The sequence below is a fragment of the Haliaeetus leucocephalus genome, unplaced genomic scaffold, assembly GCF_000737465.1.
Source record: "Haliaeetus leucocephalus isolate CR32 unplaced genomic scaffold, Haliaeetus_leucocephalus-4.0 Scaffold13, whole genome shotgun sequence".
NCBI lineage: Eukaryota > Metazoa > Chordata > Aves > Accipitriformes > Accipitridae > Haliaeetus > Haliaeetus leucocephalus.
The window spans coordinates 1,717,995-1,787,450 of NW_010972449.1; the positions used below are offsets into that span (position 1 = coordinate 1,717,995).

The 69,456-nt window shown below is 54.2% G+C and overlaps 2 protein-coding genes across 2 annotated transcripts in view; both read left to right on the forward strand.

Annotated features, from left to right (window-relative positions):
* The first annotated feature begins 15,164 nt into the window (after positions 1-15,164).
* On the forward strand, positions 15,165-59,991 carry SRRM4 (serine/arginine repetitive matrix 4). Its single transcript, XM_010574419.1, has 12 exons — positions 15,165-15,295; positions 36,523-36,666; positions 38,967-39,050; positions 39,375-39,446; positions 41,166-41,192; positions 45,000-45,098; positions 46,083-46,245; positions 54,758-55,095; positions 56,716-56,934; positions 57,191-57,301; positions 58,952-59,098; positions 59,727-59,991. The coding sequence occupies exons 1-12, from the start codon at positions 15,165-15,167 to the stop codon at positions 59,989-59,991; spliced, it is 1,800 nt and encodes a 599-aa protein (XP_010572721.1).
* An 8,880-nt stretch (positions 59,992-68,871) lies between these two features.
* The window catches only part of HSPB8 (heat shock 22kDa protein 8), a 3,172-nt gene continuing 2,587 nt past the window's right edge, over positions 68,872-69,456 (forward strand). Inside the window, exon 1 of the mRNA XM_010574425.1 lies at positions 68,872-69,377. Coding sequence (XP_010572727.1) covers positions 68,999-69,377 — 379 coding nt within the window. The 5' untranslated portion in view covers positions 68,872-68,998. The remainder of the gene's footprint in view (positions 69,378-69,456) is intronic.

A 69,456-nucleotide genomic window follows, 5' to 3' on the forward strand; every position in this document is an offset into this window, starting at 1 on the left:
AGTCTCCCGGCGGGGTCTGTGAGGTTTTTGGAGTCAACAGCCTAACCCTTTTCTTCTCCCACAAGCGTTTTCCCCTAATATATCTTGTTTGCTTACAGACTCATTGCAGCGCTGAGTGACTGCTCAGATGTCTCATTAATCAACACTGACGATGGCCGTGCGGCGTCTGGCGGAGCCGTGACGCCGAGGTCCCGATCACTGCTTCTTCCCCAGCCAGGGATATTTTGCAGACGAGCGGCGCTGCTCCTCGAACATTCCAGCAGAAAACTGGGGAGAAACCACGTCCCCCTTGGGGTTGAAGCCCACGTAAGATGTTCTTTCTCTATACCAGCCTCTTGTTCCTGCCCGCAGGGCATGCAGTGAATTATGGTTGGTCCGAGCAAACCTGCATCTTTTTAAAATACATTTTTTCCTTCTCTATGCTTGCTGGGATCAAGGGCAGCTCCGTGGAGGGCTGGTGGGTTTGTCTGCTGCTGCATTGATTTGGCAAAGGCCAGGGATGAAAGCCCTGAGGCCTCCAGCTGAGACTGTAGAGGTTTTTAGGCTTGAGTTTTCCCAAATTCTGTCCATCACAAAGTGAACAAACAGCACCGGCCAGGAGCAGCTTGAAGCTAGAGGCAGTTGTTGGCGCAGGGGTTGAGCATCGATCGCTGGCTGCTGGGCCAGCCTTGACCAAAACCCCACTGGTGTCAGGAGGCAACTCCATCCCTCCCGGCTTCCGAACGTCAGGCTGGGAAGAAAAACCAGCCTGCTTAGAAAGCAATCGTTTGACATCATGCTGGTTTAGATTTCAGATGCCCATCATTGCCGGTAATGACCCCGAGCAGAAAGCCTCGCGGACCTCAGCCCGTTTTGGTCTTAATCTGACCTGGGTTTGTGATGTCCTAAAAATGGCATCATCCCTCACCTTCTGCCACTCCCCCGCCGCCACTCTACATCTCCAGAAGCTGCATTCGAGTACAATTCACTTTGTTATTAATTTCTTTTACACAGCGGCTTTTGAAGTGCCTGGGAACAAGGGCTCGTGTCACGGAGACAGTTTACAGACCAGCAGCTGTAATACTTAAGTGCTGTTTAAATAGCCAGCTCATCTAAAAGTAATAGGCAACCAGCTGAAAGCTTGCCAGAGCAGCAACCTTGTGTGTGTCTATTTGAACAGGCTGTATGGAGGGGGTTTGGGAGAGCAGGGCTTCTTCCCCAGCAGCTGCCTGGGTCGGATCAGGGATGGGATCATGTCATCCTTATACCCCCACGGAGCACCCCGGGGACGGTCCAGCTCACCGACACGGGCAGATCGGGGCTGGATGGCCGTAGCCCACGGGTGTCCTTTCACCGGGTGATGCGTCTTGATGGACCCAGGTCCCTTGATGCCCCTGCCCGCTGGAGGAGCCATCTGCACCCCTGCGGTGGCCCTTCCTTGGCCGCGTGGGTCCCCGGTGCCTGTAATCCCCAGGGGAGCTCCACACACAGTGCTGGAGCCGTAAGGCAACCTCTGGAGCGAGAGAAAGGCTGGCAGAGGGGCCGGCAACCTGGGTGGGAATGCTGAGGGTACCCTGAGGTGTCACCGTCACCGCCCGGAGCGTCCTGCCGTGGCACACGGTGGCTTCGGGGAAACGGATGCGCTGGGACCCTTCATAGGGGTCTTATTTGCTTTTAATCTGGTAGCTAAATTATATTCTTCCCAAATGTAATAAATGAGAGTTTTAATCAAACTCAGCCAGCCAGCACTGATGTAATCTTGGCGGCAGAGGAAAATATTGCATTTTTGTTTGTTTATCTCCCACTACGCTCCCTTGGAGATGTCCCGGCTCTCGCGGGGGCTCCTCATGCTCGGCAGCCCCGGAGGGCGCGAGCTTTGCCCTGCTGTTATCCAAAGCAGCATGCCGTACGTGGGGCCATCGTGGCAGGACCACCGCTAGCCCACCTGCTCCCAGCCCCTCTCCTTGGCCAGGCATCCTGGTGGCAGCGGTGGGACTGTCCTCCTGCTACCCCTTTTTTTTCGGGAAGGGGGTCTCACTTGATACCCCCATCCCAGTAGCCGGTGTTGGGTTCAAGCCCTCCGCTCCGGGTTTCCTATCGCCCACGACGGCGCCGGGATCTGGTCTTATGGCATCTCCAGGTCTTAACTTGTCTGCCTGAATCTTAGATGTATAGTGGCCCTCGGTCATGGGGAACCTGAGCATTTCCCCAGGCTGGAAACAGCCCTGGGCAAATGGGGATAAAGCCACCGGGCTTCACTGGCAAAGCACCTCCCGATGTCCAGTTGGTCGATGTGGCTGGGAACGAGGGGAGACTCTGTGTTTTCCCTGCGCGTCAGAGCCCTCGAAAGCCACCGGATCCCAGCGCGGAGCCAGCTGCTCCCGGAGACACGGCTCCGCTGCCGCCTTTCTCCAGATGGCTTTTCTCAGTCAAGGCTTTTCCAGAAATAGCTTGTGTACACTGAGCAGCCAGCTCTGCAAATAGCTCTGCCTCCCAAAACGGAGGAGGCAGCGCCTTCGGAGCATCGTCCCCTGTGTCCCTTCCACGCTCCTGAGTGCCTCGGCACTGGCCCCAGCGTGCAGAAACCCTCCGCTTCCCCCGGGACACCTCTGCCAGTTTGGAAACGGGGATGTGCCGGGGTCCTCTGTGTCCGGGTGGTCATGTCTGGGATCAGGGGAGGATCCGCAGATTTGCTGGCAGCTCGCTCAGCCGTGTGCATCCCGCATCCCTGCAGGGAAGGATGGCCGGTGGCTTCCTGGGACAGGGCAGGTGGCCCAGGGGACACGGCACGTGGCCCCGCTGCCACGGTGGCCAGGCACCACCACCCCCAGCTGCAGCGCTGCCTCATTTCCCTTCTTATATGTTTATTATGCCAACGTAAAGGGGGGGAATGCAGGGTTTTTTTCCTGTAGATTTAACTCATTTATTAATAGTCTGTAATGGCAGTAATAGCTCATGTATAAATCTGTTCTTAAGAATTTATAGGGCAAATATTCCAGCGCCATATTAAAGACACAACTCATAAATGCCCGTAAGCACCAGCCCGGCGGCTTTGGCAGCAGGAGCCGGTTATCCCAGGGGAAGGAGAGGTGGCGAGCTCACCCCAGTGGCTTCCACCCGGAGCCTCGAAAATCTTCGGGAAGCAAATTATTTCAGGGACTGTCCCCTCCAGCCAGGAGGTGCCTGTGGCCTCCTGCTCCGTGCTGTGCGGGCACCGAGCCCAGGGTGGGTGTCAGCACCATTCGGGTGCTGAAATGCTGTTCCCATCCCTGCAGCCCACCCCCAGCACCCTCCCCGGGGACCCCCCCAATCTGCCATCACCTCGTCCCCAGCCCAGGGTGACAGTATTTACTGCTGAAGTGCGCCGAGCGTAATTGCTAATCAGATACAGGCAATCAATTCATTCCCCCCCTCCCCTCCGCCACCGCCTTGGGGAGGGGCCGCCTTTCCCTGCTGAAGGTGACTCCTGCAGGAATTCAGATTTAAAAATAAAGGCGATAATCATCAGAAGTTCATTAAATTAGCATCAGGCTCATTTGCACTTGGCGGCGGTGGGGGAGACGACAAGGCAGAGGGTGCGGGTGCCCGTCCCTGCCTTCCTCCCCTCTCCTGGATCCCAGGGTGTCCGTAGGAGATGCTTCCAGTGGGACGAGGCTCCGAGCGCTGCCGGGAGCCTTCCCTGATTTACACCTCCTGTCCCGGGGCTGCTGCAGTCATGAGTCAACAGCGCAGTATATTTAAATGCAAAACACCATTATCCTTCATTAAAAGCTCTGTCATCACCCAGACTGCACAGGAAAGAGTTATTACGCCATTACGCTCCCAGTGACACACGGCTTCCCCAGCCCTCCAGCAGCCGCGGTGATGCACGTCGGCCGCGCCGGGTTCCCGTGGTGGGTCGGTGGTGTGTGACCAGGGGCTCTGCCACGTGAAGTGGCTGATTTTCCCTCCGTGGTGGCCTCAGAAGAGGGAGGGGAGGTGCAAGGGAGCTGGGTCTGGGGGTCCAGGGGTGTCACGGTGCAGGAGGGATGCTGCCGGCATGGCAGGGACGGGCGCTGGATGTGCTGGGGATGCTCGAGGATGGGCTGAGCCCCTGGAGCAGGCGAGAACTGTGGGGTCTTTGCAGACCAACAATTCATTTTTCCCAGGGATAAACAAGCCCGGCGGAGCCCGGGACCAGGCACAGGCAGGAGACCGATGCCTGGGCTGGGGCCAGGGCCGTGGTCCCCCAGCTGCCCTGTGTCCCCCCAGCAGCCCCAGCACCCACCAGGGACATGGGGCGACTGCAAAGAAATCACATCACAGCATCGCTCCCTGCTCTGCACCCAGTTCGAGGGGGTTCATGCTTGCTCTCCACAAGCCCACCAGCACGCAGGATCCGGCCCCTGAGCTCCTCCTAAAATCCAAGCAAGAGCAGAGCTGGTGCTCTGTGTAACTCTCAGCGATTCCCCGTTGCCAAGATTTGGAGACACTATTTCCCTCTCGGTGGAGGAAAGTGAGCGAGGCAGAACAGCTTTTGTAGTGGCAGGGTGTTGATTCATGGCTCGTAATTTAATTAAGAGAGAGACGAGATCAAAAGGGGACTGTATTAAAAAGTAAATCAGGTAGAGGGAGTGGAGTTCCTTCCTTTAATTACGGCGTGGATTTGTAACGGCAAGAGACTCCATCAATCACAAAAGAAAGAAAAGGTGTCAAGTGGAGAGAAACCTTCCCTGGGTTAATTACCACTAAAGGAACAGGATATTATTGGGCCGGGTGTCAGAAAGCCGATACCTCCCGAGCGGCCGCTCCAGCAGGGCCGGGCGGCATGAAACCCCTTCGACGTTGAACGTAGCGATGCTGGAGGTGGCTCATGGGGGCAGTCGAGGAGATGCTCGTGATGCCGGGCAATGGTGGGGAGGGTGGGCTGGGGGGGCAAACACCCCCGGGCAGGGGCAGATAGCACACAGCCGGGTCCAGGCACGGCTGCGGGGCAGCGGCGGCCACGACAGCCCTGCTTTCCAGCAAGGACCGGGGCCGGGCTGGCAGCAACCCGATTTGTGGAATAATTAATTCTCTTTTGATCATCTGCTGTGTAAATCATCAGTGGCCAGGAGTTAATCATGCATATGAAATGAATCCTTCTCCTGCCTTAATGAGCGCTGAATCGTGACCAGCATCTGTTTACTCCTGACACTTTCATCTTCTTGACAGTCTGAACAATTAATTGTTTCCAATAATCTCCTTTTTATTCTATTAAAAAAAAAATCTGAGAGCAAGCAGCCTTCCACTCTACATTCCTGCTCCCAGCGTTGTCCCCCTAATCTTTGTTTTTTTAGTCTTCGGTGAGGATTTGTTTTTCGGGAGCGATGTGAGGGCTCCGCAGGCGCTCAATGAGCCTGGGGAGAAGCGAGCTCCCCGCTCTCCCAACGAGGATGATGCTGGTGGCCTTCCTCATCGGCCAGGTTTGAGGCCAGGCTTTTCGTAGTTAATAGCAAATAACGAGCCTGTTTGAACACAGGAGTGTTTCCGCCTGCTGTTTACCTGGAGCAAACCGCAATTAATCCACTGGTTGCGCGGCCAACGCAATGTTGTAATTGGATTAATTAGAGAGGAGCTAGCGGCCGCTCTCGGGAGGTCTGTCCCTGGCTGCAGCCTCCTCCAGCGGTGGGATCTGTGCCCGCCGGGTGCCGGACCAGTATCACTGGGAGATGCTGGGGCCAGCCCCGTTTCCCCGGAGCTATGACTTGCGCGGTCGCTGGGTGACGGCCGATGGAAACGACCTGCCCGCTAATTGGAGTTTATGAGGCATGGCCTGGTTAATGGGTGCTCGTAAGAGGCAGCGGGAGCAGAGGGGACTGTGGGTGGGCTCTGCCGCCAGCTGAAGGACTTGGGGGGGGGGGGCTGCGGTCTCGTGGGGGGCAGCGAGCCCGGGGGGACCCGGAGGTGAGGAGCCGGGTGGGTGTTTTGGCAGGCGAGGGACGGGGTCACCTTCCCCATCAGCCTTGGCTGTTTGACGGGCAGCAGATGATGTCCGCCAGCCCTCGGTTGCCTCTGTCCCGCATTTTGGGGAGAAGCAGGGAGGGCTGCGTGTCCTGGGGAGGGTGGGGGTGGGCTGGGAGCCCTGTGGCGGGGGGGGAGTGGGACCAGCCTGGCCACATCGGACCCTCCTGCACTGTCCTGCTGCTCCCGCAGCCTCTGCCAAGCGTCAGGAAGGCGAAATCCTGTGTTCCTGCATCCCAGGGCAGCTGCTCAGCCCCACTCTCCAGTCCCAATGCCTGCCAGCGTGGTGGCTCTTCTGGACAGACAGAGAGACAGACAGACATCCTCGCTAGACCTCACTGGAGCCCGGCGAGCTGAAGGAGCCTGTCCCCAACCTGGGTTTGTGCTCTATGGCCAGATCCTGCGCTGCTGCCTGGGATCTGTGCCATCAGTTTGGCTGCCTTTGGAAAACACCCATTAAAAAAAAATATATATATGTGTGTGTGTGTAGGTATGAGAAAAAGCTTTTTGGGGACCCTGTGCCAAGCCTGCTGTCCATCTGGCTGGAGGAAAGGGGGGGGTCTGTGGGGATGGGGTGCTCCTGGGCACAAGCAGCATACCCACAGGCTGTGGGTGGATGCTAACCCTGCTGTTGCTGAGCTAACTTGGGTCTAACCTGGCTCAGCTGGAAACCAGGGGCCTCAGGGGATTTATCACAATTGCCTAAATCAACTAAAAAAAAAAGTGCCTTTAGGAAAGCCAGCAGTTCCCCATGCTGGGGTTTATGGGGGCAGCTGAGCTGGCTGCTGGTACAAAATGCCGACCTGCAGCTCTTTTGAAGCCCTCTGAACTATCCTCGCTGGAGCAAATCCTAAGGCCATCATCAGCTAACTAAATCAGTAAAAAAACCAACCCCAAACTGCTGAGAACAGGCTCTGCACCCCAAACCACGCAGAAGCCGAGGCTGAAGGTGAGGCCAGTGGACACAACCCAGCATTTAGGTCCTTTATTCCTTCCTTTACCCAAAAGGAAGAACAAAATCCCACCAGCTCCTCCATTCTCCAGAAAAATGAGGGTTTTTTTCTGAGATGGATCGGTTTCCCCAGGAGGCAGCGGGGACAAGCAGCGGCTTTGGCGACGTGCGGGATGCAGCGCACGGTGGGTCGTAATCGGGGTCTGAAGAGATGTGGGGGGAAGGCGAGCACACCTCCGGCGAGGGGGACCGGGGGTCCCTGGCCGAGCGGGAAGAGTTTGCTACAGCTCCAGCCTCATCCAGGCTCCCAGTTGGCAGCCAAGAGGGAAGAAGACCTCTCTGAGAGCCGGGCACTTCCAGATGCCCCCGACTGCTCCAGAGCCCACAGGAGGCACAGGGAACTCGCATCCCCCCAGCCAGCAAATCTCACCAACCTCCGGGATCTGCCGTGACCTTTCGGCAAGCTCCAGGAGCCGGCAGTTCTTGATCCAGCTTGCAAACCAGCTTGAACACAGACGGCAAGGTCAGCGAGATTTGGGGCTCCTGGACACGTCCCTTGTCACATCAGTTCCTGCAGTGTACTCGGCTGTAATTTAGCCCAGTTTAATTGGCACTTAAATTAGCCACAAATGGAACAGCGCTGCAGCTGCGGCTGTGTTCAAAAATATATAAAATTACACCACAGTAAAACATTTTCACATTTCATTAGTGCGTCTTAATGTGAAGTGTCTGCTCCCCAAACTCTCCGTTTGTTCACCGGACCAGTAAAAGTTTACACATTAGCAGTTGTGCTGCCCGTTAACATTGCAAAATGCTCCACATGTTTTGCAGGGGCAGCGCTGCTCCACAGGGACAGGATGGGAAGCCTAAAATTTAGGGAAACTGGGTGCTCTCCGGAGGCACCTATAAGTTGCTGGTGGGAGGGAGCTGAGCAGGGAGCATCCCGCACCCCAGGTGGGAGCATCCTGCATCCCAGGAGGAGCATGAGAGCCCCTTTCTGGGGGATGGTGCTGCCTGTCCCCCCGGCTTTTTCAAAGCTCCAGCTTTCTCACAAGCAGGGTAATGCCTCCGATCCAAATCAGGAAGCTTTTTCAGTCGAAGCAGCTTTTTAACAGAAGCCTATTTAACGCTTAGGCTGATGCCCTCAAGTGCTTTATTTTACAGTATTTTTGTTCCTCTCCATTATAAGTAATAGTCTATAAAAGCCGGAACGCGGCACTTTGCTCCCTCCTGCTTCATTCCATGGCGGCACGGGGAGCCCTGCATGAAGGGGGGCCAAGGAGGCAGAACAGGGCTCCTCTGCCCCTGGCTGCTGCTAGCCCAGCACAATAATCCCGAAAAAACCTCAGTGAGAGGTGATTTCATGGAGTCAAACCACTCGTCCCATCAGCATACCCCAGGCAGGTTTGGTTAAATAGCTTTGGGTTTGTGGCCAGCTCTGTGTTTCCTGGGGCAGCGTCTTCCCCATCCCTGGCAGATTTGGGATGGGGGGCTCATGGTGTGAAATGAATTTTAAGGTCTGAGGCCAAACTGAAAGGGTGGGGATTGTACCTTGTCCCTCTCCCACCTCGTCCGCATCTCAGCTCCTCCAGGGACATGGGCTTTTGTAACCAGGGTGGCCAAGGAAAGGTGAGGGATGCTGAGCCTGGTGGGTTTTTAAAGCTGAAGCAGTCTGGGGAAACCAAACCTCCTCCTAGCCCTGGTTTGGCTCATGGGTTCAGTGCAGTGAGGTGCAGGCAGGCACAGGGAGATGCTGGAGGAGGAGGAGGCAGTAGCTGGCCCTGCCATGCTGGCACCGGGACCTGGAGTGAGCCGGGAATGGGAACATCCCGGTGTTGGCTTGGAGGAGGATGTGGATCCCGGGTCTGACCCATCCTACCCTTCCCAAGCTGGAGGCAAAAGCCTCATACATTCCAGCTCTGCAGCCCTGTGTTGAGCATCCCTGAACCCACCTCTTTATCCAAGACCCCGAGCTGGAGGCTGGGATCCAACTGAGCTCCTCTGCTTCATTAACTAGTCATTACCCCAACAGGCAATGGTGCTATTTGTGTGATCGGAGGCTGCTAATCGCCAGCCAAGGAAGGCGATGAAGAGGAGGGCACCTTTGTATTTTGCCCTCCCCATCTCTCGGGCGCATCCTCGGGGCACTGGGACCCTCTGCCTGTGGTCGGGGGCTGCCTGTGCCCACCATAGCCCAGCAAGGGGCTATTCTCCATTTGCTCCCAGGCTGGCAAACCGGTCCCTGCCTCTCCTGCCCGGACACGTGCGGCTGCGGGCTCTGTCCCCCTCCGTCGCCCTCCGCCAGCTGCATTTGACCTTTCGGCAGTGGCGCTTGGAGAGCAGCAGCGGCTGCGCGGCTTTGCCGCATGGTCCCCGGGGGCCGGCTCGCTGCCACGGCCACTGCAGCTCGGAGGGGAAAAATGATATTTTCATCTCCATCCCTCCATCCCCCTTCCCGCTCTGGAGCTTTTTTTAGAGCCAAAGGGAAGAAAAGGCCGTGGTCTGGCTTTCCTGCCTCCCCTCTGCTCCTGCCCTTTCATTCCTCTTTTTCCAGCAGCTGCAAATGGCTTTGCCTGAGAACACATGCACTTATCTGTCCCTGCGCCTTTTCATCTTGCGCTGCCTAAATATCAGGGCCGGGCGGCTTTGGTAGGTGAGCGGGGAGGAAAAAGTGCTTTTGTTGGAGCGAGTGGGCGAGCTGCGGAGCCCCCTCCTGCCGACGGAGAAGCCGGCTGCCTTCGCCGAGGCTGGCGCAGAAAGCTGGAATGGGAGACGCCTGGTCCTGCCACCGTGAGTGGCCCCGGGGAGGGGGACGCAGGGGCTTGGCAGGTCCCCGGTGTCAGTCTGGAGATGATGGAGAGGCATCTCGGGACCACTGTGGGGCAGCCGGGGCCTGGATCCTGGGGGTGACACCCTGTGCTGGTCCCACTTCCATCACAGTTTTTCACGCCCCAAGCCCGTGGGTTTCTCTCTATTCCTCCCCGAGGGCTGCACCAGAACGGTGGAGCCAGTGCTGATGGAGGGGACGTGGGCACCCTCATCCTTTATCAGCTCAAACCAGGGGAGCACAGCTACATCCCCCCCAATATCAGCCCCGTCCCTCCTCCTCCCCGCAGCCCCCTCGTACCACGTCCAGCATCCCGAAGCGCTCGAGCCAGGAGCTGATGGATGGCCCTTGCCGGCGATGGATGCGCCCGGGTGCCCGTGGCCTCGGTGCTCTTCAAGGAAGGCTGCAGCTCCGCTTCCCAGCCTCTCCCTTATTTATCTCCTGGCAAGACATGGGGCAGGGGGATGGAGGGAAGGGACAGGGTGGCCACTGCTACCATCCTGCACCCCGGGGGCCAGCACAGCCTTGCAGCTGCCCCAGGGATGTGGGTGTTCCCGGGGGTCCCGGGGGTGAAAATGGCTTTTCCACGGATAGAGAAAGGAAGCAAAAAAAAAAAAAAAAAAAGACTCCTTTGGCAAGGGCCTCGTCCTTGGATGTACCTGGCCATGGGGATGGGCAGAGGGGGGACCCCGGGTGCTGGGCTCTGCCCAGGGCTACGCAGGCTGCGGGGCTGGCCGGGAGCCCTTCAGTTTGGGGAAAAGAGCCATTAAACAGGTATTTCCCACCGGGAAGACGATGAACGCCCTCTGGCAATGGTTTGACTCTGCAAAATGCATTTACCGAGTGAAAGATGCTTTGGCGGCAGCGTGGGGCTGCTCGGCCACCCGCCACCTTCCGAGGGCTTTTCCCAGCTCAGCACGTGGTGCTGCACATTGTCCCATGGCCATTGCTGCTTCCCTGCCCCGCAGCCCGCTCCACGCTGCCTTTCTTGGGAAAACCAGTTCAGATCCAGCCCCACCGAGCATCTCCCGGCCCCTCTGCCCGGGCAGCCCCATGGCCGGACCCGCTCAGCATCCATCCGCATCTGCCACGACATCCGAAGCGGAGCTCTGCATCGCCTTGCAGGTTCACACCTCAGTTGCAAATGTTATTTTAAGCAAGGAGCCTTTGTTCCTTCTCCTTCTCCCTGACCAAAGCGGGAAGACAGTGCAGCAGGCAGCCGCGTTGCAGCATGTGGTGGAGAGCCCCCCTCCTGCCAGGCAAGGCTGGTTTAGTCAAGGGAATAATTGGTAGGTGCTTCTGAAGTGCCACGAATAGAGGGCACTCGTAGCCTTTGTTTATTGACTCTTGAGTGATAATGAATACTTCCAAAGATAATTGCTGATTTTCTGAATTTGCAGTAAACCTGTTTGGCTGGGGAAATGGGTGGAGCAGCACCGCACCAACGCTGTGTGGAGGTGGAAATGGGGCGGTTTGGGCAAAACCAGGCTCCGGCTCTTCCTGCCGGATGCAAGCCAAATAAGAAAAAAAAAAAAAAAAATTCAGCATTTATAGAAAATTATTTGTGCAGCTCCAGGACAAACCCAGCTTTCTTCTCTCTACTAGGGGGAACAGATTAAAATTTAATCCTAGTTAAACACATTTTCTCCTTTCCCTCCCCTTGGGTACCTCTTGAGCATACACAGCTTCGCCCTGCTGATCACTTCTTCCCTCAGCCCCAGAGCTCGTCCTCCTTGACAGCAGCTGAACGCCCACAGCGGGTGTTCACCCAGAGCAAAGACCGCTCTTTTTTCTCTATCGTCCCCAGAATCGAAGCCTGGGGGTGGGAGGGGATGGGGACATTGGGCCCTTTAAATGTGGGAGAGGATAAAGCAGGGGAAGGCAGGGCTGGGGGGCCTGAGCATCCTCACCTGCCTCTGAGCCAGGTAGGTCCCTCTCGGGTTCCCCAGGGGGTTTTGGGCCCCAAGGGGGGGTTTGCCGGGCGAGGGGGTGCTGGGTGTTTAATTGTGTGGTGCAGGTGGTTGTAGGGCTGCGGAACAGGGTGCAGCGAGTGGTTCTGGGGGCCGGGCAGCCTCGGGGAGAGCCCTGTTTGCAGCCCCCCCGTGCAGGGTGGGGGAAGCCCAAGTTCAGCCCTTTTGTGTAATTTAAAAAAAAAAAAAAAGGCAAATAATGGAAGAAGAGCTTTCTACGGAAGAGATTATTTTGGGGTTTTTTGGGGGTTTTGGGTTTTTTTTGGAGGATATTGTGCAGCTATCCTCCAAGTCCCAGTTTCCCTGTTCGCATCCTGGGACCCGCTCTCTCTGCTAGAGTTTATTGCGCCCGTTTGGTTGCAAACATTTGAACCTGGCAGAGCCCCGTGTTATCGCTGGGGCTGTAAATAACCCAGGGTGGCATTTATTGCAATGCCCACGGGATGAGTAACCGCCGGCTGGATGCCGCTGGCAGGCAGCGGTCTCGCAGGGTAGGCGGTATCTGCTGGGGATGCTGTTTGCAGAGTACGGCCGTCACCACCCCTGGGGGCTCAGGGCTGCCTGTGCCCCGTGGCACCGTCCCCACGGCTCAGGTTCCCTGGGTTTGGGGAAGCATTGGCAATGCCGTGGGCTAATAGTTAGGCTAGAGATGTAAGGTATCATTTCTGCATGTGATATAGTGCTTTTTTCTGGGTATCTTGTAATGCTTTTTCAGGCTGTTTATTTATGAGACAATTTATTACAGCGCGGTTAGTCTATAGCAGGGAAGTCTATTCCTAGGAGCCTCCGTTAACTGAGGCAATTGCTTAATTGGCTCATTGATGTCTCCACAAGGTATGCCAGGAGAGAGGGTTCTTGTTGTAATGATCGCAGCCTTCCTCCTGCCCACACGCCACCCATGCTGCTAATTTAATAGTGCAAACATTTATTATTCCTTTTATTTTGTAGTTAATTTTAGGGTGTTTAGAGCTGTTCCAGGATTGCTGGTGGAAGGGGGTGAAATGCCCTGGGGTGCAATGAGGACCCTGGTTGCAGCTGGGGGTGGTTGGACTCATCCTGCAAAGCCCTGGCGGGGATGCAGGCGCTGATGCCTTGCAGGATATTTGATTAATGAGCTGCAAGCAGAGGGCTGGGGCTGGCTGTGCCGGTGGGGCTCCTGCCTGACCCCCCACCCCACTTTTCGGTCATTTGCTAACAAACCAGATCAAGACCAGGGCACGTGTGGGCTTATGCCTGATCTCTCTTTGATGAGTTTAATGTGCTCTGAAGGGAAACGGGCTCCTAACGAGTAGGCTGTGTGTTATGGGAACGGCTGGAAGGGCCAGAGGAAATCCGGGCTTGGATTTGCTTGGACAGGGAGTGCCTGTCCCTGCCCGTCCACGGGAGAAGGGTGATGGGGCAGTTGGCAGCACCCACTCCTGCCGGTGGGTGCCTGCTGTGTCTGCCGAGGGTGCTGTCTGTACCCTCCCCAAGCTGTGCTTTTGCAGCGTGGCCGCTCTTAGACCTCTCGAGCCCTTTCCCCTGCTCCTTCTGCTCTGCCCCGCCGTTTGCTGGCCATGGCAATCCCTGGAGGGTCCCCACTCCGACACCTCCTGCCCATGGCATGTGTGATGTGTCCTGGGCTAAAGCAGCTCGCAGCCGGCCTTTCCCAGCCCCAGCGTGGTACCCCCGTCGGCTCTGGGCAGTTTCCCCGGGGGGGGGCAGCCTCCCAGCGAGCATCTCTCCACCGTGCGCGAATATCATCCTTCCCTATCAGGCTTTTTAGGCGATGTCTGGCAGAGCTGACTGTAAAGCCCTGCTGGATCCGTGCCCGCTCCCACTGCCGCTGCTGCTTCTCCAGCATCCGTCTCCAGCCGTTCATGGCCTCGCAGCACAAAGCGTGCCGCTGCCGGTCGGCGTGTGCCGCTGAGGCTCTTGCTTTGCGGCGTTCGGCGTGGGGACGCAGCCCGGGGCCACCTTGTCCCCGGGTACCAGCAGGGCAGAGCCCTGGCACCGGGAGCAGAAAGCAAAAAGGGGCAGGGAAGGAGGAGTTCAACAGACAGCGCTGTCAGAATGAGCCTTCTGGTAATTTTATATTTATTGCATGAAAGCGATTAAGTTGCTCCGTGATTTTCATTCTTTCTTGGCTCCCACTGCTTATTGTTCCTGGCTCCATTATCCCCCCGTCGCTTACATAAACGTATCGTGCGGGTTTCCAAGGCACAATAGAGAGAGTCTCATTCAGCCAAGGTCACCAGCTTTTACTTGTGCTTCAAAGCATCTGGTAGAAGAAGCGTTTTTTTCCTAAAGATGTTTTTATTGTACTCGGTGCAGAGGCTAAGGGAAACAGCACCGCTGCACTTGTGCTGCCCCAGCCCTTCCCTCCCCCTCCTCATGTGCCTGGTCCCAGCAGGTCAAATCCTGCCCTGGAAGGTGAGGAATTGTTTTTTGAGCTGGTTGGGACCCCACTGCAGGGCTTCCCAGCCTGCTGCTGCCCATTGCTGGGTCCAAGAAGCAGCGTGCCCCATCCCTGCCCCTCCACGCCAGTGCCTGTTAAATGGGAAGGAACGGGGAGGGGGAAGAAAAAGGGGATTTCTTCCAAAATCTCCTCCCCATACAGGTCCCAGCATGGACCAGTACAGAGAGGTCTCCATGGCCTCCTGCTGCTTTCTCCCTGGGCTATCCGAGCTGGTGGCTCTAGGCTCTGCCTCTTTCTTCCCCTGTGCCTGGTAAAAAAGCTGGGTGTGGGTAAACACAAAGGCTACTGGTAGCCCGTGTTTGGGGGACGGGGACTTGTGGGGGTCTGGAGGGTTTGTGCCCCGCAAAGGGCAAGACGTGGGGGTGCCCACAATCCGGCAGCGAGCTGAAGGGGTTCCTCGGCCGGGGAAGGTGATGATGGGGATGGAGCAAGGGAGGTCCTGGGGACCACGAAGACACCAGGGTGGAAACGGGTCCTGTGGGTGAGGGTGCTAAACCCCCCCCCGGAGGGTGGGAACCCACCGGAGCCCCCCCAGAGCCATCGAGTCCAGCGTGACCAGCGAGGCAGCCCCTATTCTCCACCGGGAGAAGCCTGGATCCAAGCCCAAGCGGGACCGGCCCGGTTCCTCTCCGGAGCAGCCGGGACAGCCCCCGGGGATGGATCACAGCCCCCGGGGTAGATCTCCCCCCCCACCCGGCTTCCCCGTCTCGGCGGGTCGGGCCGGGCTCCCCGCGGCTCCGGGCGCCGCCGCTGCTGCGGGAGGCGGCACCGGGGAGGGAACGGCGGCCGGGGCCGGCCCCTCTCCCCGCCTCGCCGGCACATAAACGGGAGGCGGGGGCGGGGGGGAACCGCACACCTCCCCGCTAGCCGGGGCAGCGGCAGGTTGGGCTCCCGGGATCGAACAGAATCGAACCGGGACCGGGGCGGGGGGGATGTAGCGCTCAGCATCTGCGGAGAGCGGGTGGGGGGGGGTCTGTGGGAGAGGGGTGGTGGGCCATGGCCAGCGTGCAGCAGGGCGAGAAGCAGCTTTTCGAGAAGTTCTGGCGAGGAACCTTCAAAGCTGTGGCCACGCCGCGACCCGAGAGCATCATCGTGGCCAGCATCACGGCCCGCAAGCCGCTGCCCAGGTAAGGGCTGGCAGGGCATGGCGGGGGGGAGCTCAGGGACACCCCCCCATTCTGCCTCTGGATGGGGGCTGCACCATCCCCATCCTCCTCCCCACTCCCAGTTAGTATCCCCCCATCGTGAGGGTCTGGAGTGTCTCCTCTCCCCACCCCTGGTTAGGGGCTGAAGGACCTGGGGGTGTCCCCCCCCCGCCAGTGCCTGGGGCAGGGGGATGATGGCTGGCTGGGACCCCTCCCCGGGTAGGTGCTGTGCTCCGGAGGGGAGCAGGCTTGGGAAACTTTGGCTCGGTGGTGCTTGGAGCCTGGGAGCTGGCTGCCTCCTGGGGGGAGCAGGGTGGGGGCCTGGAAAGCTCTAGCTGGGCTGTGGAAGGTGGCAGGGGGGGCAGGAGTGGGGGTCATCAGCTAGAAAGTGTGACCGCGTCCATCCCTGCCACGCAGACCCCCGGGACGTGCGTCTTGCTTGTTGTCTTGTCTCTGCATCGCTCCTTCACCAGGGACCTTTGGGAAGCTGATGCCCAGGGAGGGGAAGACCCCCCCCCACCTCCAGCTGGACCAGGGGGGAGGCTGATGCAGCCCAGAGGCTACAGCTGCCCAAGGAGCCGGCACACAGCCACGGACTGGGACAGCTCTGGGGCTGGTGTCCCCCAGGTCCCAAAACCGAGCAGTCTCGGCTTTGCACGTCTGGTGCCTGCCTGCCCTGTCCCTCCTACTCCCAGGGGGGCCGGTGCCCCCCATGTTTGCCAGGGCCAGAGCAATGGCCAAAACCCATGAAACGAGGCGAGGGGGCTGCTGGTACCCACCGAGCCGCTCAGCCGGGCTGTTGCATGGGCAAGGATCCGTGTGGCTTCCTCACAACAACGCGCTCTCTAATTTAGACCAGTTTTATTTTGCTGACTGTCTCAATATTGGTTAAAAATATCCTTGTTGCACTGTTTTTGTAAGGAAAGGAGGCTTTGGCTGGTTCTCCTCTCTCTTTGCTCCATTTCCACTGCTGGCTGCTCCCCACCCGCTGTGGGGAACAACCCAAAGTTTCACGGAGGCAATGGGTCTGTAGAGGAGAGGGGCTCGGTCTGCAGTGGGCTGGGTGTTGGGGGCTCAGCCTGTACTAAAGAGCAGAGAGCTCACAGGGAGCGAGCTGTTTCCAATGCCTCCTGTACTGGTGGAGGCTGTGAGCCGCAGCAGCGACGGGGACGGGGGTCCCGCTGCTTGTGCGATGGGGGTCCCACTGCTCATGCGATGCAGGGGTCGCTTTTGCCCCTTTTCTGATCTCTCTGATTGCCATTAATCAGGGTAGGAAATTGGGAAAGGCATGGCTTAGGCTTCCGAAGGAGAAGAGCAACTCTCGTTTTCACGGGCAGTGTTTGCAGGGTTTCAGCCTTTGTGGGGGAGAGGAACCACGGCGCCTTTCTCCTCCTCTGCATTGAGCTACGGTTGGCACCCGATGGGGCTGTCAGCGGGCTGGGTGCTGGCTCACACGCTCTCTCCTGCCTGAATGTGCTGCTTAAATAGCTTGGAGTTGGAGATGTAATATAGCAACGAATTAGGGCATTGGGGAAATACAGCAAGCCCAAGTACCAGGAGCGATGCATGGCTCTACATGGCAATTTGGATTGCCACGGATATCCTGGTCGGGCAGGGAGCATTTGCGGCTCTGTTAAAAAGTTAACGCACGCGTGTGCCTCTGTTTTGCTGGCAACGCCAGCTCCAGCGGGAGGGGAACCGCCTGTGCCGGGGCCGGGAGCTCTCGGCACATGGCAAAACAGACCCGCCAACTCAGCTTTGCTACGTTTTGCACCTCGGCACCGGCAGATCCTGCGCGACGGGGTCCCCAAGCCGGGGTGTACTCTGCGCAGCCGGTCACGATGCTGCCAGGTCCCGGCGTCGGTGCAGCGCGGTTCCTTTTGTCTCATCGCAGCGTGTGCCGCCGGCCGGGGCCGGGGGACGTTCCCCGTGGTGCAGCCATCTGTGCCGCCGCCTCCGCTACAGGTGTCGAGCGGGGACAGCCCCGGCGGAGCTCGCCCTGGGGTCTGCGGGGCACTCGCTGCGCTTGCTCCTGTCCCTGTGCCACGGAGGGGCTTTGCTTTTTGGTGGGGGCTGAAGCCAAAGGCTGGGGGACCAGAGAAACCGCGGTCCCTGGCTTCTCTCGTCAGGGCTGCCGGCTCGGTTTGCATCACGCGGGGCTCTGCTGGGAGCCTGAGGCTGCTGTCTTGGCAGGATCACACCTATGAGATGCCAGATTTTGCATCCCCAGGGGCCTTGCAGCGGGACCCCATCAGGGTAGGCAGCGATGTCCCCAGCACCCTGAGCTGGCACCAGGTTCGTAGCCCAGCAATAGCCAGAGCTGGCCTCCTGCTCCCCGTCCATGGGCAGAATGGCCCCAAGGCTTGCGGCAGCTCCTCTTGCAGCCGTCTCCGCACCCGGCTCCGCTCTGGGTTTGTTTTTCCTGAAGGTTTTGCTGTGCTGCTGCTGCTTGGATGGGCCTTTCTTCCCTGATGATGCTCCCGGCTAATTTAAGAGCAAACGACTGCGGTGCCAGCAAGCAGAGCGTACCAGAGAGGAGACGGGGAGACCAGTTAGCCAAATGAAAAATTAAGATGACCATCTGGATTTCTGTTTTCTCCCACACTTGACAGCTGCTCCTGTGCAAACGCTGCAGATCTCTGCCCTGGATCCGGCCCCGCGCTTCCCGCAGCGGTGGAGGGGATGGCGTGGTTTCTAGGCCAGCGCTGCCTGTCTCCCCATCAGTTTTGCTGGCTGAGGCTGTGCCCTTGTGGGGTGCCAAGCGGCTCAGCTGCAGCAGGGGGTCCTGCTGGGAACCCCCACAGTGGGCATAGCCCAAATCTATCCCCACAGGGTGCCCTGAGCATGGCTAAGGGCTCAATCCTGCATCCTTGTGGGGCAATGGTGGGGTTTCTGGGGCAGAAGGTGATTTTTTTTTTTTTATTTTTAAATTTTTTTCCCCTCCTTCCCCCCCCTTCCAGCCGGCTCTGCACCCCATCCCTTGCCACCACCTTACTGCTGGTCCTAGAGATAAAGCCTCTTCCATCTAAATTCCCATCAAGCTCTCTGGGAGGTTTGGAGGGTTAAAGCTCTACTAAACCCATGGTTCATCCTGGAACAAAAGAATACATTAATCCCTTCCCTCCCTGTCCTGCTGGAGCTGGGGGGGCTGCGTACTCCGGCCCCCCGACGCAGCTTCATGCCCAGAGCAGGGCTCTGCCAAAGTAAATGGATTATTGACCAGTTTGCAGCGTGAAAGGAAAAACCAAGGTGATGGGGAAAGGGGCATTTCCAATTAACCTTTCCCTACGCAGGGCCTGGCGGGGCTTCGCCGTGCAGCCTGGGGCCGTGCTTTTGCAGCTGGGGGTGAGGGACTCAGTGGTGTGGGGAGGTTAGGCAGGCCTAGGGCTACCCCCATGCTCACCTTTACAGGGGGATTGCTCCAGCACATGCAAAACCCCAGGGTGGGATTTGAGGATGGGGTCGGGGACAGGGACCCCCCACCCTGCCCCAAGCGCCTCCACTGAGCGGGGGTGCCCTTGTTCCCTCTCGCTGGTCCATAAGGATGCTGCGATCCCCACTCGACAGCTGCTGGAAGGGGCTTTGGCTCTTGTGAACTAAAAATGCTCTTTAAACCTCCCGTGACAAGGTGCCACCGGTCTCTGCCCAGCCTTTGGGGACGGGTATCACCATCACACTGTAGCCCTGTCCCCACAACCGGGGTCCCCTTTCCTCCCTCTTGGCTGGGCTTTTGCCTGCATCTCTTCCCTGGCCGTGACCTCGGCTGCGGTGTGGTAGCTGGGAGCCCCTTCGCACTCGGCAGGCTGACTTCTCCCAGCGCTGCTCCGTTTTTCATCAGCACCCTTCTGCTGGGGAACCTGCACATGCCAGGAGCAGCCAGGCTGGGAGATGCTCCAGGGTCCCCCAGGGACCCAGAGCCAGTGCCAGTCTGGGGGCTTGTGGGATGCTTTTGGGGGTGTTTGTGTTCCCCACTCCTACACTACCAGCCATGGCAGTGTGGCACAGGCTACCCCGTCCCAGCACCCCCAAACTGAGCTGAAATCCACTTCTACGTGAAAAGCGAGGGTGCTGCTGAGGCTGGAGGCTGCAGGTGCCCGTATCAGCTCCTGGGGCAGCCGGTGATGCCGGGTGAGCACCGGCGGTGCTGGGAGAAAGGAGGCTCCTGCATCCCTCCCTGCCAGATGGTCTAAGTGGGTCACATCAGGGCAGTGCAGGGGATTTGTGCTTTAACCCTTAATCCCCCAGGATGCACTCTGCACGGAGGCAGGGGGGAGGGATGTGTTGCTGAAGTGGGATTAAGCGCAGTTTTGCTGCCTGGTTTACCATCGCGGGTGATCTTGGAGACGGGTCTGGGCGCTGCTGCAGCAAACCTGCTGGGACAAGGGTGGCAGCGGGTGTCCCCCCCCAAGGCTACGCTGGGACCGGGCAGGAGCAGCCATGGCACTGTAGTGCCAGGGGGTCAGAGTACCCCCAGAAAGGGCAGAAGGCGGCTGCAATTCCCCCATGGGCTTTGCAGTGATTTTTGGCCCAGCAGAGAGTCCCTGATGGGCTGGGGACCAGCTCTCTCCCATCCTGACCTCTGGCTTCCCAGCCACGTTTTGATGGCCCTGAACCCCGTTCGTCCCCAGCAGGCTGGCGGCCCCCAGGCATCGGGATGTGCCGCTGGGGAAGAAGCTTCCGCTGGTGGCCTCGTCGTGCCCATGGCCCCCCGCTCCCGTTAATCCTCCCCCTTGTTGGTCGGGCATCTGCTCTGCGGGAAGAGGCGACGGCAGGGCCGGCCGCGCCAGCCGCCTGGCTGCCATCTGCTCCCTCCTGCTCCCAATGAGCCCAAGCGCTAATGAGCCCGTGGCCCCGGCCCAAGAGGGGGGGAGAGGGGCTTGAAAAGAAAAGCAGAGGGGGAGAAGAAAAGCCCCTTCCTCAGAGGGGCCGTCAATAGGGAGGCTTTTGTCTGCCCCTGCCCTCCAGCTCCAGCTGGACTGCGGGAGCAGGGAGAGCTAATTAGGCAGATTGGGAGCTGCTGGGAGGCTGGGGGGAGCAGAGTGAGGGGCAGAGCTGGGGATGCCTGCGAGACCCCCTCCCTGCTGCTCACAGAGCCTTCATCTTCCTCCTCCTCCTTCCTCCCGGCCCCCATCCATCTGCCCCTCTGCTCGACCAGTGCTGGGGACTGTGTCCCTGTTGGCCTCTCTGGTGGGGTGGGGGACATCTCTGTCCCCAGAGAGGTGGCCCTGCTGGCACATGGGTGGGATGGACCCATACCAGGTTGGGTGGGATGCAGTGAGCGCCGGGCAGCACAGCCGGGCTTAGCACCTATGGGCGCCTTAGCCAGGCGACCTGTGCATCAGCATGGGATGGTGTACAAACACCTAAGGATTTGGGGAAAGGGGCCTTTGGAAGCCCCCACAGGAGCCCCAAGCTCATGGACAGGGACTTCTTAGAGACTTTGGCTACCCCCCAAAAGTACCACTTCTGCCTGCTGTGCCCCTGCTGCAGTCATGTGGGGTTTTGTCACCTTCACCTAAAAGCTCCCAAAAGCGGATGTAGGGCTGAGGGTTGTCCCCAGACCAGTGTCGCAGGGACTGGAAACCAGAAGGGCAGTGGGAAACACCGTGGTTTGGAGGACGGGCAATTTCTGACCTGTAGAAGTTTATTTGAGTGCTCTCCTTGGGGCCCAAATCTGGCCCCGTGGCTCCAATTCCCTCACTCACCAGCAAGAACACCGGCAAAACCCAGCCCTCGTTCAGAATTAAGGTCCACGGCATCTCGTGGGGAGATGTGGGGTGCAGCTTTCTCCGAATCTGGGTCTTCCTGCTGCCCCCATCGCTGGGGAGGAGGGAGCCTGCGGTGCCCACGCTGCACCGGGGCAAGCACCGTATCCGATCTCCTCTCCTCATCCTCCTCTTCAGATGAGGGATGGAATCAGGTGGAAGGAAGCAAAAGGGGGGGAATGTCTGCTGGCTGGCCGGAGGATCGTTCTGGAGAAATATTTGATTTTACTCTTGAACAGAGCTTCCCACAGATGCTCCCCCAGCTGCCAGGGAGCCCCTGTGTCTGCAGATGCTGCAGTGGCTCGGCCGTGGATGCTGGATTTGTGGGCGCAGTCCCAGTGGGGTCCGGTACCTTGGGGGGCTGTGCTGGCCATGGGGTCCCCTCCCTGCTGGGCTCAGCACCATCCCAGCACTTGAGTGAGGCTGTTTCAAAGAGGTACCAAAGCGTGGAATAACAGGCCAGGGCAAAATGTGGCAGTTTAGGGTCTTGCGGGGCCGGGGCTGCAAAGCCCTAAATAATAAATAGCAGCGATGACCCTGATGCCCGGGATTGCTAAGGAGCTTCTGCCCACCGGTGGGTCCTGGGCCGCTCTTGTCTCCTTGCTGTCACCATCCTAGCTCCACCATCCAGGGCAGCCTGTCCTGCTGCGGCTTGTCCCCAGAAAGGGGCCCTGCAGACCCCACTTTTGCTGCGTGTGGGGGTCCCCATTCTCCCCTGGCATCTCCAGGCTTGGGAGATTTCTCCTCCCAGAGGGCCATGGCTAGAGCTGAACCCTTCTCTGCTCAGCCCCGTTCCTATCCCTTCCCACATCTCTGTGTCTGGCGGCTAGACCTTTCTATACATACATTTTTCTATAAGATTAAGTTATCAAATGCAAACCCCGCGTCACTGAAATTAAATCATTTCATGCATGACCACCCTTTCCTTTTCTCTTTTTTTTTTTCTCCTTTTCTCCCTGCGGCCACTGAAACCTCTTCATCATTGCAAAGCCTGACCCAGGCCAGCAAATCCCACCTGCGTTTTGGCTGCAGGTGGCACTGGGGCTTTGCCACAGCCCCTGATCCATCTCAAGACCCCAGGGGCTCTTTGCTGTTAGGAAAGCGTGGGTCTGCTGTGACCCACAGTCCTGTCCTGCCCCACGGGAGACCCACACATGGCTCTTAGTCCCCTGGGTCCTACTCTGGCCCCGATTCCCAGCAGTGCCACCAGCTGGAAAACAGAACTGGGTTTGGTGCCCAGATTGGAACCCTTTGGCATTCCCAGCAAAGGGCAGGGAGAAAAGCCAAACCCCAGGAGCCAGTTTGCTTTCGCAGCCCCGCTTGCTGATTTTATCGATGTGTGCAAAGGCGCAGAGGTCGTCATGCCTGAAATCTGGGAAGAGCGGTGGATCCCAGCAGCACAGCATCCATAACAGGGCTTTGGTGTGGTGCAGATGTGGCACGTGCCGGGGGGATGAGCGGGCTGGACCACCACCTCCAGCAGCATGGCCGGGTGCAGTGCCCACGTCTTGGTGCCACCATCGCTTGGCAAAGGGCACGCAACCCTCTGCGGGATGCCGGCTGCTGCAAAACTGGCTTCTCCATCAGCCACTTGAGCCAAAAGTGCTGACAAACACTGGGAGTTTAAAAATAGGCTTTTTTTCACATGTGGTGGGAGCGCTTTCCCTGCCAGTGCAGTGGGGACTGCAGGAAGGGCTTAAAAATAAAAACACCAGCTCTATCAAAAACTCTATTGGTGTTTAAGGCCAGCTGAGATGGATCCCCAGTCTGGAGGCACCAACGTTGGGGCTAACTGCTTCACTGATGACCCATTTGACACTTCATGTTTAATTTATATCTCATCATTAATGGAAGAAGAAACAGCTGCTGCCGCCCAGCCCTGGCTGGGGGCTTTGTCAGGGGCAGAGGTGGGAGTGGGGGCACTGGGGAGACCATCTCCTCATTTGCCCCTAAGTGGGTACCTGGGTGGGCAGAGGGGTCAGGGACAGTGTGGGCAGGATCCTGCTGCCTGCGGGGTTGCTCTGCTCTCTCCTCCAGTCCCGCTTTCTCCCTGGGGGCAGGGGAGGCTGCGATGTGCTGGTACGTGCTGCAAAGACCTTTGGGCTGGGGTCAGATGCCCATCACGTATGCAGGTGGCCGAAAATGCTCTGAGACACACAGGCCATGATGAGAAAACAGGTTTTCTCCGCCACTAATACCAAATTCCAGCAGCGCATCATCCTGGTGGAACTTGACGGCACTGGCAATGGGCTGGTTGTATTGAATTTATCTCCATGCCCGCGTGCGCTTGGGACCGCATGTGTTGGGGTGTGACTGGAAGAGAGACGGGGAGGAGGCTGTGATTTTAGCTACATTAGTGTCAGGATGAAAAATTATCTATTGCCCAGCAAGAGAAATATTTTTGCATTATGAGAGATTTCACAGTTAAAGACCACCTGCTGAATTAATCTGCAGGTCACCTGGAGCTGCCGTATAACCAACCACCCACCAAAGCAGTGCAGATATAACACCAATGTATAATAGCATGTAAATATATCATAACTTATTCTCCTCTGCTCCATCATCTGCAGCCAGTGGAGCAGTCCTACTCTGGTGGAGCGGGCATGGCCACAGCCATGGCATACTGAGTGCCGGAGGCAGTCAGTGTTTTGGGCTGATTTCCCCCAAGGCTGGTGGTTTAACTCTGGGAACCTATTGTCTATAAAGCATTTGTCCCCCTCAAATCCCCCCTGCTTTGATCAGAGCAAGGCCAGGTTTGTTATGATCGGGGAGAAGCAAGACAAGTGGGTTCAGCACTGCTTCTTCCAAGGGATGGGGTTTTTATTTGCCAAAAAACTCCAAAATCAGGAACATATAGGAAAAGAACCCAAAGCAACAAATCAGCCCAGTTTTGCCTGCCACGTGGGATGAGCTCTGTGGTTATCTCCCTGCCGCAGCCACCTGCCCCGTCCCTGCCTTTGTCTGCCCATCAGCCACGCGTTGGCCAAGTTAATGAAGGACAATGGTGCAGGGTCACCAGAGCAGAGAGGCAAGCGGATAACGTGTGCTGAGGAACAAAGGGAGCCACTGGTTAATGACCGAGATGGGGGTATTTTGCAGCCTGACCTGCCGGGGAGTGGTGGAGCGCACGGGCCGTCTGCCCGGGTGTGCCCCGTGCCTCCTAATTGGGGATGGATGTGATCTCCTGGTGACCTCCCCTGGCCCTGTGTCCCCAGACCCTGGCTGCCCTGGGGGATCCCTGTGGGGGTCTGAGCTCTGCAGGACACAGGACATGTTGGCTGCTTCTCCCCCAGAATCCCAGGGCAGCCCCGGCTGCAGGGACTCCGTTGTCCATTCTGTCCGACGGCTGGAGAAGTCATTGCCACAGTTTTGGACCGGTCCTTGTACTCTCCCAAACATTTCCCATGTGTGGTTCAGGAGCCAGTGCAGGTGAAGAATGTCCTTCAGATGTTTTGGAGGGCTTTTTGGATGTTTTGGAGAGTCCAGGCTGGCAGATGCAGCTGTTTCATGCTCCAGGCACATCTCTGCCCTCAGGTGTGCTGGGGCCATGTGGCTGTGGCCCCATCAGAACATGGAGCATCTTAGCACCTGCAGGGACAGAGCTAAAGGCACAACGCCAGCAGCACGTGCCAGTGGCAGGTTTGGCTCCCGCTATTTCGTGCCTCGTGGCAGTATTTACTGCCCATTGCCCTCAGGGGCTTCCCAGAAGTGTTTTTTCCACCCACAGCCCCAGTTTCCCCATCCTTATCCCTCTGAGCAGGTTCGGATGCTCAAGGGCAGGCACTCAGCATGGGAGCTGCCACCATGGGGACGGGTGGGTTAATTTTGCGGTGGAGACTCGTGGGCCAAAGAGCTGGCTGACGGCTCTGCTGGGCTGCGAATGCCACCGAAGGCACGTTCATCCCTGATTAATGGAAACTGAAAAGCAGGATTCTGAGGACCCGCGGCTCCCCTGCCCCCTCCCTGCCGCGGGCTGCCGCTGCCAACCCTCGCCCTCCACTGCTGCTGGGTTTGTCCTGCGTGAAGCAGGGGACAGCGGGTCTCACCTTGCCTTTCCACGGCAGAAAAGCAGGCAGCGAAGCCCACGGCCGCAGCCTGCACCCTGCCTGCAGAGCTGGCGCTAGAACACGGCCACTGCCCCGCTCCCCCCCACTCGCCCTCCCCACTGTGTCGGTATTGATTTGACCTGAACTCCCTTTAATGTGCTGTGATTTCTTTCAATTAGGCTTTGAGCGAGGCCTCTGCAGCGTTCGATAGTCAGCCCCAGCATGGTGCCTGGACCAGGATGGTCCAGAGGGAGAGGCTTGGGGATGCTCCCGCATCCCTGACAAGAGCATCCCTCCATGTCCTATTTTCCCCATGTCCCATGAGGATAATCCCACTGCTTAAAGCTTGCTCCTTGTTCCCTCTGCATTTCCTAGCTCTTTCCGTCCCTTGAACTGGTGGCTTTGCTACCCCAGCCCATAGGACAGTTTTGCCGCATTGTTAGCTGGTTCACCTTCCTAATTTAGACAAGCACCAGACCTGCGTGGTCACCCCTGCTCTGTGCAGGAGCAGCCCCGCTGCAAACTGGAGCTGAACCGAACCTGAGCAACCCTCATCTTCCCATCCCCAGCAAAGCCGCCTTGCTTTCCCCTTTCTCCTTGGTGGCTGTCATCTCCTCGGGGACGTACTTAGCTGAGTCGGGGCTTGGTGTCACATTGTTTCCGGCAAACTAATGGGCAGAGTGCTTGTTTTCAGAGATAGTATAGAGCAGAAATCCCTGCACTTCATCTCCAGCTGCAATTACCGAAGCCAAGTCGATGCGGTTGATGGTAATAGGATGGTAACACTGTCTGAATTTGTATTTAATGCTGATTCCAAGGGTCTATAATTTTCATCAGCACCACATGACTTTTTATAGAACAGAAAAATGTGAGAACAGTTAATGAGCTGTAATTCTGGAGAGCTTCTGCCTTGATTGGGACTAATTATTTTCTTTATAAAAATAATTAACAATCCATACAACCTATACAGTGAAAGGCATGTGGCATTAATTAAACCACGCGGTATTTTCAATGCACCTTTATCTCCCCTTTCCCAGCACACCCCAAATACACGGTGGCATTGCACTGCAGAAAGCCAAGCTGGGCACAAGCTCGCATCGGGGCGAGGGCTCATGCAGAGCGAAAAGGGCAAGTCCTGAGCGAGAGGGCTGCATCCAAATCCTATCTCCTCAGCCTCCTGGCCCTGCACGTACCATAAAAATCCTCATTTGGGTAGGAAAGGCTGTTTTGGCTAGAATAAGGTGATGGTTTTCATGCGTAGGCTATCCGTGATGGTTGCGGAGGGGACGTTGGGGATGTCTCTGCTGTTTTGGCTGAAAAGCAGCCGGCGGGACCGCGGGGCGGTGGCAGTGCAGGGGTCTGTTCTGGGTGCTGTTGCTTGCCGTAGGGCATCGGGATATCCCAAAACTGAGGTGGCTGCTTTGCACAGGCCAAGCCCTTGTTCTTCGGCGCTCTGAGATCCTGGGACAAGTCCCAGGCAAATGTGCCCCAGCACCGATAGCGCGCGGGTCTGTGCATGCTTAGACACACACTTACATAACATATAATTGTTAACAAGACTAATTCCTCTATTTTCCTGGAGGTATTCTGAGAACTAATGAATATATTTGCATAATCTTGATTTTGTTTATGAATAATTCTGGATTATCCAAATGTGAATAACACCAGGGCTTTGCCGTTCTAGATTGCCTTTCAACTGAGGATAGCAAAGCATTTTACAAATATTAGTTCAGCCTCACAAATCCCAGCAAGCAATAAAATTATTATCACACCCAATTAAAGGTGGATGTGCCGAAAAGTGAAATGATTCTCTCCAGCCCCTCCTGGCAGGGTCTGCCATAAGGCCCAGGAGCCCAGGCACCCACTTACCTCCTCCAAACCTTCCCCCTAGGGAGCAGCAAGCTGATAAATATCCTCGCCTTTCTTTTTTGGGATGATTTAAAACATCAGAGTTGCAGAGTGGTGTGGATGGCTGGGGACAAGACCTGGGAGCAGAGAAGGAGGTTTCTTTCTGGCTCTGACCCCCAAACAGCCCTGGGTGCTGCAGCACCAAGCACCCCAGTGCCTGCCATGTGGCAGGCTTGGCATGGCCATACCAACCTCTCCCTCCTCAGAGCACAGAGAGAGGAGAAAAGGCCCTGTCTTCCCTCCACAAACTCTCATTAACTTAAAACCCCCTCACCAGTCCTTTCCGGGCAGCTGGCAAGACCACCGAAGTGCTTCCCATGGGACCAGGGTGTGTTACAGGGAAGGAGGATTGGAGTCCAACCAAACCCTCGCACCCATGAAGCTGCAATTTGGGAATTTCTCAGCTCAGCTGACATAGGAGATGCGATACAGGGAGGCAAAGGGTGCTTCTGGCCATAAAAATCCCCTGGCAGCATGTAGCGGGGGGTTGAAGCCCGCTTGCCACCGCACTTCCTGGGCTGGGAACATTACAGGCTCGTGTCTCCAGCAGGAGAAATCTGTTCCTTAATTCCTTTCCGCAGGAGCTAATTGCTGCCCACGCATCCCCGCACAGGGACATCTGCTCCTCGCGGCGGCGCTGAGCCCTCCCGGCCCCGTGTGGCCCTGGCAGCGCGGCCCTGGGCATCGTGGCAGGATGGATGTTCAGGAGACAAGTCCGAAACGGGACGATGTCCAGGGACCCCCCTCTCACCAGTCCCCCCAAGTGCAGCAGACTGGCTGCCATTCACAGGTTGGCAGAAAATGTTATTCTCAGCTAAGCCTGGCAGCCCCACGGGGCAGAGCAGCACCAGTGCTACCCCGCTCAGGTGATGCTCCTGGACACCCAGCTTGGGGACACCCGTTCAGATGCACCCACAGGTCTGTCCTGGGTGGGGGTTGAGCATTTTTTTTAGCATCGGAGTCGTTTCAAGCTGAGCTCTTGGGATTGCTGTTCGTTAGCTGCAGGCAGGCATGCATGCCTGTGTCCCAGCACAGGGGGTGGTTTATTAATGGAGCGCGGTGACCTGAATGTCCCAGTCCCCAGCCTGGATGCATGGGGTGGCTGTCTTCTCCATGGTCTCCCCGTCAACATCAACCAGAGTCGTTCCCAGGACAGCTCCGCAGGCAGGTGGCAGCTGCGTGAACAGGTTGGCGTTTTGGAGTTATCTGAGTATTGGGACATCCCATGTGTTTTCCCCTCTTCCTCCAGTGGCAATTCAAAAAAAAAGCAAATTAAAGGAGAGGAGGAAAAAGCTTTATGTGAGCAGCAAAGGGAGCATTGCTGCTTCAAGTGGATCTTCTCCAGCCGTCTTCTCCTTGCTGCTTCCAACGTGCCTTATTACTAATTCATTTTTAAAGTGGCTTCTCAGCACTCCCAGGAGCTCCTGGTAACTGTGCGCTTACAATCCCTTATTTGATTAAAATTTAACGAGCTGTGTTATTGGCAAATACACTATTTCACTGCTGTTCGCCATGCCAAACGGCATAGGTTTTGGACAAAGGAGGGAATCAGCACATCGCAGAGAGCGCCTGTAATGACCGAGCACCGTGATGTGGCATCCGACGGCCTGGCCCTGCCATCGCTTGGCAGCACGCAGGATGGCTTCCTCGCTAAAGAGCAAGCCCAGGCCTGCTGGGAGGATAGCGATCTCCAAAAAATTCCGGATTAACCTGTGCGAGGGACCGGAATCTTGTATGCAAGCATGGTCCCATCCGTAGCAGGCAGCACTGAAGTAAGGCACTGCTGGGGGGGGCTTGGCTTGAACTCGGGGTGCTGCGGTGACACAGGGGACATTCCGTGGTGCAGGGGGGGGTTGGCACTGTGCAGCCCATTAGGCACAAAGGTGCTTTCCAGCCTGACCACATTGCAGACAGTGGCAAAGCGCTTCTTTTCTGGGACATCCTTCAGTTTGTTTTTTTTTAATAAAACCCTCCTGAAACATTAAGCATTATCTCCTGGTGCTCCTCGGCTTCTAGCTCCCAGTGTTGTGTCGGGAATTTCCCAGCCACAGCCACTGGGCTCCCTCCCGGCCCGCGGTCCTGACCTTCGCCCGGCATGGTTTTGCCCTGCGCTGCTCATGGGTGAGCGATTAATGAGAAATTTGAGCTCAGATCCAGACTTTTCCTAATTGCAAGATCTGCGCGGGCTGCTTAGGGTTGCCCCCGTGCCTGGCTGTCAGCTCTGCCCCCTTCACTGGGGACCAGTTGCCCCCATGGCCGCTCCAGACTCCTGTGGGGGATGATGGCAGGGAAGGGGTCTGGGAGTGCAGTTTGTGGCCGGTGTCCTGGTTAAACCACGACAGCCGGCCAGGAGGAGAGTGGCCATGGGGCTATGGCAGGGTTTAGTATAAGCTCTCAGTCCCAGTCCCTCCTCAGACCAGTCCCTGCCATGCCAGGGTCACTCAGGAGCTTGGAGTCCCCCAAAACGTGGATCAGGGATGTGCAGGATTGCTGTGCCGTGGTACAGCATGGCAATGTCGGCACTTTCGGCTGCGTTTGCTGGTGCCAGGGACAGCCAAGGCTCCTTCTTTCCTATTCCCTGATTGAGGAGAAAACTGGCTCCGTTACAGGCGTGGGAACCTCCAGGGTATTTGTCTAAGGAGGAGGATTTAAGGATAGGAAAGGCACAGGATGTCCCCCTGAGAGCAAGCCTGGCCTGGCAGTGTGCAGGTGCTGACGGGCACAAAGCACCGCAGGGACCTTCGAGCCGGCAGCGTGGGAGGCACAAGATGCAGCAGAAACCGCTCGAGATGGGGCAGCGGTCCAGGTTTCCTTTAGAAACACTAGGACCGCGTGCCATATTCCTCCGGTTTATCTCTGCTGTCGCTGGCAGGCGTTCGGCGGAGCCATCCCGGTTTGCTGGGCAGCGAAGGGAAGCTGACGCCGAGCCCCGCAAGGCAGCCAGGTGCTCAGGAAGGAAGGGGGACGGGGGTCCCGGTTCCCCGGGGGGAGGAGGACACCCAACTGTGGGCAGCAGGGAGAAGCCGTGCTCGCCTTTGTGCCTGACCCTACCTAAGAAAGACGGTCCACGGGAGCATCGCTTTCCCTCGTGGAGTTTTACGCTCCGCCAGAGCCATCCATCCCGTGCCGCGCAGCGGGAGCCGCCGCCGCCGCCAGCTGGTGCCCGGGACAGAGCCCTCCCCGTGGGCTGCCACCGCACAGTGTCCCCCGAAGCATCTGGCACTGACCCTGCACCGCTACCGGGGCCTCTTCCAGCAGGGAAGCTCCTCTGTTCTGATTCAACCATGCATAGCAAATCAACTGCTGGAAAATAAAGAGCCAAGCTGCTTTTTTTTGGCCCGGGATGCGATAAGAGCGGTCGTTAAATCTTTCTGGAGTCCGAGAAGCAAAAGGAGACGCTGCTGTGTACAGGCTTGCAGCAGGACGCAGGGTTCCTGGGAGCAGGAGGGGGAGGCAAGTCGTGGCTGGCAAAAATTGGATGAAAAATGTATATTACAGAATTGTATTTCTCTTCTGTGTTTAAACTGCCGCAAGAAAACCACGCGCATTTCTGCAGCTGGTGCCTCTGCTGATGCACAGGAAAAATAGTGGCGAGAAGATTAAAATTGAACTGGCTTGAAGTCTATGTAATCAGGGAAAATATCTCGGTTATTTGCTATTATAATTTTCAATAACAAACTGCAGGGCTCCTGCCGCACTAATAATAACGGTTTGAATGAGGTGGGGAAAGAACCTGCCATGGGGTGTTTGTGTGTGTGTGTTTGTGGGAAGCACTTACAATTTTTCCCATCTCCTAATTTTGAAGAGGTATTTTTAGTGCATATTTCAAAGAGATTTATGTAAACAAATCTGCTGGAGTTTTTGCTTGGAAATGTCTTTACAACCATCTTTTCTGCCCCCTCCCTCTCCCGGGACAAAGGAACGGTTCGACCATTTTCTTTTTCAATCAGATGAGCAAAGCCAGAGAGCAAGAGAGAAAATAAAAGTGTCATTTTGCCAGCGCCAAAAGGCTTCTCAGCCCGAAGTGGTGGATTTTAGAAACCCCGGGAGCAGCTCAGTCCACTGGGGCCAAGAGCCCAAGGCAGTAGCGCATCGGAGGTGGCCGTGGCAGAGAGCCGCAGGGATGCGGGAGAGCGGGGACCTCAACCCGCCGCCTGCCTCCTCCTGCACAGCCAAAACCTCCAGGTGAGGAAAGGAGAGGAAAGGTGAGATATTCGATCATGTGTCCACCCACTTTTTCCCACGTTACTCAGGAGAACCAGCGAGAGCATCCCTGGTGTGAGGGGCTGCGGGCGCAGGAGTTTCTCCTGCTTCCCCTCGGGGCGGTGCGCCTGCCACCGACCCCATGTGCTTTCACGGGCTGATGTTCCCAGTCCCCTGGCGAGGCATCCATCATTGGTTTAATGGCAGTGAAACATTCACGACTAATAGGATCATCAGAGATGCTTTAACCTTTTTCATTTTCGGGGCTCCGGTTGGCTGGAGCCGCTCCTATGTTTTCAGTGGGGGCTGTAGAGATGATGGGAATGTGTAGCCAGCGAGGGCTGAAAAGGGTAAGGTAGTCAAGTTTCTGAATTGGCTTTCCCAGATACTCTGTTCCGAGCTTGGAAATGCTGTCAGTGCAGGTCTGCCAAGTGCAGTCAGTGCTCGGGGCCTCCGAAGTGCTTGTGTATGCGGCCGGGTGCATCCAGCACCCAACCCAGCTGCATGTGCAAAGTAAAATAAATGATTAAAAAAAAAAAAAGGCTTGGTTAGCATGATCTGGCCCCAGCGTGCTTACGCTGCTGCTTCCAAAGCAGCTGAAAAGGGCAGAGGGGCTGTGGCAAGGCCACCGAGGGCTGGGACTGCTGGAGCCCATCCTGCGGAGGCGAGGGACGATGCTGCTGCGGGTAGGCAGATGGCCTGGTAGCAGGGTCTGGCAGCTGAAAGGTCACTAGGAAGGCAATTTTCCTGCTTTTCTCTCCTCTCGAGAAGAGGAGCTGAGTTACCGCAGGCGAAAAGGATGATTGATGAAAGCTTTGTGGCAGGAGACTGCTGCGGGGCCAGGGCAGAGGAGCTCGGCTGGGACGCAGGAGCCTGCAGGCAGGGGAAGGCAGCTGCCCGGCCCCGGCAGCACGCAGGGATCTCAAGTGCACACCAAACCCCCCCCGACTGCACGTCACTGCGGGACCGGGGGGGACGGGTGTCATTGGGTCTAGCTCCCGGTGAAGCGTGTGTCACCAAGTGCCACATTTCATGGCCCGCTGAGATGGCACTTGGCCGTGGCACCGAGCGCGGCGGCCCAGGATGGAGGAACGGGGATGGTTTCTGAGTTAGGTCTGCTCCCTGAGGCAGCGAATACCTTGTGCTTTTGCCTCGTCCTCTGTGAAGGCTGCCAGGATCCATCTGTGGGCAGGAAGGGCAGTGCAATCCTGTGGGAGCTAATGGGGAGGGGGGATATTTCCCCATGGATGGGCTGGTTCAAGCCCCCACGACTCACCCGTGGGGCTCACCCACAGCTCTGGACGCCACAGCATGTCTTTAACAACTTCCATGAGGGGTCTTTGCTGAGCCCAGCACATCTCCCGTGTCTTGCAAACATGGGAGTTTGCAAGGTCTTGCATTTTCCTTGGCCTCTGCAGAGAAGTGGCCTTATCCTGCCACCCATGTGCACGGCCACCTCTGGCTCCGGTATGACAACCAGTGCAAAAGCCTCCCGCCGATCCTGTCAGTGACTTTCTACCTTTCCCCAGCAAACAGTGATGTCCAGTCCCAAAGGGAGCTGTTGCGGCGTGCAGGGGCCGCAGCGTGGTTAACCGGCCTCCTTGGAACCACTACAAACTGGAGGTGACGTGCCAGCCCCCCCGGGAAGGGAGGAAGGATGGGGTGGCATCTGGCAATGGGGCTCCGCGGGGCGCTGCCGGCAGCAGGGAGCCCAGTGGGATTCAGAAACATGATGTGCGTTTGGGAAAGGCTGGTGGGAAGCGGTTCAAGCTTTGCAGAAATAAACAGGGCCCCCACACACACACCTCAGGGCAGGCTGCCATCACCTGCCCCATTCTCTTCCAAATGGCCATAGTGTTTTATAGTGGTTTCACCCCCCTTTAAATTAGGAATATTTGGGTTCTTTCCCACCAGTGACATTTTCTGCAACATTTCTATTAGGGTAGCTATAGATCATTTCCCTCTGCTGTCAACACATTCTGTTAGGGAAGGAAAATATGGGAGAGCCCAAATCTGATACCAAAATGCGGAGGTGAGCTGGCTGGGTTGTAAAAAGCAGTGAAAGGCTTGGGCTGGTGGGAGAGGCGAGAGCCCTGCGTGCCTGCTGCTTCCCTTCCAGCCACTGAAAAGCTGGCAAAAATTGCCATGAGCCCAAAAAACCCCTCCTGGACTGGAGACTGCTATGAAGGGAAGGGACAAGGTGAGCCATCCATGGTGGGAGGTTGCACAGGGCATGTTTTGCTCTGAGCTGGCTGCAGGCAGCCCGGCGGGTGCCCTGCCGTGTGAGGTCTCCCCATTAGGAGTAGGGATGCTGCTTTTGGACAGGTCTGATGGATAGGCTGGATTTCTGCATGGGAAAAAGAAAGAAAAAAGAAAAATAAGTGCAAGCAATCGAATTGTCTAATGGAAATGGAGAAACTTGGAGGGCAGGCAGGACAGGTGGGCAGCTGCCTTGTCCTGGCCCGGCTGCCCATGGCCAGAAGTGCATCCTCAGGGACAGACATGCAACCCATACGTTGGGCAGAGAGGCTGTGGTCCTCGCTCCAATGGTGGAGCACTGTTGCCCCCCAGCAGGGCAAACCCTGGGCATCCTTCCTGCCTCCTCTTCCTCCTGCCTGCTCCAGCACATGTCTCTGTGGGCTCCAGCAAAGCACCCACAGAGGCTTTCTCCTTTCTGCTGCAGGTGGGGACCGGCAGGGGAAGGTGTGATAATCCTCTTCATTGAGGCCACAGTAACTGTTCACTCCAAACTGCAAGCACTTTTATATCAGTCATGAAAGACAGGAAAGACAACAACAAAAAAAATGGGTTTATATATATATTCAATCAATGTCTATGGAACTTAACACAAGGGGATTACCAGCCAGTTTAGAGCATTAGTGACTCTCAGCATTCATCAGAGGAGACCATTTGGTTGAATTGAAGCCAGCCTTTGATGGAATTGGAGAATAATTATTTCCATCAATAATTACTTCCAAGCCCAGGAGAAAGGGTTCCTAGCGCGTTTCAGGACAGTATTTTTTGGTTGCCTCAAGGCCAATATGTTTTAACCCCAGGACCTGAAAATCCCATTAGTGGGAGCGGAGGCTGGGGTGACGGGGACATCACCGGCCGTGGCCGGGTCCCTCCTGCAAGGTAGTGGTGCCCCAGCATGCCGCCAGTCCGGGGAAGAACCCTCCCGCCTCCACTGCTGGAGCTGGTCCAGCCCAGACTTTGCACAGGTCATTAATTTGGGGACATTTTTAATGGATCCTAATGATTGAGCCTCAGAAGACTGTTCTTAAAAGGGGTTCCGGAAAGGCCACGAGCTAATTAGCTCACACAAAGAAAGCAATTAACCATGTAGCTTCCCAGATGGTTAAAAATAACATAGATGTTGGGAAGTGACTGGGGGATTTATTACAAGCAGAGTAATAGATTTTTCAAGCCAGAGGGACCATCACGTCCTGCATGTCCTGGGCCAGAAATATTTCACCCAGCTTCCCCACACTGATCCCTGTTGCTTGTATTTGGCTGATGCGCATCCTTAAATGCTCAGGCATTACAAATCGGCCTCCAAGAAGGAGTCAGCTATTAGAGAAAGTGGGAATTTGTTGAGAGAGAAAACACAGGTGAAAAGAGAAGGGTGACCCTTCTTCTGCAGGTGCTCCTGTGCCAACTCCAGCCCCAAACAGTGTTGCTCATGGCTGGGGCAGGCAGCGGGATGTTCCCTGGGGCATGCAAACCTCTGGCCATGCCTAACAGGGCTAATGTGCCATTTTAGCATCGCATCGCTCTTTAACCACCCTCTTGCCCCCCCATTTAACTCCCCAGATGTGCAGCATGCACCTGGCCCCAGCCCTTGTTCCTATTCCCACAGCCTACGTGTGATGGCTGTGATGGTCTCTGCAGCCAAAACACTCTCCCAGTATCCCTGAGCCACTGTGTTTGCGGGGCTGGCAGGGGGACATCCCAATCTCTCCCTGCTCCGGTGGGGTCCACATGGCCCGGGGGCTTTGGCGTGCTGTTTTCCGAAGGGAGGAGGTAGGTCAGGTGGCAGACACAGCAGTGGATCCTTGCAGAGCTGACCTGGGGATGGCTAAACTCCAAAGCAACACCCACAACCTGTTCCTGACATTGGCTTCAAAATGATAATGGGAAGAAATGGGGACACTTTCACTGCCACCGGAGCCCAACCCACCACTGGTACCACCCCGCAGCCAGGTTGGGCTTGGACATGCCGATGCTTGCTTTATTTATTTGAATGATATTCTGGAAGACATCGAAACCATAGTGTTCTCGGTGCCCCTGCTGGGTATGGTTTATGGCTTTCCATTAATCTTTCAGTTCTTTGAAATAAACATCTGCAGGGCCTGGAAGCCTATTTACTTTCCTCCCAAGTGTCTGAGCTCAGGCTCATTTGGGTTTGTTTTCTCCATTTGGCTTCTTTTCTCTATTTCAACTCACCCTGTCCCAGCCTCACGTTTCTTGGAGACCTCTCACCCCAGGCTTTCCCTGCTCTGGCTCTGCTCCTAGCCAACTCTCATGGTCTCCCCAGGACTCTTGCAGGCACCTGCCTGGCCCATGTGGTTCCCTTTAGCTCTGCTGGGCTGTCCCAGGTTCTCCAGTTTGGGCTTTCAGCAGGACCAGGTGTGTTTACTGGCCCAGCACCCTATTTGCAGGAGATGGGAAGAGGACTTTTCCCTAGCTGCTAAAAGTTTGCTTCCACTTGAGTGCTGGCAAGGGTGATAGGATGAGGATGTGTGGCAAGATATTAGTAATGCAATAGCAGGTTTGGAGAATGGCATTTGAAATGCAAAAGCTTTTTTTTTTTTCCTATCAGAGTGCAACACCAGTGCTACCTCTGCAGAGCTGGTAAGCTAAAACCCATAACACAGAGGAAGATGTCTAGGGGTGCTGGTCTGATTAGCTACCATTGCCTCTTTCTGTTGCATTGGATCCGGACCCTGTGCTGTCCCTGCAGTATGGGGCTGTTCAGCTGCTCCTTGGCTGCACGATGCTCCTGGCATCTCTGCCTGAAAGCTGAGCACAGCGTGCCCATGCTGGGGCGCAGCTTGGCTTGGAAATGAGGGCTTTCCGGAGCCTTGTAGGACTATTTCCCACCATGGTGCTGAGCACCATGGGCTCAGGAGGCCTGAGAGCAACCTGCAGCTCTCCTTGACAGCAGCACGGGTCCTACCTGTGGAAAGGAAAGGGGATTCCCCAGTATATGGGAAACCTTCAGCCAACAAGCCCAGCTGAATGGACAGTCCTTTATTGCTCTCTTTCTCTCTTCTCACTCCTGTAGCGGGACACTCAGCTGCCTGTCGTACCCTGCGGAGGACAGACGTTCCGAAAAGCTGAGTGGTCGTGCAGTCAAGGAGAGCTCCACCACCAATGGCTGTGCAAAAGGGAAGGAGAGACGAGACCATGCTCACCGCAGGTCACACAGGTAGGAGCCAGGGCTGTGAGCGGGGTCACCTCGAAGCAGGGGGATGGCAGAGGAGGTGTCTGTGACTGTTTACCCGGCTCCTCTGGGGGTCTGTGAGAGCTGGGGATGGCTTAAATGACTGTGTGAGTGTACAGCAAATGTATGCAATTGTATGAAATCCCCATGCGTGTCTGCAGGGAGAAACCTGCAAACCTGCAGTTCGCTTCCACTCCGCATCTTGCTCTTACAGCCTCCTTGCAAGTAGCCCCGGCTGGAAGACAGGCAACCTGCCAGCATCCCCGTGCGCTACCAGGTCTGCAGGGTACCCCTGGCTGAGCATCACCCTCAGCGATTCCCCTCTCCCCAAGCCTACATCAGACCAGCAGCATTGGTTTCATTAAGACACAGCTTCAGTATCAGTTCATTGTTAGCCCCTGACAACCTGAGAGGGGAAAAATGAATTGAATGTCGCAAATGAAGCGGGGAGGGTCTCTGAGCCCTGACTGCTAAACTCTCTCTGGGATTAAAGCCTCTCCATTCGGTTAAAGATACTGGAAAGAAAGAGCAAGAAAGCACATTTCGTATCTTCAGATTTCAGGCTAAGCGGAACAATAATCTAAAGCGTACTTTTAATTAGACTTTGATTACAATCGTGGAGAAACAATTAAAGTCAGATCAGCACAGGGTAAAAGCTTCCACATCAAAGACAAAAGGCTTTGTCTTGGGAGAGGGAGAAGGGCTCTACAGAAACCGCCTGTGGCCGCACAGTACAGTCAGAGGTTTCTCCCTGCTTTCCCTCGGCCGTGGCCCTGGGCGAGGGGGAGCTGAGATGCACCCAGACCTTTTTGCTGTGGGGAGCCCAAATCTGTGTTAGGGGAAGGCGCATGGGAGCTGGGTTTGAGCATCCTGATAACTGAGGGGCAGAGATGGGTGTTCAGGTCCCTGCTCTGGCACGGACCCTTAAGGTGTCTTTGGGCAGATGTCTGAGCTTAGCGACAATGAGCTGTCTTGGAAAACACGTTTTTCCTACCTTAATGCAGACAAAAGACCCACTAAGTCCAAGGTGTGCCATATCTCCTAACAGTGCTTCTACTGGTTGGTGAAATCCTTGGGAGGAGAAAGAGGGTGAAAAAGTGTATTAAAAGTACTAAGCAATTGGCTTTTTTTGATAGTGTAATTTTGGTAATAATTCAAGCCCCGGGTGAGTAAGTGTCAGGGGGCAGTGGAGCCTGAGTCTCCCCGCCACATCCCCCTGTTACAGCCCCTGTTACACAGTCAATATGCTGTGACATTTGCTGTGTGTTAGGACTCTTAATAATGATAACATTTGTTCTTTCTGCAGAAACTGCTCCATTTTCAGCTGGTTTCTGCAGTGAAGATCCCACAGCATTTTCCAAACACGGGGCTGCCTTTGCACATTCCCTGCTAGCAGCTCCTCCTGCCAGTGGGGTGAGAAGTGGGGAAACTGAGGCACAAATGCAGCACTCTCATTTCCAACACTGATTTTGCAGGACCCCTGGGAAGCTGGTTGTGCCCCCCATAAACTTCATCCATGGATCCATTTGGGGATCAATTAGGGGATCCACAGGTTGATTTGATCCCCCTGATCCAGGGGATTAACCTGGGGATCCCCAGGCTGCCACTGTCTTCATAAGAATTTGCTTTGGTTAATGAGTAGCCACGGATAATCTGTCATATTTTCAGCCCAGTGCTCTGAATTAATTTAACCATGGTATTTGCTTTTCATTGAAATGTAATGTGATTTGGCATCATACGTTTAAAGAAGAAATTAATTTACAGGAGGATTTTTTTTTTTCAAGGTTTAACAACTGTATAAGAGATGCATATCTCATTAAATTACCATAGCATCTCAAGAAATATATATTTCTAATCAATTGCTATTTAACATATGTCAAGTCTTTTATTATAGTTGCAATAATTATTGTATGCAAATTAAATGCCAATTAATTATTTAAAGCATATTTACAAAGAGCAACAAAACCTATAAATCTGTTACGGAGTTGTTAACCTCAGCAAACATGTTTTAAATAATCAGCCGGCATCGCTGTGGTGTACAGTAGCTGTCTCATTATATCTCCATTAGACCCGCGGAGGAGACACTTCATTTAAACTGTGACTAAATTATTCGTTAGAGGGTAATTAGGCACTTGCCTGCACCCCAGGTCCACTGTGAAAACTGATGTCTCTGCCCCAGATGTCCCTGAGGTGGGGAGGAGAGAGAGCAGTCCCATGTGAGCTGATTCAGGTTTTATTTTTATTACTTTCAATTTTTGTTTGTTGGGTTTTTTCCCCCTCCTCAGCCCCTCGTGCGATGGGGAGCGTGCGCCACTGCCAGCCCGGGGGAAGAAGAAGAAGAAGAAATCCAGCCGCAAGAAGCGAAGGAGGTGAGGGTGGGAGGGAACAGGCAGTCCTCAGCCGTGTGTGAGGGAAGAAAGCGGGTGTAAAATGGCGGCTGGATACCCTGCGGGGAGGTGCGAGGGGCTGGGGGTTTCTACAGGCCCAGGGAGGCGCCGCCATTTTCTCACCCTCCCCTCAGGGCAGCAGATGCTGGGCTGGGGCTTGCCCCACAGCCCATCCTGAGGGGGCTCCGGCAGCCCCTGGCCCCTCTCCACCCCGTGGGGATGCCACTGGTGACAGGGTAAGGGTTGGGGTGTCTGGGGAGGTCTGTGGGGAGCCCTGCGGTCCCTAATGCCCCTCTGCCTCCTCAGGTCTCCCTCCTACAGCCCCTCGCCTGTGAAGAAGAAGAAGAAGAAAAGCTCCAAGAAGCGAAAAAGAAACAGGTATATATTTTTTTTTTTCCCCCTTGAAAATTGAATTCCTCGCTGGCAGCGGCTGTTGGGGAAGGTTTGGACAAGGGGTGGAAGGCGTTACTGCCGTCGGGCAGCTGGTCGAGCCCAGTGCCAGGAGGCAAAAACAGGCGTCAAACTCCTGACTCTTCATAATGGCTGCCCAGAGGGCAGAGCCCCACTGGGAGGTGAAAGCCGGACAGCTGAGGAGGGGCAGAGCCCGTGTCCCTCTGGGCGAGGAGGGCATGAAATGGGGTGCGCTCCCAGTGCAAACAGATAAACAGGAGCTGTCGGGGTGTGGGGGAAGAGAGACAGATGAGCCAAATCACCACGAGGTCTGCCTGCTGTCCTTGCTGTCCCATTTCACGTGGCTCCCATCCTCTGGGATGCCAACAGGATCGATGCTCGGGGCTTGCACTGGTCCCTTTCCCTTCTCCCCAGCCTGCAGAAAGTGTCAGCGTTTGGACCAGGAAAAGGGTCATACCCAGCTCCCCACATCCACATCTCAGTCTTCCCTCCCAGCTCTGGGTGACTGCCTCCACGTTCCCCTTCTGAAGCCCATGTTTAATTCAGAGAGCACGATTAAATTTTAAAATTGCAAATATTTCACTGTTTTCTCTCAACCGTTAAACCAATATTTGAAGAGAACAGTGGATGCATCTCCCTTGGAAAGTTCATGTATTTATAATATATTGAACCAAAGAGAGAAGCTACCAAAAATGGATAACGGTGAAAAGCTGATGTTGAATCTTAAAGAAAAGGGAGGGAGGAGGGAGGAGAGACAAGGATATAGAAACTCCTTTAAAATACTTTCTTCCCAAGGAGAGATTCTTATGGTCTTTTATGCATGTCATCTCCTGACAGAAGTCCTGGGTCTGATGCTCCTTGGCTTTGAACCGTTAGTACCCATTTATGCCTCTGTAAGCCAAGGATAAGCTGTAGCTGGTCCCCAAAAGTATCCCCAAAGGATAAACCATTAAGCATTAGTGACCAATGGAGGTTGTTTCCAGACACCTGGTAGCACTTCAACTACAGATCCTAAGTGAGCTTGCCACAGGCAATCTCATGGCCCCTCTAGGCAGGACTTCAGTCTGCATCTTCTGCAGAATGATGTGCTCCAAGCCGAGATGAGACACAGCAGGCTGTGCGGTGTACTGGGGCCAGGCCTCACTGCAAGGAAGAGTGTCCTCCATGCTCCCAGGGTTTTCTATGAGGACCACCAGCACAGTGGCTCCTGTGTCATCCCAGAGATGCTCCAGGAGGCAAGACAGAGGCATGATGCTGGTTTGGCTCTGAGGCTGCTCTGGAGTTATACAGAAAGGATTTTTCCTTTGACTGCTACTTGGTCCTTCATACAGAAAACCAGGGAATGGACTCACGTCTGCACCCTCAAACTAAGTGCAGTGCAAGAGTCTGGAGGCAGTAGCAGAGAAAAGGGACCCACCAGGGATGGCATGTATCTGATCTCTATAGAATTGTTATCCTGAAGATCATATTCTCAGTCATTTGTAGAGTGTGCTAGTCACTTCTACCACACCAGCATTTCTCAGCTGCCCCCTTGCCAGCTGGCTAAAGGACAGCCAGGGCCATACTGCCCAACATGAGGTGGTCTCACGATGCTCAGGTTAACGCTCGGCCTAAACACATTGTCTCTGATTCAAATTTCCAGTTTTGTGAGACCCTGTATTCAATGTACATATTTGTGTCTTGCAGGCTATCTTCAAAGAAAAGAAGACACAGGTAAGAGTTGAGAAAGTGTGAGTGGTCCTTTAGAAATTAGTTCAGTGGTCTCTTCAAGATCTCACAAGGTTGATGTTCACTGGGTGGGGGCAGAAGACACTTTTCTTCTCTATCTCCTTGTGGAATCCCCTTGGCTCCCCGCATTCCCTGTGGGTCTGGGGCTACCCTCTCCCTATTCAGCCTTATGTGTTCCTCAGACTCCCCTGGAATCAGGTCTCCAGCCCGACCTGTGCAATCAAGCACATAACTGACAAAGACCTCTTAGTATAACCTAGCCCCTGGCAACCTCATCCATGTTGCATCCATCCTGCATATTGAGTCTTCATTTCTCTTATAGTTTCATTTGCAAACAGTATGGCATCCCACAGCAGTGCCCCTCTTTGAAACATTCAGATTCAGTGGCTTTCCAGGTGTGTACTGGAAGAACTCTCCAGATTCCAGTACATGTGTGTACAGTATCAAGAAGTATTCATCTTCTCTAAGGGAAAATGCAAAATCGCCAGGATGGCTGATCCCTTTGAGGATCCTTTTTGGCCAAGCCCACGAGCCAGATTTGTCAGCAGGCATTCAGACCCCCTGTGCTGCGGCAGAACCATTTAATCACTTTCATTCTTATTGCACGCTCTTGGGCAATCTAGCTGTAACATTGACATGTGATTGTGCAGCTTTTTATCGGAACAGAAATCTCCAAATTAATTAGCCATTTCTTATTTAGTTCTTCAAGCCCCAAAAGTAAGAGAAAGGAAGAAAGAAAACACAAAAAACAGTAAGTAGCGATTCATGGAGTTCCCTGCGCAGAGCTGTGGGGCTAGGAAGTGCTTGATGTGGTGGGTTCCCTGGAGCTAATGCTGGCTGCACAGCCCTAAGCAATTCTCAGGATCATTTTGCAGCTAAAGCCAGCAATTCTGGTTTTGATGAAATGGAAAAGGGTTTGTAGAGGCTGGAGATCCTTCCTCTCCCTCTCTTTTGTGCTACCTCATTCAGTACATTCTTTGAATCTCACAAGGATGTACAGTGTCTTGTTCATCCAGTCCTGAGCAGAGACTCCAGCTTTTCTGATGAGGTCAGCATGAGAGGATGAACTCAAATCTGCAGAGCGTGGTGCCCCACAGCCTCCACTGCCCAAAGGGCAGGCTGGCACACTCTTACTGGGAAGGGCCTTAGCTCCTCCTTGTTTGCTGCTTTTGGAGGTTACGGTAGGGGCTACTCATGACATACAGTACAACCAAATATCCAAATGGGAGCAGAAGGCAATGGGGACTAGGGAAGAGAAGGGATTGTTTGGAGGTGATGGAGGTTGTAAAAATCTGGGGTTCAAGTTCCCTTCTGCCATGGAGTGTTAGCAGAGCACAATCCTTATCCTATGGGGGACACAATCAAGGGGTATGGTATAAAATGTGGTTTCTCAGGGCTGGAAGGAAGGCCTGTAAGCCTTCTCTGTTTTTCGCGTCCTTCACTGGCTTCTCCTGGGAGTTGCAGCTTGCGGCTTCTCACCTGCTTTCAGAGCAAGGAAACAGTTCTGGGGCTGAACCCTGGGCACCAAACCCCTGGTTGGCTTCGCTGGTACTTGAGATACTCTACTAGAGACAGAAGCTGAACTAGGAGATGGAAATCTGCTGGTTGGGTTGGTGTATAGTAGGACCTGCCCTTTAATTCTTCCCAACAGAACTTCTAGTCCTTAGGCAGAAAGGTGACAGAGGCACAACAGCCCAACACCACCAGTGTCACCCCAGTACACACTGGGACTGAAGAGATTGGGAATCCATGAGGTGCAGAACATGTTGCACTGCCTGCACAGGCCATCTCTATTGCATACAGAAAGGCCACCTCCTTTTCTCTGCAATTTCTGCATGTTCAGTAGCACAGCCACTTTTTTTTTTTTTTCCCACCCCCCTCAAACTGGGCTGCTGTGCACCTAGAAATCTCAGTGGTAAAATGGAGGCTTCCTAGGTTATCAGTAAAAGCAGGCACCTCCCCAACCCAGCACAGCACTGGCCAGTATGCAATAGCCTAACGGTGATGTTTAAAACAAAGATCAGATGCCCTGCAGATATGCACTGACCTAGGGGAACAAGAGCTGCTAGAATTGCTCTTTGGTGATAAACCAGCCAAGGCATTTTAGCCCTCATCTTTCAGCTCACAAATCAGAGCTGAGCCACTCCCAGTTTCTGCAAACCTTCTTATTGCTCCTGGGTGTGGATCAGATAGATCCCATGAGCCATCTCGGATCAGGATTTTTGTATAATCACGCTGCTTTGGCTTATCTTTGTGTCAAGCAACTGGTTATCTAAATCACACAGGACCAGTTTTTCCTCCTGCAGAAAGGGAAAACTCTTAAACTGGAGGGACTGATGCAGAGAGTGAAGAGCAAACATGGGGATTTTCACACAAATCCACCATGTGAGGGAGAGATGTTCAGTGTTGCTGATTTCAGCTGTATGGAAATAAGGAACGAGGATCCCCAAATGTGAAGTTTTTAAAAATGTAATCATAGGGCGTGAAAAGCATCAGAGAAAAAAGCCAGGCAGAGTTCAAGCAATTGCCCTGGAGGTTGCCCTTTTGTCTTAAAGGAGATGCTGTTCTCAAGCAATTGATTTGCTGAGGGGTTTTTTTTGCTGAGCAAATTGCTAAATGCTGTCCAAGCAAGCCATATTAGTGCTGTCAGTGACTAGTACAGTGTGGCCATGAAACCAGACTGTTCCCACCAGCTAACCCGTCGTTAGCTTTGCCTGCTGGCACAGTGATGCCAGCCTGAGCAGATGGTTACGCTACCAGATCTAAAATAACTGCCGTGGTGGGGAACGATGAGAGGGAACGGGCACAGAAGGTGACAGGTAGCCTGCCACCCACATCGCCCTGCTCTCTGCATGCAGGACTTCAGCTGTTGGCATAGGCAACAGCAGCCCTTCAGTAATAGAGCCAGGGAGTCCATCAGTAACAGCCTGAATGGAGCAAAGGAAAGCGCAGCAGGGCACTGAACCTGGGTCCCTATGCACGGTTTGCTGGTAACTGTCCTGTGGCCCAGTCAGAAAAGGGAGCAGCAGTGGCTGGACACCTACAGGAAGCCAGGTAAAATGGTCCTGCCCCTCAAGCAGGAACCATGCATAGGGCAGGCTGCAGTTAGGGAAGCTGTGCTTTATGTTTATATAGCAACCATAAGAGCTGCCCACAGGACTGGCTAGACCCTCCCACCTAGCGTGGGGAAGGTTGGCTGTTAACCAAGTGTACTGTATTATTTGGAGCCCGTCCTTCTGCATCTGCTCCTTAACAGGGAGCCTGCACTACAGAGAGGGTTGGAGCAAGAAATGTGAGGGTTGGAGTTTTGCGATGGCTTGCCCAGAGGGACGGCGCTCCCCCAAATGGGGCTTAGCAGTGGGAAGGTCCCAGGCTGTTTCCTGGCTGTCTTAGGGTAGGCTGCAGGATGAAGGGCAACCAGATGAGCAGGCAAGCACATAGCTCTTTAAAGTCTTGAAAGCAGGAAGGATTGGTGCTGTCTGCTGCACTCCTGCATGCTAGTCCATAGATCTTCCCCCAGCAGGCTACAGAGCCAACCTAATAGCTTGTAGTTAAAATGCTAGCATAGATCTCGGTAAGATGGCTTGCCTTAAATGTCAGTGTAGCTACGAGGGGATGGAGAATTTCTCATGCCTCGGTGTCCTGCATGATGTTTCATACACCAATCCCTTTGGTTTAAAACGCAGATCTCCTTTCTGATTTGAATGTTACTGACTTCAGCCTCCAGCTGCTGGCTCTTGCATCCCCCCAGTCTGCTAGTCTAACTGTGGTTTTCCTCTCTGTTTCTTAAAGCTCTCGTGGGCGCACCCGGAAATCTCATCGCCATCGCCACCGCCACTGCCACTCTCGCTCAGAGAGCTCCGACTCCCATTCCCCCAGCTGCCGAAGCAGGTAACGTCACCGATCCCTGAGCTGAGTGTCCTGCAACGCTTCCCGGTGGGCTCACAGATGTGATTGCAATAGCCTGTGTGACCCACAAACTCTGTGCAGAACCACATCCCATTCTGGTAGCAGCTATGCCACATACTGGGGGTTGAGCTTCTTGTGGTGTTGACTGTGGAAGGGTTTTGCCTCAAGGAGCAGTGGCTGCAGCTTTTCAGTCTGACAGTCTCTTCTAATCCCCACGGCCGATGATCAGCCCATGACAGCTGATTCCAGCTTAGTCTCCCTTCCTCAGCCCAAGGGCTCTGTACTGCTGATGTCCCAGGAAACTCTTAAACATGGTCTTAGCAATGGAAATATATTTGCCCGTGGCAATCTATAGCCACTGTGTTTGACCTGATTAAAATCTCTGTCCTGTGGATGACAGATGCATCCTGGGGCCAGCTAAGTGGATGCTGGTGCTAGACCCGGCATCACTGCAATAGCAAGTTGCATAGTTTATACACATTGTGAGTTCATGTTTCACGTTTTCTGAAAGCACTTGAACACACCACCCCCATGCTCCCACTTCATTCCTCCTAACTACTGGGAATTTTCTTATGAAAACCCAGTGATCAGTGGGGGGAGGAATGCAGTCAGTAATTGGAGGGGTGTTCATGCAAGAGCAGAGTGTGTCTTCTCTTGGAAGTGTATTACAATAGGGACATTCACATGTGTGTGAAAGCATGGTTTGCCTTGAGCCACCATAAAATCATGAACTGGAGCTGAAATTTGAGGTTAGGGTCCAAAGCCTGGATGCAAAATCTTTTTAAAAAAGTAGAAAAGAAAAACAGCCCTTTTCTCTCCACCACGACTCCACAGAGCAGTCATGTGGAAGACCTTCTCCCACACGCAATGGCCTAGCACAGAGCTGCTGAGGGTTTGTATGGAGCTGGTAATGGGCACTACTGCAATACCGAGGAATAACGGTTTGACTGTTCATGTCTTCTGGAGGCACAGAGCCAGGTCTCGGGAGGAAGGGCGTAAAACACGGCGAAGACACTCCCGGCACCATTCAAGGATCGCGGCAAAGCGAAGCTCCTCTGCAGAGGTTCAGGCCAGCCAAAAAGCCAACCAAACCCTCCCGCTCTACAGCTTCCTGTCTCCTAAGGAAGTAGTAAGTATTACACACTGTGCTGCTTTGCTTGAACTAGCCACAGGAATCTGGGCAAGAAATCTGATATGAAATTTTTATAACTCAATTATAGCAATGTTAGACAAAGTTGGTTAAAACTGTATTATTTATTAATGGTGCTGTTCTCCAATGTATTTCAAGTCATTCCTTCCTTCAGCACTTTCGCACCGAGGGTTGGGCTGGAGAGGGGAAAAATTTGCAAAGGCTCTAGCCTATGAATAATGAATTGAGGACATTTAACAAAAAAAAGTGGCCTCCAGCAATGATATTTTACAGGGAAGTATTTGTTATGCAGTCTTTGCTCAGCTGGATGTGAACTTAATTCACTGGTCTTCATGTCCAAAAGTTTAGTCCTTCAGGGGAAGAAAGGGAATCAAATATATATAAAAGAAACATTTACATTTAATGAGTTGGTGATTATTGGCAGGGGATGTTTTCTGACTATCAGGATCCTTCTACGATCACTGTTGCTCTGGACTGACAAGCCCAGGGGCCAAATTCAGAACTTATGAGCAGCTCTCATTGATGCTAATGGGAACTGCATGTGCAGCCGAGGGTAAAATCAGGCTCAGTGCCTTGGGATGTTTTTCCATATACATGGAAAGAGATGATATAATACATGCCTTAGAATTGGGGGAGCAAGAGATGAAGAGACATATTAGATACAGATCGATATGAAGTCTTCCTTTTCCATGGCATGTTTCCCCTTTGTTCCTGGTAGCTGCAAAGCAGAGGTGTGATACTCTTTGATTGTGGTGTTAGTATCTGATAGGCATTCTGGAGAGATGAATTGCTACATAGGACTCAACGTAGTGCAGAATCTGGTACTCGTGTGTGGATGTGTAATGTTAGAGGTGTCTTGAGTACAGAGTCCTCCAAGCCCCAAAGTGGTATATAATGGGGAACTGATTTTCTCCTTTAGGCCCAGACATCATTGGAAATAGCTCAGCCATACACATTAGCTACATCAGATATGAGACAGATAGTGCCAGCAAGAGGAGAGACTTTATCCGCTCACCCGCACAGACAGCATTCCCATCAAAATACACAGAGATTATACGTGGGTACAGACAGGCACAAGCTGTCTCTCAACATTATAGATATGCATATTTGCTCTCGCTATATACATCTGCTGAGTGTGTAGTGCACATACAAGTCATTGCTTATAAACCCATATAAGGTAGAGCGAATAGCAGAACCTGCACACCACACTTAGATGCGTGTGTGTGCGCACATGCAAAGAAAGAATAACAAGGTACAAAGCTTTTATTGCCATGAGCCTGGGGTGTTGCCCTCTGTCAACTTTGAAGGCAGGAATGAGTCAAGAGCTCCTCCCAAAAAACAACCAGCCAAAGACTGCATCATGTCACCAGGGTTTTTTTGATTCAAGCTGCATATTTTACATAAATGTTTTCAAGTCTAAGCCTGGTTTTTAATTGGTACTAGGTTTCCTCTCTCTGTAGCCAGGCTCCCTGAGTCCTGTGAGGCCGACTGCCAGCTGTTCTGTTCCCTGAGCAAGAGTAAACTCTAATTTAAAATTGTAAAACCTTTAAAATGAGCTAAACTCAAGCATGCTCCACTCCCCTTTCCACTTGAATCACTTGGAGTAAATGAGCACACAAGCTGCGGGGCAGGGAAAATCAGAGCTTTATAGTTACAGATGCAAGGGATGGATGCAAAGTAAAAGTCATCAGGCCCCTGCTGCATTCTTTCTAGTAAGGGTTAATAACACAGGCAAATATTTCAATGACAAAAAGGCATCAGTGCTTTTACTAAGCAACCCACTAGTGTCCTTTTGTTCCCAAAAAGAAGTATGCTCTCTTGGGGCATCATTCAAGAGCACATTTAAGCACTTGTTTAAATTGAAGCCCCTGGTTAAGTGCTGCCCCTGAAATTTTTCTGAATAAGGTCATTAAATATCATGTACTCAAAACTGGCAAGAGAAAAATGGAATGGGAACTTTTAGTCCCATTTATTAATGACTATACGCAACTCTTTGATGCCTCTCCTTTTTGTGAGTTAAATGGTTGCTCTATAAATAAACTTAGTTCTGTCAGAATCTACTTTGAGAGCAGCCTGGATGTGTTATGAAATGAAAACTTGCTCTTGCAGAAAATGTTGATCACATGTCAAAAATAAATTACTGGAAAAGAAAAGATTTTGTGGAAAATTCCAGAATTGGGATTCAAAAATGCTATGTTTCTGTCCTCTGTGGGGGTTGGTGTGCCACACTCCCTACCCTTCCCTCTGGCCTGGGCTTCCAAGCCAAACCATCCTTACCTGAGGAGATGCATTGTCATATCTCCAAAGGAAAGGGATTGTCCAGGGAGGATCCCAATGCGCAGAAAAGACCCAGAGAGACAATACACAAACTCCCATCAGGTAATGCTATAGCACTTCCAAATCAAAGATCTTGCTTTTTAAGCCAATTTTTATTCTATATTCTTTTTCTTCTGAAAATTTGAAGCATTTTGTGGTAAATTCTGCCATCCCCCCTCCCTGGATTGTTTTCCTTCCTTTCTACTGGAACAGCCACAATTTCGAACTAGGTCTACCTGTAATTTATGAGGGATAAAGCATACAAAATAATGCCCTGCCCGTGCATCTACCTTGCTCCTTCTTTCCCTCTTGCCTTTATGCATAAGTTGATGCACGCACACGTACAGAAACACCCCAAAATTCCCTGCTACTTTTCTTTTTGGCAGTGAATTTCTAAGCTTCTCCCTCTCGCTCGCACTTTAATCCCATGCAGCTGCAATAGCCACCTACTGAGAACAGGATTGTGGGTCTGTGCCTCAGCATGCAGAGAAACTGTGGGTAATATGCAGCATCTATTTTTGAACAGAATACCCCTAACCTGCTGCAGACACTTTATTCCATACTGACACAGATGTATTACATGCCACTGTGCTTTCAGTTGAGCAATGCAATATAAATACCTGCAGGGTACAAATCTAATTGCCTTTGTTGTACCTGATGAAGATAACTACACGCTGCATACGCTTTCCTTGCCAGCTCCTTTTCTTCCACTGACACTCATTTACGATGTCACAAATTAACACAGGCTTGAGCCAGATTTTCAGTGAGGCTCAGTGGGGTACAGTTGTTCCAAATGATGCTGTTTGTCTTTGTGCTCATGTGTCTGCAGAAAGGTAGAAGTGGTGAAATGCTGTGCAGGGGCTGGGACAGTGTGTGCAGGAGAGCTCAGGAAACTTTATAGCAGACCTGCATATTGGCTTGCTGTTGCTCTCTGTTTTCTAGCCTGGGTTTTGGTTTATGTAGGAAAACCTATTCTTTTAACTGTTAGGCAGCATGTTTCTGACAACAAACAGGGCCCTTGAAGAGCAGAAAGGCAAAGCCTTCCATAAATATGAAAGTTGTTCTGGTTTTGCTTTTCCTTTTCTCCCCTCCCAGCCAGGAGACTGAGGTTACCCTCTGGGTATTGCCTGGTAAATTCGCAGCTCAGTGCTGGGACCACAGGGAGGCCAGCAGCCTGGGGTGAAGGAGGGATGCCTGCAGCCATTGAAGGGCTGTGCTGTACACCAGGTACCAAAGGAGGTGGTGGAAGGCAAACCCTTGTTCCAAAGTAGTGCCAGCCTGGCCTGCATCACGCCATACTGGCTGTACCCCAGCAGGCTGAAAAATTCTTTGCAAAGGAACAAACTTTTGCCTGGCATTCTCTGGAATTTACCCCCAGCAATGGATCTGTGAGCCAGGCTGTTCAGCAGTGTTGCTGTCCAGCCCCAAATAACCCAAGCTCTGACCTTGCAGGGGCAGTTGTGTCATTGCCTCCATGTTCCTGGACTTAGCTTAGCCCTTGTGGTAGAGAAAGCCTCACCCTGAAGTCTCCATCTAGCAAAAAAAAAAAACCCCAAACAACAAACCAAAGTATTTTCCACTCAATATTCCTTGAGTCAGGGATTCATAATTGTGCAAAAGGGGATTATATTGTATTCCTATAGCACTGCTATATTTTGTACTCCCTTAATAAGAGGTTGGCTTTCCAGCTGGGGCAAACTGCCAGCAGAGGTGAGCCCATTTCCCCTGGGTGAAGGCCTCCCCCCAGTCCCCTGCTCTGGAAGATGGAGGTACCCCAGAGCAGGCACAGAGCCTCTTTCCCCTGAGTAGCCCCTCTCAGCAGGTGCTGCTCCCTGCGCCGGCGGCTCATCAGCAGATGTCTGCTGGGCCCTTGCTGAGAGCAAGGCTCGCTGGGGTCATTGACGCAAGTTTTTTATTCCTTTCATTATTACAATGCACAGAAAAAGAGACAAAGGGAGACATTATGCACCTCTGAAAAGGAAATTAACTCCACTTGGAAGCGAGTTGCCAAACAAGAGAAAAAAGACCCAAGAAAGAAATTTATATCACTGTAAGTGAGGCTGTGCCATGCTGCTTGTTGATGGGTCTCAGTCCCCTTATGGCTGAGAAAATGTATAGCCATCTCTCGCCTCAGGGCTGTTTGCAGCACAGTAAATGGACTTGTTCACTTTAATTGGAAGACGAGTAGTGATTGTATTTTTGTAACCTATCAGACTGCACTGTCTCTTGGTCTAGGATCACACTTAAAATTACAGTCTGGAGTATGACTGAGGGCCTCATTTCTAATCCCCCTTCATCTTGATTAAATAATGATTTGAAACAAAAAAATCCAATACATAGATATCTTGGGTTCCCTTGAGGGCAGCAGTAGGTCCCCTGCTGAATGCTGGAGGAAGCAAAGTTCACCAAGATTATTTAATTACTTATTAGAGAGGGGAAAAAAATCCAAGTGTTCACATAGAGAAAATTAGATTCATGAAAGAGCAGACTCTTTTAAGACATCCTAGAAAAATAAAAAGCCATTAGAATTCAATTGAGCTCTGCACAGTGTTTTCAGATGTGGTGCTCATTTCCATCTTGTGTGGCGGGCGTGCCCTTCAGAAGCAGTAGAATGGGACCAGAAGCAAAGCCAAGGTCATCAGATGAGGGATTTGTCCAAGCAGACAGGCAAGTCGAGCACCTTGAGACTTGTCTTGGCTCTTGCCACAGGACAGAAATCTCTCCTGGAGCTTGAAGGAAGCTACTGGCTATAGCCTGGTGCCCTGAGGTGGTGGGACTGGGAAGCTGCTGTGTTCCCCCCCAGCACAGCCCAGCCAGACCCTCCAGCCCTCACAAGGACTATGGGCTCCATATTTCACTGATATCCAGATGTTGCCTCTTCCCAGAGTGCTGCTACCACAGATGTTGAGCTACAGAGGAGCTTGTTGATCTCCAGGTCATTTGACAGATTTTGTGATGTGCTAACAACAGTTGCTACTTTGAAGGTAGACTTCACTGAAGGCAAAGCAAAAGCATGCACCCCAGGTCCCAGTGGCAGTCTTAAAAGCTCTTTTAGAAATGCCAAGAAACTGCTGTATTTCTTGGCAGAAATAAAGGCCTTCTGGTTTAGACTGGGAGGAAACAGAAGCAAAGTGTTTGCGTGTGCAATGCTGGGGTCACTGTCCCTCAGAGCAGCCCTGTGCCTGCTCCAGGCCTTTCTTACCTTTGTAGCCAGGGAGTACCTCACATGGTGGTTTATGTCTGTAAAGGAAAGGTGGTCTAAAGCTGGTTGTCTCGTGGTTAGGGTTCAGATCTAATGCAAACCATAACCCACCTTTTAAAAAAAGTACCTGGTGCCATTTTTGAAAGCACAATCCTGTATCTTCTGGGATGTGGCTGGGGAGAGCGCAGTGGTTCATAGCAAGGGGGCCAGCTCTCTCGGGATTCTGGATGTGGCATCGGGGTTTCACAAAGAATTGGTGAAAAACAGAGCTGGATAGCTGGCTCTTTTATGCTCCTTTGACATTCCAATTTCTACTGGAGCAAACAAGGACTGGTAGGAAAGTGCTAGAGCTGAGAAGTAGCAAGGAGCAGTACCAGATGCTGAAATGAGGACTTGCAATGTGTGTCTCCACCCATTCCTAGTTGGGAATATTTGGGAGACGTTTCTGCTCTGTGCAGGGCTTCTATGTTGAAGGTGCAAGTTAGCTAGTGAAGAAAGATCACTTAATTTCCCATGTCTGCTGCTGGGGCTCCTGATGCCTCTAAGTTAGGACTGAGTATGGCTTAGAAGTTAGTGTGGGAGTGGGGGAGTCCCCAGCTCCAGTATGGATTTGCTGGGATGAACTAATTCCTGTCCCTCTGTCCCTTATCCAAGAAGCAGTAATGCCTCCCTCTCTGGCAACATAGGAAGTACTTGGAGATCCTCCAACTCCAGGTGTTTTCAGAGCATGAGGATGTTGTGGGCAGTCATCCTTCCATGGACTGTGTCCTGAGAGCTGCTCTGTGCGTTGGCAGATCTAGTCTGGTTTCAGTCGCTGCTGGTTCAGCACATGCATCTGAGTCGGCTGTCCCAGTTAGCACCTCTTGAACTAGGTTCCCCCCCCCCCCAGGGACACAGATCAGATGCCACAGGCAGAAGGGTGGATGTGAAGGCACCATCTGACGGGATGAAGGAGCTCCATGTAAAAAGTGACAAAGACTGGGTCTGTAGCCCCTCTGTGGATGAGAAAGAGCTGGGTCCCTGCGCCAGCCAGTCCAGGGCTAAGCTCTCCAAAGGGACTGGCCCTGTCCCTACTGTGTGACAGCTGATCCAGGTCTCCTCTGCTCCCTGAGATATTACCAACATTGCAATGTGGTTTTCTTGGCTCAGAATACTGCAGATTTGTAAAGGCATGGCCCAGGTCCCCAGTGTGGAGAGCATGGCATAGAGGGAGGGCATTGTGTGCCCCACAGCGTGACATGAGGACATGTGCAGGTGTTTGAGGAAGCATGGCTTGCTGGGAACGTGTTGGAGGACTATCCTGAGTGGGGGGAACCAGAACTATGTGTCCACACTCTAAGGACCAGACCTTATGGGTGGGAATGAGGAGAGCAGAGCATCTGAGTGAAAGAGGAGGAGGCCACATGAGAGTGCAGATGTTCTGGGTCCACATTTGGCCCTAATTCTCACCCCATTGCAAGAGCAGAGGTTAGCACTAATATAGCCTCACTCACAGGGCCAGTACATTCCTGGACTGGCTCAGGTAAAGGCCGGTGGAGTTAAAACTGAACTATAAAATACTCAAACGATGTAAATCCCCTTGGTGATGCTCAGGGTCCCAGGCAACAGCCCTGCCCAGGGCAGCCTGTGTGGGTTTGGGGTCCTTGCTGACCCCGTTGCATTCAGCAACCCACCAAAACCTGGCTAGGGTATGGCTGAATCCCCAAGCAGAGGCTGGCAGGAGCAGGGCTGTTGTCCCCTTCCCCATAGGTCTCCAGTGCAGCACGGGGGGGGGATATTTTTCCCCCTCGACTTTATTTTTTTACCACTTCCCTCACTTGAGTTCCCTTTGTCACTTCCATGAAACCCAAGGGGATTTAGTGCAAGCTGCAACTTTTCAGCACAAGCAATCAGCCTCCAGGAACGGGCTAACCAGCCTAATTTAAAGCAGAAGGAAACAAAAATGAATAATAAGTGAGACAAGCAAGCAGACAAAAAGCAGTCATGACATTTGCATAGAGGAGGCGAGCGAACAGTTGGCAGTGTGGATTGAAGAGAGGGTTTATGTTTTTTTCATGTAATTTGAGACTCTAATGATGGACTTATGTTGCCCGCTCTTCCTTTTTTCTTACACCTTACCTACTAAAGGAGGAGTTCTTGATGGGTAAGTGGATGCTATCCGCAAGACACCAGGGAATTTATTAGAGGTCACTCGAGCGCATTAGCTATATCTTCTTCAGGGGGAAAAAAGCACACAAAGAAGTATCTGTATACTTTTTATTTCCAGAGGGATTTTTCTTTTTTCCCCTGCCCCTTCCTTTTTTCTTTTTTCCTTTTTTTTTTTTTAGTTTCAAAGTGATAAGCTTGTTTATTTGCCAGTTTTTACTTTGTACAGAAGCCCTTAATTTGATTTGATTTGATTTTTCTTTGCTTATTTTAGTGACATTCATTCAGCCTCTTTATTAAGGAAGCTTAAAAAATTCACTCATTTAAGATTTTGTTTCATTTTTGTTTTCTTTCCAAGGATTATGTAGGGTTTTTATGTGTATATACCCGTTTCTTTTTTTTTTTTTTCCTCCCCCTCTTTAAGGCTAAATAAGGGCTTTGTCCTCTGTTATACCTTTTTTATTTAGTTAGTTATTTTAATTCTTTGGTTGCCCGTTTACTTTGTTGAACTCTTTTGTTTAACATGAATTGCATGCTGATACTCTTTGCATGATCTCTAAATCTTCCCGTTATCATAGCAGGGGGAAAAGAAGTTTCTTCTTACTGTGGATTTCTTTCAGGGATATGTGCTTTTGTTTTCTTCTCCTCTTTCTTCTTTTTTTCTTTCTTTCTTTCTTTCTTACTTTGTTTCTTTCCTTTCCTTTTGTTTCAGTGCATCATGATGGTAAAATTTCTGGGTTTATTTAAAAAACAAAAAAGCAAAGTAAAACCAAAAACCACCACCCCCAAAACCGTTCAAACAATGCCAAATGGCTTTTTTGCTTTCAGATCTCTCAGTCAGGGTCTTCTGCTGACCTCTTTACCAAAACAGACAGCCCGCCTGGCAACCTAGCCAGCCAGAACGGAGAGTATCATGAATATGACTCAGGAAACGATACTTCCTCCCCTCCCTCCACTCAAACGAGCTCATCCAGGTCAAAGGACAGCCAGGAGAAAAGAAGTCTAGTCCATGATGGCTTTGGCCATGCCTTCTCGTCCGGGAAGCCCAAACTGGCCAACAGCGATAACAGCTCTGATTCAGGAAATTCCTTCACCAGTTGCTTTTCCCAGACCAAGGGAACAGCTTTGGAAAATCTGTCTCCAGATGCCCAGGGACAAGACCGAAGGTCAGTGATTACCAGTAGCTGCTTCTGGCAGCCAAATACCTGGTACGTTGTTGCTCTGTATCTCCTGCCTGCTCGCCAGTTGCAGTGGTGAGCTGGCAGGGAGGTTTTTGTGGTCTGGAGGCAGTTAGATATAAATCAGACCCACGGTCTTGCCAGTCTGGAGTCCAGAACCCAGCAATGACCAATACTGTTGCCTGAGGAGGAAGATGAAAACGCAGCCATCACACCCTTGGCATTGCCTGTGCTGGCTCTTCTGGTGTTAATGTGGCTAATGCAGGGTTTGGCCCTGGGTCGAGCTGTGTCTTGAACACATCCCTGCTCAGCTGGACGTGACCATGTCAAAGAAAAGAGTCGCTGGCCCTTCTGGGCAAAATCTAAAAGGTGCATCGGGGGTTGCCGTGCTAACTCTTCCCCTCTGCTTACTGAGGGGAAGGGAAGTGGGGTTCATCTCCACCAAAACCATTACAGGCTGTTCTTTCACCTGTCCAATGAGGCAAATCCAGCCTGCCCCTTCCTAGCTCATTCAGGACTGGTGCTGGGTGACAAGATAGCATCTCCTGCAGATGGGGGACACAGGAAGGGACAAGTACCTCGCTGGCTGCAGCATAACACAGCAGCAGCTCTGTGAGCTGGGGCCATGGGGCATCAGGGTCGGGGGCAGGAATCAAACCACCATCTGGTCCCACAGGTCATCATCAGGAGAGGGGAGCAGATCCTCGCCTGTCACCGCCTCCCATTCCTGGGGGTTTGCCAGGTGATGTTAGGGATGAAGGCACTGAAGCACGGTGGCTGGTACCCAAGGCTATGCTCGGTCAGTGGTGTTAGGGAGCTCTTCCAGCTCAGGCCCTTGGGTCTTAAAGGCTGAAAGTCAGAGCCAGGATGTGGTCTCGGGGGGGGAGCACTGAATGGGAGAGGAGAGGGAGCCAGGGGAATTGGTGTTAGGAAGAACAAGCCCTCAATTTTCAGTCAGAGGGTAAAATTTTAGGGCTCTATATACTTTTCACAATGTGACTCAGTGGGATAACTCTGCCTTCACATGGGTGGAGCTGGGACTGCAGCTGGCCCTGGCTGTTGGAAGGCTGCCTCGCTGCTGGGCTCTAACCCCAGTTCATACCCAGGGCACTTCTGGAACTGGAGGAATTCACGCAGCCCTGTCCAAAGGCAACAGGACATACCCTCTCAGTGCCTGCTCATGCTGCTCCACAGCCAGGCTGGAGCACAGGCGCTTGCCCTGCCATGCTCTGGCTTTCCCTTGCTCTAGCACGTCTCACCTCACTCCCTCCCCAGGATCTGCACCACTCGCTGGCTTGACGCAGGCTCAGCCAACCAGACGCCTCTGGTGTGTTGGGCATGGGGCAGAAGAGCTGCCCCTCATGCCACCAGAGACCTCTTCCACAGCCCTTCCCTGGCATAGCCTGGAGGGTGAGCTCTTGGGCTCTGACCCACACGCACGGGGTCTCCTGCAACAGCAGCCTGGGGAGCCGGGAGGTCTTTTTTTATCCCCAGCTGGGGAATGGGAGAATGGGAGTATTTGTTGGCTGGAGCGTGGTGCTCCCCTCAGGCAGGGACCAGTCCCAGTTCAGCCACAGCTTCAATGACTGTCCAAATATATGTTCACAGAGGGTGCCTGTCCTTGTGTCTCAGCTGTTCGGAGGAGAAGCAAAACTTCCTCCCATCCCCAACCCACAGCTCCCTGCTGAGGCCATGCTCCCGCAGTGAGTCGTACACCAGCACCGGCAGATCATCCCCTGGCTCCAGTCGCTCCAGCCGCTCCCGCTCCTCACACCACAAGGCCTCTCCCAGGTACTCCCGAAGCAGGTCCTGCTCTTCAGAAAAGAGGTAAGACCAGCTAAAACAGCTGTCTGTGACCCTGGGCAATGTCTAACTCTTGCAGGCTGGCAGGCTCCTTTCAGGGGGAGGTGTAAGAGTTTGGGGGGTGCCTAAGGACCCACATGGCTTGGGGTGAACTGGCCGCACAGAGCTGAGCCGAGACACTGAAATGTGGGGCATCTCTTCCCAGCCAGATTCAGAGGAGTCTGGAATAGCCTCACCTTCCAGTATCTTTAACTCTTTTATGGTTCTTGCCTATCCCCAGGTCTTCTTCAAGTTCCCCCAGCTATTCCTCCAAATCCTGCAAAAAAAGTCCTGGGAGCAGGAGTTCAAGGCCTCGTCGGAGCCCCAGTTACTCCCGCTACAGCCCTAGCAGGTACAGGTGTCTATTCATGTATCTGCTGCCTCATGCTGTCTCACTGCCTCCATTACTTGTTTGGACTCCAGCACACTTGCTGGCTCCTGCCAGCCCCAAACTGCTCTCTCAGCTTCCTCACTGGGTACTTTAGTCCTCAGATCTGTGGTGAGGGAGCAGGGGGACATGGAGTAAGGCATATGGCAGTATGTTCTGTTGGCCCTCAGTCCAGTGGAAATTTCATTTATTGCCCCAGAACTGGTGCTGGTTGCAGAGGGAAGAGCCCAGAGATGAGCCTTTCACTTTCTGTGGGAAAAGTGGATTTTCTATAGCCAAGGACTGCCCTGCGTTGATTCAGGGCAAGTTCACACAAAGCACTTTTGGGGCTAGGTTGCTGGGAAGGAGACCTGGTTTAACCCTGGCTTTGAACCATCATGGTATCTCACACTCAGAGCGTATGGCAGGTGAAGTGGCTGTTCCTCCACTCTCAGCCCTCACAGGGGACATGCCATGCAGCTGAGAGTGCACAGATGGCTGCTTGGCGGTGTTTGCCAGGGCCTCATGCAAATGGGAGATGCCTTGTAGGAAAACTCAGGGAGCGTCCCTCTCTATCGTGCTGGTGTAAATGATGGGCAAACCGTTAGGCTCCGCTTGGGTCTGCCCACAGCTTTCATCACCTGAGGAGCCTGCACCAGCCAGCAGCCCCTGCAGCAGGGCTGCAGCCCTTGTCAGAGGGGGATCTTACTGCAGTAGGGAAAGACTCTGCTTTTCAGAGTTGTGGCTCTGCCAAAGAGTTGTCAGGCCCTCAGAAGTGCCCCTGCTGCATGGGCAGATGCGAGGTACCCTCATGCTGGCACTCACACAGCCTTGCAGAGGGAAACACAGTCCAGGCAACTCTACACCTTCTGCACCCCATAGAAAGCATACATCTCACGGCTCAGCCCTAGAGATGCCTTTGGGCAGGTTTTTCTGGTAACACCTCTGCTGCTGTGAACATTTTTCACCCTTAAAATGTTACATTCCCAGGGTCTGACTCTTGCAGGCTGTGACAATTCCTGTACTGGCGTAGGAGAACATTCCCTGTGTGCAAGGATCAGGCCCTTGACCTGCAACATGTCACTTTGCAGATGTCATTGAGCAGGGTGTATGAAATCAGCCACACTCCATGGAAAGGCCTGTGCTGACGCGTATGGGAATTTAACAAAAGACAAAACCATAGCAACACCGGCACTCCTTCTGGTGAGCTGTGCAGAGCTGCACAGCCCTGCAGGGATACGGGGGGCCCTCGTGGGGCCTGCTGGCAGGCTGGTTCTCTCCTGCTTCTGCAGCATGGCCAGCAAGAGCAATTTTAGTACAGCTAAATACAGAGTGCATCCACAGGCACAGGTACACGGAAAGCCATCTTAGTTTGGCAGCGCAGGGCCAGCAGGAGACTCTGCTGAAACCTCCAGTCACAATTAGTGGGTGTCCATCTGTCCAGCCAGATGAGTGTCTCTTTGTCCAGCTGAGCGTGCACAGGGCTGATGCCACCAGAGCACTTTGCTTAGAGTGGTCCCTTTTGGAGCTGAGTGTCCTCCGCTCATCCATGCCTTCATGGGTCATTGCCTCCACGTCCCAAACCCGCCCCACAAAAACCCAGCAGTGACAGTTTCCAATCTGTGCCTTCCCCAGAGACCGTGAGCGAGAGCACAAGTATGGCTCCAGTGAGAAGGAGTCGCACAAGGAGCGTGACCGGCAGCGGCGGCGGCGGTCCTATTCACCCCTGAGGAAGCGCAGGAGAGACTCTCCCAGCCACCTCGAAGCGCGACGCATCACGAGGTAAGGGGATGCAGTCCCATCGTTTGGAGACAGGCTCAGCTGGCACTCCCCAGGGGTACGGTACATGGACTGTCCTTGGGTCCCAGCCCTCGCCAGCCGAGGTGTCTCCAACAGGAGACCGGTTTCCCTGAGCCTGATCAGCAGGCCCTTCCACACCTCCTAGAGCTTGGGAATTTCCAGCTACAGGCAGAGGGACGATGGGGGGTGGGGTGTCTCATTTACAACAGCTGAAGAAAAAAGGCAGATGAAGTCAGAACAGGGACTCAACTGCCAGGTGCCAGGAGCATCCCACTATGGGCTTTTTGTTTCACCCTCTCTCCTGTGGCAGATGTCCCACACTGCAGAGAGAGTCAACTATTGACTCTAACCTTCACACTGAGGGCTCTTTGGACAACATCAAGCAGAGCCCAGCCTCAGACTTAGTGCTTGGGACATTCCCCAGGGCTGCGGGGGTGGGTGGTTTGAATCCCAAGGCCTGTCAGCTACCTGATCTCTTCCTTTTTTTCTTTTACACGAACACAGCCGCATTTTGGGGGAGTGTTGTGCAGCATAAACAGTGCTTTTTGGAGATTTTGGCAGTAAATCCATCCTTGAGTTGGCAGTAACCCATGTCTCTCTGTCCCCACAGTGCCCGCAAACGCCCCATCCCCTACTACCGTCCCAGTCCCTCCTCCTCCAGCAGCGCCAGCAGCTATTCCTCCTGGTACAGCAGCTTTAGCCGCTCCCCAAGCCGAAGCCGGAGCTACTCCAGCTACCGGACGAGCCGGAGCCGAAGCTGGAGCAGCAGCAGTGCCGAGGGCAGGAGCCGCAGCCGGAGTTCAGGCCCCAGGAGCAGCCGCAGCAGGAGCAGGAGCTATGACTCAGGAGGCAGCTCCGACAGCCTGCGTCGTTAGGGAGTGCCACCGACGGTTCACGTGCCGGCGTCACCTCCAGATTCCTGGCATTCTCCGCTTCCTTCCCACCTACCTGGCCATCGATAGCAATCATCCCTGATACTGATGTGGTGGCAGAGCCAGGTCCCCCTTCCTCGGTTCGGAGTAAGAGCCTTTGTGCACCCGGTGCAGCCCCTTTGCCACCTTGCGGAGTGGGTGGATCAGTCCCAGCTCCCCTGGCCAGGGCTGGAAGAAGGGTCAGTGCTTTACAGAGGGTCTGTGGCGACAGATCTGCTCCATCCTCCCCGACGTCCCCCCGTCTCCCCATCTCTGCTGCTCTCCAAAGCATTACCAGCTGGTCCAAAGGAAAGTATTCAGCTCCTTGCTCTTCTGCCAAACCAGGAACCAGCAAATTAATTTCTGTTGGAGGGAGAGACCCAGTTAGGGAGGAATTTGCTGGGAAGCTTTGGTGATGAGTAGGGGTGACATGTCCCCATAAAGGCAAATATCAGGTCCCTTGGGTCTCTCCTCCAGAGTTTCTGCCCACTCTGCAGCAGGCCTTTTCCGTGAGAGAATATTTATTTATTGCCAGTCAGCCAGTCCCTGCTACAAATAGAAGGCTAGAAATCCCTCCTGACGTAATTCCTGGGGAAAAAAAGGCCATTCCCTCTCTTTCTCCTGCCCTTTCCTACCAGGTACGCATCATCTTTCACAGGGTTGTTTTATCCCCCTCCAGCACTGTGACTTGCTTGCAAACAAACTGCTGAGGTCTGAAGCAGACGTGGGGCCGATGGGGTACAAGGGAGAACGGAGCTGCTGTTACACTGTGCTCCGAGGGCCAGGCCATGGTGTGGGAGACAGGGGTCATGGGGTTCCCTTCTCAGAGGAACCTTCTTGCAGTTTGGGTTTAAGTTTTTCTAAAGGGAGCCTTGCCCTTGGAGTGCAATTCTGGTGGGCCTGTTAAGGAGATATGGAGATAGCCTAGCTGTGGGGTGTAGTGACAGCACACAGGGTTAAAAGGGCATTGCATGAGCCAGGGGACCCCAATTCCTCTTCCTTATAACAGGCAGCAATTCTAAGCCATGCTGGGAGGATTTCAGGAAATCATTTCTCCTTGAGACCCTCAGGCTCCCCGGAGGCAGGATTAGCAGCCACAGCAGCCCTGTCGCAGGGCCAGTGCAGGGTTGCAGCGGGATGCGCTCACACCCCAGTTTGTTGCTGGGGGGGACAGAGCAGTGCAGGGGGACAGAAAGGGCCCCCTGCTAATTGCCTGTTTTTCCAAGGAGCCGCAGGCAGCAGCAGGAGGGCCCTGCCTGCCTGGGCGGCCCTGGGCCCTGGGGTTTTGTCTCCCTGCCAGGCCTGCCAGTCCAGCTGCCTGCGCAATTACTGTGTTTTGCAGGGTAACAAAGGCTTCTCCCAGCACAGGCTGAGCTGGTGCTGAGGAGTTTCTTTCTCTTACAACACCTGGGTGCTCTAGAGACGCTAATTTGGGCTTAAGACTTCCCTCCCTCCCTTTTTCCATCCCCTCCCCTTCCATCCTGCATGATTATTAACGAGTTTGGGCTTAATGAGTCAAGGAGGTGTGTCATTTAAGTGTCACAGAAAAGGGCTAAGTGGAGCCAGCATCTGCTGGAGGAGGAGAGGGGGTAGAAAGAAATGCAACTCCCCCCCCCAGCTAAAGAGTTACCTACAGCCCCCCAGTCCCGCTGGCAGCAGGTAAAGGGGCAAAGTTGCAGGTGGAGGAAGGCCAAGTGCCATGTGGTGCTCTGGTGGAGCTGGCTGACTGCCTTAGCAAGCATATAAACCTATTATCTGTTGCAAAGTACAGCAGCGTGGGGTATCCCTTTTTCCCAGTATCCTTGCTACTGCTGGTCCCCCTTGTCCTGTGCCTTCAACCCCCAAAGCCCCCCTTTTGTCCAGTCCCTCATCCCCTGCCTTGGTCCCTGCAGGTAATTTGAGGATGAGGGTGGTGGAGGGAGAGAGCTGGGCACTGGTATGGTCAGTGGCTTGGTGGGGACATGTGTCCATCTCCTGGGAGGCCACTTTCTAGGACCAGGAAAAGCATTCCTGGTAGGGCTGAGCAAACGCTCTAGGGCTGTGGTTGAGGGATCAAAGACGGGATGTTCTTGCAGTGGGGTGACGCTGCCTACCCTCCTGCGCTGGCCCTGACAGCGGCCCCTTGGCCATCTTCTGTAGTGAGCTCCCTTCTCCTAAAGGGCTGAAAACCTCATGCTTCTTCCCCAAAGAGTCTCTCCCAGTTTGACGCTGAAACACCCCGTCCTTCTGCTCCCCGGAAAGATCCAAAGGCAGTGATGGGAGCCCAAACCCCAGGTCTACCAGTGTTTCAAGAGTAGCCTCGTGCCCCTTAACACCCCCTAACACGCACGTGCATCTGTAACAAGGAAGCAGCGAGCCAGGAGGTCAAAAACTAGGGAAGAAAAGTAGAGGGGCTTTGTGCAACTGGTGTAAATATCAAACACAACACTGACTTGAGTTCCTTGTGGCTGGGGACGCGTGATTGAAGCACCACATCAGGGTCAGCAGCACCCACCGACTGTGGGACAGATGACTCCGAGGGTTGCGTGGGGCTGGCAGCAGCTCTCGTACCCATCCGGCTGATCTGTGCTTCAAGGACTGCCTCCGCTTGTACAGTCCATGGCAGCTAAATGCTCCTGGGGTTTCCCAAGCAGACTTACGTTGGAGTAAACCTCTTAAATTATTTATTTATTTATTTATTATTATTATATTTTTAATTGTATGTCAGAATGGATGCAGGAGGTCACCATTACCAGTATTTATTTATTTTTTTTAATTTTTTTTAACAGTAAGTTATTTTTGGATCTATGTGTTTGTTTGAATGTATCCATGCCACTGTTCTCATGTAAAGACTTACAGCGCTGGCCCCCTCTCGTTGAGGTGGCTGGAGGTCACTCCTGCTGCCAATGTGTCCCTTTGTCTGCACTCTCCGGAGCAGGGTGGAGAGCGTGTGACAGACAGAGGGATGCAGGGCAGAGCTGTTTATCTGTTTTCATGTTAAAAGCTAGGGTTTCTCATTAGATTTGTGCAGGAACGCGATGGATGTGACCACAGGAACGGGTCTAGGACCTCACGGAGGTGACGGCAAGGGTCTGCTCGCTGGCCGGCTGAGTGACGGGGTGTTTGCAGTGCTGCAAGGGGAAGTCTCGCCCCGGTCCGTGCTCACGCCGGCTGGGTGCCAGCTGGCTGCCACCGCTGTTTCCTTTGGCTCCGCAGCCAGCGCACAATGCGAAACCGAGCTGCTCTGCACAGGCACCGCTGGTTTTCCTGGGAGGATGCCGTCGCTAGGACTCCCCTGCCATGTTTATCACTGCACAATGACCCACCCATGGAAAAACTAAAGAAATGAGACCGTGAGAGAGTGATCCATGGTGAAGATGCTTGCAAAATCCAGCCTCTGGTGACAGGACCTAACCAATTCTGTGTGTGTATGTGTACGTATATGTGCGTGTATATGTGCATATACATAGGAGTTTCCCTCAGTGGTGGTATTTATTTTTTAACTTATTTAAGATTTTTAGTACAACCTGGAACGTCACTCTCCCTGTCAGTGGACGACTGGGTTTTCTGTCAGTTTGCGTAAAGCTCATGAGCTTTTCTGTCTCTGTGCCTTTTGCCAGCACTTTTTTTTTTTTTTAAATGTTGTTTTGCTCATTCATTGCTTTTACGGATTTTTGTTCTGCATCCAGCATCTCAGATTGCTGCTGGCGCTCTCTGCAAAGAGCAGCGTTCACCTGGTGGAAAGGCAACTCGGTCATTTTGGTGTTGGTGAATCACTGCTTGCCTGCAGCCAGCAGCACGAGGGATGCCCAGGCCCGGCTGCAGCCTCAAGGCTTCAGGAAAATATCTCGGCCATTTTTTGGAGGCCCTATCTCAGAGGGGTTTGCTTTCCTCAAGCACAGAGGCTCTTTCTCACCCACGATTTTGTTTCCATCCTGCAAATGCCCCAGTTGCCCTTCCCCGGCAGAGCACGTGTCGCAGCACCCGCTCCCAAATGTCCCCCTGACCCCAGAGTCATGCTGTTGGCTCTCCCCGCTCCCTGGACCTGCCTTGGCTCTGGGTTTGTCACACTGAGCGAGGCTTGTCCCACCTCTCCCAACCCCAAGGCTGGAGCCAGGCTCCAGAAAACCCAAGACAATCTCTGCAGGTTTGCTGGAAAGCAAAGATAAGGGATATTTCAAAACGCTGTTGTGTTCGTTCTTTTCTTCATGGGTTACAGCACTCAGTTGAGCTTTGCTTTATGTTGACTGCAACTTTTCTCAATGTTTTTGTTGTTTGGGGGGACTGAATTTGTACCAAACTTGTCTGCAACAGCCAATCACTGTTATTTTGCTATGCATTGTACATATATTGAACAGGCTGAGAGGACTTAGCCTCTATTTAATATTTATTTCTTCTATTTATTGAGCATAAATTTATAAAAAGCTATTTGGGTCTTGCCATAGGGTCCATGAAGGTAGGAGCCTTTGAGGTGTTGCCATATACACTGGAGAGAGGTTATCAGAGAGGTGAATTACTGAGGCTGTCACCTGCTGGCATGGAGGCATCTGGCAGATAAATTGGGCTCGTTTGTAGCTCAACCACCAGTGATTTAGGGAGGAACCTCATTTAGATGGAGATGAGCCAGGCAGGGGGAAAATACTCCATCTTCTTGGGCCAGCTTCTATTGAGAAATCACAACCCCCTGGAAAGGTGCTGGGCGTTCAGAGGTGACAGGCCAGCTGTGGCGGAGGAATAACCCTGCTCTTCCTCCTCCACGCCGCATAGGGCTGCTTGGATCGCCAAAGATCCCTGGAGATCTCTGATGTCCCACCACTGACCCCCTCTTGGCTCTCTGGGTTATTGGGGGAAGGGGGTCTTGTCGCCCTTTCATCGATGTGAGGATGGGGATAGGGTTGAAGTGACTTGCCGTGGTATCTACCAGGAAGCAAGGATGTCCACCCAGCCCCATCCTGAGACACTTGTCCTCACGCCATGTCCTACTTTTCCCCCTTCCTTGAGCTTTGTACCAGAACCAGTAGCTTTGCCCGGATGTGAGCTTGGGAAAGGTGGCCAGGACAGGAGTAGGGAGGTCTCTCCTGTCATCTCCAGCACGAGCCGGAGCTTGCTGCAAGCATCCCTCCCCTAGCTTTGAAAAAAGCATGGGATGTGCTAAAAATCACAGCCTGCCCCAGCGTCACTCCACCAACGCTGCAGCCGTTGTCCTCTTCACCCGAGTGGGAGGCGTTCATGCTCTGTGGGCAGAGCTGCCTTGGGCTGGCCGAGGGTGGATTTGGCTCTGTCGTCACCAGGCGAGTGCCCAGCGCTGGGTTATTCCCGTGGAGCTGGCCAGGAGCTGCAGGGCACTCAGCCTTGGGCTATCAGGATATTTGAGAACGAGGCAGATTCAGGTGCCTAAGTGAAGACTTTGCCCTTTAGTGTCCCGTGGGGTTTTATTACCTCTGTATTAGAGAATAAATCATTCTCGTGACTTTTGCTGCTACCTGGAAGTTTGCACATGACCGGGAGTGTCTCCGAAGCACTGGTACGTCCGCTCTTGTGGCAACAGCTTCATGGTCAAGCATCCCGACTTTTGGGCTATTGCCTAGAGAACAACACCCTGAACCTCACCAGCCCCAGGGCAGCTCTCTGCCTTCAAAACCCAGGGAATGAGAAGATTTAGAACAAAAGCCAAGACGTAAGAAAAGCCGCGAGGGAAACGGTGTCTCTGTTTTCTCGCCTGTTGGTCGATTCCTTACCAAATGACGCTGGCGCATCTGTTCATTTGACTTCGTTGTAAAACTCCCTTTGCTCTCCATTGAAATGCATACTGTATTCTTTAGTCTTCCTGGGGTATTTGAGTTGTTAGCCTGGTTAGAAAAAGGGTTCCAATAAAGGTTCAGACAGTATTTCCTTCTCATCGCAGCCCTGTTTGTCATGTTCCTTTTGGATCCAACTGCGCTCGGTGGGATATTTTGGGTGGTTTCAGCTGCTCCGCATGTGCCTCCGCTCCCAGCTGCCGCGGACTGGCTGCTCGGGGCACTGGCTGAAGGAAAAAAAGTTGTGGGCTAGTATTTCTGGCAGCTCTCCCTTCCCTGCTGGGTCAGGCTTTCGCTGCCCTTTGCCAGGCACTTTGGGTCCTCCTGCCCAGTTCAGGCGCTGGTAGCCCAAGCCCGAAATGCAGCTGGAGGTCACCGTTTGGGCTCGCCGGTGCTCTCCTTGGCACCGTCCCCTTCCCTGCCTGCACAGCCCTCGCTCCAAGCCCCGCACGGTGCTCCCACGCCGCAGGGTCCCACCGCGGTCACGTTCTCGGCGGGAGCCAGGGTGTTCCCCCGTGAGCGACGGGGCGGTGGGGACTCTCCAGCACCCCAGATGATGCCAGTTACCCTGGGGTGCTCCCCTGGACTGGCTGGAAGTCCCACAGGGGAGCAGTAGCACTGGACCAGGTCCCTATGCTGTTCCCAGTAGGGCTCGGATGGGCACCCAGCAAGGGTCCGGCCGCAGCACGGACAAATCCTGGGGACACGGGGCAGTGTCCCCAGGTCACTCGGAGGGGCAGGGAGGCTGTGAGGCCGCTTTGCTCCCCCCAGAGCTGATGTCGTGGGGCTAGCTCGGCAGCGGGAGGCAGCTGGGAGATTTGGAGTGACAACAGGAGCTAAATTGGGATGGCCCAGAGAGGGCGAGAGCCGGCAGGAGTGTGACTAATTGGGATAAACAAGGCGACAGGGAGGATTCCTGACAGGGGAGGGAGGATGGCCCAGAGCTACGCGGGGAAACGTGGGACTGGAGATGTTGGGAGGATCCTGGAAACACGGCAGGATCTTGGGGCTGCCTGAAACCTCTTCGGAGCTCATCCCCCTCTCCCTGTGGGCCAGTGTTTGCCCAAGCGGGTGCAGAGCTGGGTGCTGGGGTGATCCCACTTTCTGGCCAAGGTGAGAGGTGCCCAGCCCAGGCTCAGTGTGTGGCGATGTCCCCCAGAAGACCCTGCTGTCACCCTCGGGCAGCCCCCAGCCGGGCAAGGGCAGCGGGGCAGGACAAGGGGATGGGGGGGATGCTCTGCCCCTCCACTGGCAGCTGCCTCCTTGCACCCAGGGGTGCTCAGCTGGCACCTGGGACCTCACCTTGGTCCCCAGGGAGACCCCCATGATGCCCAGCTCTCCCCACACATGGAGGGGATGAAGGAGCTGGGCACGGGGGAGCAGCCCTGCTCCGCACCAAGGAGAGGCAGCTCCCTCCCCCAGCGATGCTGCGTGGGTGCAGCGTGATTAATGCCGTCAGAGTGACCAGCGGCTGAATCGCTGCGCGGCCTGCACTGCATTAAAGTCTTCCTGCTGTAATTAATTCCATCAAGTCTATTAGAAAAATTGCAGATGCTGGAGAGAAGGAGCATGAGGCAGAGCCAGGAGGGAGGATGCGGCATGAGGAAGTGGTCCTGTATCCAGCATGACCCTCGCTGATGACACCCCATCCTCCGGCGCATCCCATTGCCCACCCGAGCCGTGCCTGGACCACCTCCGTGGGGACCCCCTCGTTGCCGCCAGGTACCCCCCAGCTTGCACGGTCGGGACCGTGTCGCCCGGGTGGATGCTTGCCGGCAGCTCACCCGCCACCACCGCCGCCGCACCTCTTCCCACGGCGCGCTGCTTGCTCCCCACTGCTGCCCTGTAATTAGCCCTGCCGCCGCGCGGCTGTGATTACCGCCTCGCCCTGCCCGCGCACGGCGATTGTGGCAGGGCCTGGGCACGCGGTGGGGTGAGGAGGAGGAAGAGGAGGAGGAGGGCGAGGAGGAGGCGGGTGCTGAGCAGCGCCCCAAGGACCCTGCCCGACCTGCTGCCCGGGGTCCCTCTCCTTCCCGCGGTTAGGGGACGTTTCTCCGGGCCCGACCGGTGAAGGCGGCCAAAGAAGAAGGGCTGGAGAGGGACATCCCTCGGACCACGACTTTCCTCCTGCATCCCGCAGTCCCGCTCGCACCCGGGCTCCGTGGGCAGCCCCGGGTGGCTGAGATGCTGCTGGCCGCAAAAGGGGTCCGTCCCCTGCCCCAGCATCCCCCAAACACCCACCCGTGGGGTCCCAGCGCCCTCACGGCGCCGTGCTAGGGGTGCCACCGGTGACCCATTTCCCCGAATGGTGGGTTGCTCAGTGGCGAGGGGACACGTGGCTTTACAGTGAGGGGAGCAGCTTGGCCCAGTCCAACCGAAGAGGGTTATTTTTAAGAGGTGACACTGGGGTGAAAGCAGCTGGGCCTGAGCTCGGGGGCTATTTTGGGCGGGTGGGCTGGGCGCAGGGTGGCGGGAGGGGGCGGCGGGGGCCGGGGCAGCTGCCGAAACACCGTGGCCCTGCGGCAGCCGGGATCCTTGGGCTGGCGGGAGAGGTCAGCTGCCGCAGCCCAGATTCTCCACGGCTGTTTCATCCTCTCCAAAATACTCGGCTGACAGGGCAGGAATTGCAAAACACACGCCCCCCCCCCCCCCCCAAATCCAATAAATAGCACTCGCCCGGCAGCCGGAAGGTTAGAGAAGTTTCTCGGCTCCGAGCTCAAGCATTTATTGCAGCTCTCGCCCGGGAGTGGCAGGCAAAGTCGCACATAAAGTGCTGGGGAGCGAGAGGGAAGAGATAAGCTTTTTAATCTCGGGATATTCGTTGTTGGTTTTTTTTTTTTCCCCTCTCCCACTGAGAAGTTTTATTTTCTTCTCCCCGGTCCCTGGGATCACAGCCAGACAGGAAGCATTTTCTCGCGGCCAGAGAGCTCCCTCCGTCCTTCCTGCGCTCCTCCGGCTCCCGGTGATTCAGCTCTGAATTGATTTTCTCCGTCGTCCTTCACCTGGTGCCGGGGAAGGAGGGGACCGTCCCCGCGGCTCCCACCCGCAGCCGCAAGATCCCGTCCCGCCCGGGGTGGATGCGTCTCCTCCGGGACAGGCTCCCCGGGCAAGTTTGCAGCCAGGAGCGGCCGCACAGAGGCTGAAGCTCTGTGGGAGAGCCCCGGGGACGCGCTCGGACCCCTCCGAAGAAAGCCATGGCCGACAGCCAGATGCCCTTCTCCTGCCATTACCCCGGCAGGCGCAGCGTCCGCGACCCTTTCCGGGAGCCCGGCTTGACCTCGCGCCTGCTGGACGATGATTTCGGCATGTCGCCCTTCCCCGGGGACCTGACGGCGGACTGGCCCGACTGGGCTCGACCCCGGCTTACCACTACCTGGCCGGGTCCCCTACGTGCCGGCATGGCCCGAGCCTCCACCATGGCCCCCGGTTACGGTTCCCGTTTCGGGGGGTACCCCGAGAGCCGCAGCCCCGTGCCTTTTCCCCGCGAGCCCTGGAAGGTGTGCGTCAACGTGCACAGCTTCAAACCCGAGGAGCTGACGGTCAAAACCAAGGATGGCTACGTTGAGGTGTCAGGTGAGAGTGAAGGTACCGGGGAGGAGAAGGACGGGGCACGAAAAGCAGCTGGTCCTGCCCTACCCGTGCCAGCTCAAGA

What these genes read in the sequence shown, in the direction of transcription:
- SRRM4 (XM_010574419.1), top strand. Translation starts at nt 15,165, where the DNA reads ATGGCCAGCGTGCAGCAGGGCGAGAAGCAGCTTTTCGAGAAGTTCTGG. An exon ending in TCAAAGAAAAGAAGACACAG is followed by an intron (nt 41,193 to 44,999) that starts GTAAGAGTTGAG and finishes TGTTTCTTAAAG; the next exon opens with CTCTCGTGGGCGCACCCGGA. An exon ending in GAAGCGCGACGCATCACGAG is followed by an intron (nt 59,099 to 59,726) that starts GTAAGGGGATGC and finishes CTGTCCCCACAG; the next exon opens with TGCCCGCAAACGCCCCATCC.